The sequence below is a fragment of the Chiloscyllium plagiosum genome, unplaced genomic scaffold (assembly GCF_037043375.1).
Source record: "Chiloscyllium plagiosum isolate Xiang-an unplaced genomic scaffold, Cpla_swu_hap1 HiC_scaffold_15, whole genome shotgun sequence".
In the NCBI taxonomy this organism is placed as follows: Eukaryota; Metazoa; Chordata; class Chondrichthyes; order Orectolobiformes; family Hemiscylliidae; genus Chiloscyllium; species Chiloscyllium plagiosum.
This window is the reverse complement of record NW_028270153.1, coordinates 55,982,968-56,055,056: the sequence shown is the minus strand read 5'-3', so window position 1 is coordinate 56,055,056 and position 72,089 is coordinate 55,982,968. Positions and strand designations below refer to the sequence as shown.

General features: G+C 40.2%; 1 protein-coding gene and 1 long non-coding RNA gene across 4 annotated transcripts; both read right to left on the bottom strand.

The window, feature by feature from the left end:
• Positions 1 to 4,794: 4,794 nt before the first annotated feature.
• LOC148147662 (uncharacterized) lies at positions 4,795 to 14,782 on the bottom strand. Its single transcript, XR_015759607.1, has 2 exons — positions 14,469 to 14,782; positions 4,795 to 8,308 (listed from the first exon to the last, which is right to left on the bottom strand). It is a non-coding gene; the product is annotated as an uncharacterized LOC148147662 (long non-coding RNA).
• A 12,002-nt stretch (positions 14,783 to 26,784) lies between these two features.
• On the bottom strand, positions 26,785 to 66,229 carry LOC122560017 (bactericidal permeability-increasing protein-like). Of its 3 annotated transcripts, XM_087994961.1 has the most exons (17): positions 66,119 to 66,221; positions 65,350 to 65,442; positions 64,712 to 64,855; positions 59,000 to 59,108; positions 58,496 to 58,624; positions 55,941 to 56,093; positions 51,258 to 51,321; positions 48,077 to 48,137; positions 47,898 to 47,989; positions 46,194 to 46,370; positions 44,550 to 44,609; positions 42,640 to 42,807; positions 38,786 to 38,853; positions 36,978 to 37,020; positions 36,712 to 36,775; positions 34,488 to 34,564; positions 26,785 to 26,979 (listed from the first exon to the last, which is right to left on the bottom strand). In XM_087994961.1, the coding sequence occupies exons 3-17, from the start codon at positions 64,833 to 64,835 to the stop codon at positions 26,938 to 26,940; spliced, it is 1,431 nt and encodes a 476-aa protein (XP_087851087.1). In that variant the 5' UTR covers positions 64,836 to 64,855; positions 65,350 to 65,442; positions 66,119 to 66,221; the 3' UTR covers positions 26,785 to 26,937. The 3 variants fall into 3 exon arrangements, with proteins under 3 accessions (XP_087851087.1, XP_087851085.1, XP_087851086.1); XM_087994959.1 differs by lacking the exons at positions 26,785 to 26,979; positions 34,488 to 34,564; positions 36,712 to 36,775; positions 36,978 to 37,020; positions 38,786 to 38,853 and adding an exon at positions 39,984 to 41,868 and having other exon boundaries at positions 66,119 to 66,229; XM_087994960.1 differs by lacking the exons at positions 26,785 to 26,979; positions 34,488 to 34,564; positions 36,712 to 36,775; ... (1 more) ...; positions 38,786 to 38,853; positions 46,194 to 46,370 and adding an exon at positions 39,984 to 41,868 and having other exon boundaries at positions 66,119 to 66,229.
• Positions 66,230 to 72,089: the final 5,860 nt, after the last annotated feature.

Here is a 72,089-nt window from a genome sequence, read left to right as displayed (position 1 = left end):
AGTTATAGCCAAATCCAGTCAAGTTCCTGCTTTGGAGTTGAAACATAGAGAAACAACCACCAATAAAGCTTTTTAAATTAACACTAGGATTTCAGATTTAAATTTGTACATGCAACAAAATAAATCCGTCTGAAGCAATGATATCCCCTGCTGGTGTGTAGTTTAGTGTTGTAATTGAGCTTCTCCACTGCATGGCAGCACCTGAACATAAGAAGGGGAATTGTCTCTGATATCAACAATTATAAAATGTACTTTTCTAATACATTGCAGACCAAACATCTGAATAAACTGCACATCATCATTCATAACAGTGGTTAAAGTCTCCTATATAATTTTTTTGGACCAATTCATCAGATGATAACTTCAAATACCAAAGGAATGTCATTTCTTCATTACTCTGTTGAAACTTCCACATTGTACATAAATGTTAGTCCAAAGTGACTGCTGTTCTGAGAGATTTCTTCAATGAGATGTTTAACAATTGTCCTATTTGTCTTCACAGAGATAAATTAAAGATCCTAGGGTGATTTGGAACGTCCTGAGGCTGTGAAAAGTGACGTATAAATCAAAGTTTCTTTGTTTCATTGTTTGGAGATGAGTACATGCACAAAAGGTTCACATTTGTCATGTAAAGACTGCTTTAGAAAAGTAGCAGCTTCTGAGCCAATTTCCTGAAGCTAGAACATGGCTGACACTTGATTCTGTTGTGAGCAACCAAAGTGAATGCTCCCATGAATTTGAATTGCCAATCTTAACTTGTAAAAGGGGGACCATTATGAACCATGAAATCATTGCAATTGTTTGTGTGTTTTACATGGGTAAGATGAAGGTACAGCAGTCCATTATGCTTAGATTTGCTTGTTTGTTTTATGAGATGACAAAGGCCTTTAACATTGGAACATAGACAATTTTTATTACATTAATATGCAAAATTTAGTTAATGATCTAATAGTAAAAGAATATTTATCTTACAGTAATCAAAGTCAATGATACATTTGTAAAGGAGAGTCCTAAGGGCTGAATGATGTCACCAATGCCGAGTCTTTAAATAAAGACTATCTCCTTGATATATTTAAAGGAGGTTTGGTGTGGGCCATAACAGATTGCTGTTTTTGATTATGCAGATTAGATGGGCCAAAGGGCCTTTTCTTCGCAATAAATCTCTATCATTCTATGCGCAATGAATAGTTAATGGACACTATGGTCAGTCAGGGGACAATTCCTTTGACAGTCATAACAGGTGGTGGAGTATCCTGAAAGATTGGTTAGGAAGTGCAGAGGTAGACAAGCAGGAGGCAGGAAGAACATAGCAAAACAGGCAGCATCAGGAGGCGGAGAAGTCAACATTTTGGATGTAACCCTCCTTCTGGACTGAAGAAGGGTTACATCTGAAACATTGATTTCTCCACCTCTGATGCTGCCTGCCTTGCTGTGTTCTTCCAGCCTCCTGCTTGTCTACCTTGGATTCCAGCAACTGCAGTTCTTTTGTCTCCAGAAAGTGAAGAGGTCAGGAAGGATTAGTTTGGAGGGATGGGGTAAGACAGCACGAGTGAGAAAGGATATTGCATGCAACATTGAGAGTTGTAAACCCTGAATGGTGGGTCCAATGGTAGATTTACAGTGAATGTGAGGCAGCAGAGAGAAGATAGTCTTACATTCCCTTACCAAGTGCAGAAAGTCATATGGCAAAACTAGAGATAATGATATGAAATGTTCAAAAAGCAACTCAACCACCCGATGAAGAAGCAGCACTCCGAAAGCTAGTGCTTCCAAATAAAACTGTTGAACTGTAACCTGGTATTACATGATTTTTAACTTCAAAAAATAATATAGCTTAATAAACAGCCAGTGGATATTCCAAAATGGAAAGCTCAACTCAACAAATAAAACAACTTTTGGTTGGTAGAAGTGGTGAAAGACCATAAAATTAAACAAGATATCATGTAAAAGTGCCAATAGTAGTATAGACTAAAGAGACTGTGAAAGATATGAAGATCCACAAAGGAGATTGAGAAGGACATTAAGAACATCACAAAGAAATATTATAAAATTCATGAGGGTATCAAGATTAACATTTGGTTTGCAATTACTCTAGAATAACAAAAGTCGTGAAAAGGAACCATCCCTTTTAAAAACACACGTAGGTAATGGTGAAATGAAAATAGAGAAGTGGAGTACTTGATGAAAATTTAAATAATGGTAGATTTTCCAAAGGTCAGACAGTTGTTATTTCTGGCGAAGATAAGATGTGCACATGGAGACCCTGCAGAATCCTCATTGAAGCAAACTCTGAAAAGAATTATCTGGGAAATTGAACTTTCCTCTGTGCAGTTTCTGTGCCCCTACAACTGCAGTAGTTCTGATGAAATTAAGTAAAACAATTACTCAGGAAAAATTAGACAATTAAATACATATTCTGGTTCTGTAAGAAACTCTGTGAAAAATGTTTTATGAATGCCTCATTTGGGCTATTACTGCCAATCTGATTTTTCCAGTTAACTAGATATATAGATGAAAATACTTATGATTATTACCATCTCTTTACCCAAACACCCAGTATTTCTTCTTGTATTGTGCGTACTGTTAGGGGCCACTCCCATTAGTGACTACTTTCCTCTACTCTCCTCAACTCCACCCAAATCAATTCCACATTCTGACCTCCTGAATTAAAGTGATCTCTAATATTTGTACAAACATCACACTTGGCTAATCTTTAATTTGGTTCCTACTCTCCTCGAATATAATTTAGTCCTTAATATTCAGGATCCAATCCTTGACAAACTGCAACTATTTCTCTGTTCTGGCTATTAGATCATATTTATTTACCTCAATGTGTATTAATTGTGTTGTGCCTCTCTGGTAAATTGGTACATTTTAAGACTGTATATAAATTGGTGGTAAAGTTAATAAAATATACAGATCACAACATAAATAAGTGAATAATATAATTAAGTGATTGACTAAAACTCATTAATGATGGCAGGAGACGTGATGCGTCAATGTCCTAGCACGAGGGAGTTCCTGGATGTAATTAAGATAAGTATATCTGCAGTGAATGGTGAAGTTTGAGCAGCTTTGACTTAGACTTTGAGTTGGAAGCTAAGCTGCAGACCCTGTAATGATGAAGAAGGGGAAATTAATCTGGATTTTTTGTACTGGGGGCAGTCACAACATTTAAGATAAGATCTTCTAATTTGGTCAGTGGGCAAGGAAAGGAGAAGTCTGACTGTGGGTGAGGCTATTCAGATTGCAGGAATGTCAGACTCTGAAGTTGTACAATGGGTTTGAAGTTCTCTCACCTGTTTGGATGAGAGCTGGTCTGCATGGCCTGACCTGTTGAATTTTTCTAGTATTTTCTCCTTTCGCTTTGCTTTTTTATACTTGCAACAAAAGTTGTTTCCTGGAAGGTACTCTTTGGCCCATTTTACCCCATTATTTGCCAATGTTATAGAATAAAGCAAAATACTACAGCTGCTGAAAATCAGAAATAAACAAAGAAGCTACTGGAGAAACTCAGCAAGTCTGGTGTAATCTATGTAGAGAGAACCAGATTTAACATTTCAAGATCAATGCGACTTCTTCAGAACTCAGAGTTCTGTTAAGGTCTTGTCACTCTCAGAAATGTGAATGAGTCAATCTTCAGCCTGCTGAGATTTTCCCCTCCCTGGAAGTTGTGAGAGAGATGGTGAGAAGGAGAAATAATTGGGCAAGTTTGTTCAAGACAGGAACACACACCACCTCTACAATTGAATGTTGGACGAGAAGGTCTGTGCGTTACTTTATTTATAACCAGACGCATTCTTACACACAACTGAGATTTTTTTTCCATCTTCAAATCATCTGTGGTATTTTTTGATCTATTGACTATCAATAAATTTTCCATGCTTCCAATTGATGAGTGACTTTCTTGACTCAGCAACAATGAAAACCCTTAAATGGCCAATTAATGACCACCTATGACACTCCAGTTGCCACCTAACCATTTACTGGCAGGAACAGTGGATAGTTTCCCAACTGACAAAACATGTCTAGCTGCCTGGTGAGTTGGTGGTGCCTCTGATTGGGAGCAATCTGAGACATATATGTGGGCAAATGGGTTCCCTCTGAAAACCATTCCTTGCTGACTCCAACCCTATTGACTCCACTAACAAAAAAATAATAAATCTATATTTGCTGATAATACAAAGCTGGATGGGAATGTTACAAAGAGGCTGCTAATAGGTACAGACATGTTAACTAACTTTCTAATAAGACAGCAGATAAAGTATAATGTGAAGAAATGTGAGATTATTCACTTAGTTCATAAGAACATAAAAGATTTTTTTCACAAAGGCATGAACAGTATGCATGTTGACGTTCACAGAAACCATGCACAAGAGCAGAAAAATCTAATCCCGGAATCAATTAGGAAAACAATTGGCATGTTGGCCTTTATTTCAAAGGGGTTGGAGTACAGGAATACAGACGTTGTGTTATAATTGTAAAGGGTTTTGGTGAGACCAAACTACTAAACTGCAGGCTGCAAGAAGACCTGGTTGTATTAGCCAGCTCAACAAAGTCAGGATCGCTGAAGTCAACTCTTAGCCTAATGCATTTCATCACTAATTTACAGAGTTTGTGATTTCTATTTGTTGAGATGAGCTCCCTCTAATGACCAACAAGAGCACCCAACACTGAAATCAGTTCTTTTAGTTACTGAGCTAAACGTTCTTCCAGAAACAAGTTTGCTGAGTCTATCTCACACCAGCACCCAGGTGATTTTTATAAAAAGAAAGCACATTAGAAAAGGTTAAATACAGTACTCAATAATGATTTATTCTGATTCCAGAAAAGATAACAGCAAAAAATACACAAGCCAAAAATCTTTTCATATAATATATGAGTAAAGTCAAAGAAAGATAACAAAAAGTTGGTTTGATTCTCATTCTATTAATGTAATAACACATGATAATCCAGGGTTGGGTGGGTTGCAGAATAAAAGAATATCACATACATAGATGGAGTGTAAGGATTTCAAACCAATTGCACAATTTAACCTGACTTCCCCTGGAAAGATTTTGAGGATAGGTTGCAACATTGGTTTTGTACCCGCTGAATTTTATTTTCCACTGCTGTCACTGGATAGTAACAAGCTGAATGTAAAGCTGGTGTTCCAGCTAAACTTACAGCTTTCTAATCCAGTTAACAATGTCTTATAAAAATGAAACACTGGCCCTTTATATAACATTCCTCTGATTTTTTTTTAACAGGTACTATCTTGTTTGAAATAAATAGATTAGTGATTCTACTAAAAGAGGAGACACAAAAATATCATACAACCTGAGCAGTTGCATGTTATAGTATTTCTCAGTTTTAATTAATGGGAAATGATTCCATAAACACAATAGGATTGAAACTAAGAAATTTTAATAGGCAGATTATACAGTGTATAATGCATGCAAAGCAATTTGATTTTGATTAATGCAGTCATTTTTAGACTAAAGAGACAATTGAATGTATTTTCAATCTAGTAATAAGGGTTCTTTTTAGGCTGATAGTCAATTTTATTGATTTTCACAGATGGTTTTATTCCATGAAGCGTGGCATGTTTCCTCACCATATCATCTTAAACTAACCTCATTAAATGCCTCCCCTGGCTTTTGGTGACCCCCTTGTCCAATGCTAGCCCAATTCTACAACTCACCATATCTGAATGAATTCACAACTGGCAGGATATCCTGGAATGGACCCATGTCCATGACATGGCACCATCTTTAAAAGGCCCTAAGGAACCAGGACCAGATATCAGTCTTGGGTTGTCCTACACTATTCATGACATTTGCCCTGTAAATGATATAGAAAGGGAAATGGTGCAATGCTTGTGGATGGGGTGGTCCAGTGAGGGACATCCTCTTCCAAGGGACTGGCGCAGCAGACCAAGACTCTAGATCGGGCCAGCATGGTCTGAAATTACCAGCCGGGTCTATGTGCTCTCAGTTATCTGCAGAAATGCCCTGCAGCGTAGGAAGAAGATCAATAACTTTCTCTGCTCCACCAGAGTAATGCTGCTATCTTCTCTATGTTACTGCACCCACATCAAATCATGGGCTGTCACTCACTATTGCATGCAACACCTTCTCTCATTTTTTCTCATTTTTCTCAACCAGCCCAACGCCCCACACTGCTAACCCTGCACTGCCACTGTGAAGCCTACGCTATTGCTTGGGATAATTCATCACTCCCCTCCCCCCACTCACCTGCACCAAGACTAATAGCTGTACCAGCCACATTCATCTCCCTTAATACCTCCCTTTCTCTTCTTCCATGTGAAAGTGGCCTACAATATGGTAAAAAAAACGAGACAAGGTGGTGGTTCTTATGAGGAGGTTCTTATGCAAGGCAAAGCAGAGAGGCAGTGAACATCCAAGTAGGGTCAAAGAGCAATGAGAGCATACAAAGGGAGCATGTAAACAGCTGTGCTACAGCCTGGTCCAATCTGTGTGTTGGGTGTCTGTCTCTGTATGTAAGATGTCCTTGCAATGGCACTGCAGTAATAGTTCCTAGTGTGCTCCAAAGTGCATTTTTAAACTGTTGGTGGATCGGAGATGTATTATGATGATCTAGAGGTGCTCTTCCAGCACCACTAATCCAGAATCTGGTTTCCAGCATCTGCAGTCATTGTTTTTACCTCGTTGATGATCTAGAGAGTCTGGCAAATGTTCTAAGCTAACGTTAATGGATGCGGTGCGTATGACCAGTGTTCATGGAGCCCCAATATTGCTGGGTGTCTGAGATGGAGGTCTGGAAGGGCAAGTGATGAGCTAAAGTTGCCCATCTGACCAACTCTTACTTTTGTATCAAGTATTCTCAGCATCTTGGCAGATGGTAAAATGGAAAGTTAATAGTAATGAGGTGAGAATCTCGCCTCAATGTGGGAACTGAGTTGGAAAATATAGCTGGTTGAAATGGAGAAAGGCTTGACAGGAGTTTTCATATGATTCCTCTGAGATTTTACAGCATGATCTATGTCATTCAGGTCCCCATAAGCTTCCATCTTGTGAATTAAAGGGACTGGACTGTAGAGTTCTGATCACTGCCTCAGCTTTCACCTATCACTGTCACTCATGGTCTTAGTGTCACATTAACTTCACTGGTGTTGAACTATTTTGTCTCATTGAGAGACAAGAGAGAGGGAGATGTTTCAGCAGCAAACATGGGATGTTTGTATATTTTCATTCAGTAATTAGATATATTTTCTAGCTGGAGTCAATATTCAAAAGGAAACATGGCTTTGTCATGGTAATATTAGCTGGATGAATATTTAATATAATGTTTGTTAATTCATTGGGTACTAAAGTGCATTTAAAATCATTAGATTGAAGGATAGCTGAAGCTGAATTTTACTAAAGTTCATATTTAGATTTGTAGTTTGAAAGATACCCAAATTAAAGATGAAATCCTATTCTTGAAGCATATGTTGAGCTATGAATGCAACCATTGACAGAGAGGGCAATGGGATAATTGATGTTAATCCACAGTTAATTCAGAGACACATTTACACCAGTCATTAATTTTGCTCTTTTTTTGGTGTACTACATTTTTTTCTGACTCAGGACATGTTTACCTAAAATCAATGTCACTTCATAAACGTTTCATTCCGTGTTTTGGATGTACTGAGATTGTAATCTTTAAGAAAACGTTTGTCAGATGTCACTGAAACAGGAAGCTTCTAATACTTAAAACTCAAGCACTAATTTCCTTTCAATATGTGTCTATCCCAAGCATTTACTAGAATTTTCTGTATGACTCAAATAGGTGAGATCAGTTTGTGGTATCAGTAGTGAGTTAGTCTCTAAATGTTCATGGGTGTAAAGTGCCTTCTGGTAACATGTTACAGAACAGTTAGAATCCCCCAAGGTCTATTGGCCTCAGTATCCAAAAGTGACAAGTTAAGTATCTCCTAAATCAGAAGTCAAGGCTTGCTTATATGCAGTCTCCCAAATCACAGCCTCCTGTATCGCAGTCTCCTGTATCGCAGTCTCCTGTATCGCAGTCTCCCAAATCACAGTTTCCTGAATCCCAAAGACCTCCAAAACAATTGTATTCCTCTGAGTCATCAATTCCTAAACAAAAACAGTCTACTAAACAACATCTGTGTTCGCTGCAATCAACTGAGGCACAGCACCTACACTGGTTAGTCTTATCATTAGGTTTACTCCTCCGCCTCTTGTTGTTCTTCTTGTTGTCATTACCTGCTGCATCCTCATTGTTATCTTGCTTTGGTCTTTCTCTTTGCCTTCTGAAGCAGGCTCCCATCTTCTTGATTTTGCTGGATGAATTCAGAAAAGGAGAGGTAAGAATTATTGATTATAGTGAGCTGCATTAAGGTTTCCTTGTTCCTCTCTCACCTCTTGGTCATTTTATCAAGAGATGGAAGTCAGTGTGGATGAGATGGAAAGGTAAAATCCAACTTGATGTCTGAGTCAAAAACACAGTTTTACTTTTCCTAAGTGCTCACTTACTCCTTGCCTAAAGATGGATGTCTGGAGAAGAGAGTAGGAATGGGTAGGGCAGTGAAGGATAGTAGACTTATAGCATTTTTAGAAGAGTCAACATGGATTTGTTAAGGAAAAATCATGTTTCACTAATTTGGCTGGAGTTAGTTTTCAGAAGGTAATGGAGAGGGTTTATGAGGGGACTGCTGTTGATGTGGTTTATATGGACTTCCAAAAGGTGTTCAATATTATACAACAGTTTGTGAAGTTACAGCTCATGAAATCAAAAGTTGCCGAGGGAAAGGGACTGGAGCAATATATTATTTTTCAAGGATGGAAGAAATTTTATAGGTGTTCCCTAGAACTCAATATTGGACATTTGCTTTTCGTCATACATATATGATCTTGATCTTGGCCAGCATGGAAAATTTACATAGTTTGGGAAGACAGAAAACCTGGTTCAATTGTAAGGAGGCTAATGTAGAACTTCCAAAGTGCATTGATAAGTTGATGGAGTGGGAGAATGGGTGACCGATAAAGTTCAATGCAGGGAATGTGACCTGTTCTGGTCACCCAGTTATAGGATGGATATTATTAAGCTGGAGAGGGTTCAGAAGAGAATAACTAGGATATTGCTGGGTATGGAAAGTTTGAGTTATAAAGAAAGGCTGAATAGACTGGGAGGTTTTTTTGGCTGGAGTGTAGGAGGTTGAGGGGCGACCTGATAGACGTTTTTAAAATAATGAGAGGTAGAGATAGAGTTAGTAGTAATTGTCCATTCCCCAGGATGTGGGATTTCAAAACTCGGGCACATTTTCAAGATGAGAGGAGATAAATTTAAAAAAGACATTAAAAAGAGGCAGAGGGTAGTTTGCATATAGAATGAACTTGCAGAGAAAGTGGTGGATGTTGGTGGATTACAATGTTTGGATAGGCAAATGAATAGGGAAGGATTGGTGCTATATGGACCAGGAATAGGCAGGTGGAACAAGTTTAGTTTGGAATTATATTCAGCGTGGACTGGTTGGACTGAAGTGTCCGTTTTCATGCTGTATGACTTTATGACCCTAAGTGTGACGTGATGTACTTTGGTACAAAAAACATTGAAAGACCAGGGTGCATAAGTCATGAATGGTGGCAATACAAGTGTCAAGAGATGTTAATGATGCCTGCAGTATTCTAGGCTTCATTTATTGGAGTATACAGTACAAGATCAAGGAGTTTATAATGAATGGACAGAAGACAGTGGATAGACCTCAGTTGGAGTAATGCGTGCGTCTGGGCTCAATATTACAGGAAGGGTGTGAATGCATTACAGAGAGTGAAGAGGATATTTACACATATTGTTCCAGGGATTAGGTACTTCAGTTTTGAGAATAAATTGAAGAGGTTAGTACTGGAGAGAAGAAAGTTCATGAGGGGTCTAGATAGAGTAAATAAGGAGAAACTGTTCACTGATAAAGCCAGATAGTGCACTTTTGAAGTGTTTTGCAAAAGAAACAAATATGAGGTGAAATAAAAACTTTTTACACAGTGAATAAAATATAGAATGAACTGTGTGGTTGAAGTAGGTTCAACTGAGGCATTCAAGAGGTTTTAAATGATTATTTAAATTTAAACAAAGTGTAGCCTTTGAAAAGGCAGAAGATTGACACATTTAAAATACCAGCGCAGACACGTTAGACTGAATGCCCCAACAATTCTGTGACTTATTGATTTTCTTTCTCTCCTGGAGAAAGAGTTGGGAACAGGCCCCAACCCTGAACTACCTTGGGAATGGATGAAGCTTGGGAAGCACTGGGACTGAAATCCCTTCATGGATCCACTATAAATGGTGCTTTGTAACATACTATTGTGTCTTGTTGTAATTTCAATAAGTGATTTATCCTCAAGTCTATTAGATCATAACACATAGGAATAGAAGTCGACTATTCAGCCCACCAAGTCTGTATCCCATTCAATGAGATCATGGTTGATCAGAGAATCTTCAACTTCACTCGCCTGATTTATCTCTATAACTCTAATCCCTCACTGATTAGAAATCTCTCTGTCTCAGCCTTGAACAAACTTAACTGTCAGCTGTCTTGGTAAAGAATTCCACAGGTTCACCACTCTCCAAGAGAGAAAAATCGTTCTCATTTCTGTCTTAAAAGAACAATATTTTATTCTGAGATTACACTCTCTGGTCCTAGACTTCCCCACAAAAGGAAACAATCCCTTCACCCTATCAAGTTCTCTAAAAATCCTGTATGTTTCAATTGGTCCTCCTCTCATTTTCCTAAGCTCAAATGAATCCAACCTATTCAATCTTTCCTCATAAGAACATCGCTCCATACCTAGGATCAATTGAATCAACCTTCTCTGGACGTCAATTCTCCTGCTCCTCGAATGCTGCCTGACCTGCTGTGCTTTCCTAGCACCACACTCTCGACTCTGATCTCCAGCATCTGCAGTCCTCACTTTCACCTTCGTCCAATGCCAGTATATCTTTCCTCAAATAACTGCACCAAACCTATTTAAAGCTATTCCAGTTATGGCCTGACCATTGCTTTTTATAGTTTTAATAAGATGGCGCTATTTTTACAGCCCAATCCATTTGAAAGAAAAACCAATATTCCATTTGTCTTCTCTATTCGCCACTTCAGCTTGTTGAGATTCATGCACTGGGACCTCCAAACCCCCCAAACTGCAGCTTTCTGCAGTCTTTCCAGGAGCAATATTTAACTCCTCTGTTCTTCCTGTCAAAGCAAATACCCTCACATTTTTCCAAATTTTCTTCCATCCACCAAGGTTGTGCTTACTCACTTAACCTGTCTCTATCCTTCTGTTGCCTCACTACTTGCCTTCCCATCTATTTTTGTTATCCATTAACTTTATGATAATACATTCATTTCTCTCACTCAGGTCATCAATATGTATCATATTAATTGTGGCCCCAGCTGATCCTTGTGCCACTCTACTAGTTGCAGGTTGCCATCCTGAAAATGCCTCCTTTATCCCAACTCGGTCTTCCATTAGTTCGCTCATCCTCTTTCCATGCTCATATAGAACCTGAACACCATGGAATCTTATCTTATTAAGTAGTCTCATACGTAGGAATAAGTAACTAAAATAACCATCATAACTACATGTGCAGCACCTTCTCTGCTGGTCTTCTAGAAATCCACGTGTACAATAAAGCATTCAATTCCAGTCTCCCTGCTGTCGGAAAGATGTTATTAAACTTGTAAAGGTTCAGAAAGATTTACAAGGATGTTGCCCTGGTTGGAGAGTTTGAGCTACAGGGAGAGGCAGAATAGGTTGGTGCTATTTTCCCTGGAGGGGGTGACCTTGTAGAGGTTTATAAAAGCATGAGGGGCATGGACAGGGCGATTAGTCAAGATCTTTTCCGCAGGGTAGGGGAGTTCAAAACTGGAGGATATAGAGTAAAGGTGAGAGGGGAAAGATTTAAAAGAGACTTAAAGGGCAACTTTTTCACATGGGGGTGGTGCGTGTATGGAATGATCTGACAGAGGTGATGGGAGAGGCTGGCACAACTACACATTTAAAGGCATCTGGAATGGTAAATGAACAGGAAGGGGCTATGGGCCAAATGCTGGTAAATGGGACTAGACTAAGTTTTCTGGTCAGCATGGACAAGTTGGACTGAAGGGATTGTTCCCATGCTGTACATCTCTATGAGTATGACTACCTACTTGTTCCCTCTTGTCTACACTGCTTGGTCTCTCCTTGAAGAACAGTAATACATTTGTTAGGCATGATTTCCTGTCCATGATGACATGCTGACTCTGCTTGATTATAGTATGTCTTTCTAAATGTTGTGCTATTACATTCTTTATATTAGACTGAAACATTTTCCCAATAATCAATATTAGCTGACTGGCCTTCTGTTTTCTTTTTTAATGGTTTCCCTCCAATGCTGTCGTATCCTTTTGATTTTCATGCCCATATTTTTCTCCTTTCCAAAACCTCTACCCTCCTCCAATTAATTTAAAACCCATTCTAAAATCCTAGTTATTTGATTCACCAGGACACTGCTCTCAGCACGATTCGAGTGATGCTCATTAACTGGATCAGCTCCTTTCTAGCCCCGTATCAGTGCCAATGCCCCATGAAGTGAAGTTTATTACACTCACACTATTATTCAAGCCATGCAATTTGCTCATTTACTCCTTGACATTAATTTGCCTGTGGTTCAGGTAGTAATCCCAAGGTTTTCACTATGGAAGTTCTGCATTTTAGTTTAGCTCCTGACTGTTCAAAACCTTTCAGCAGATCCTCCTTTACAGTCTTATCAATGTCATTGCTATCAATGTAGATGGCAGCAACAACTAGATTCCTCCCCTCCTGCTCCAACTTCTACTTCTACTGTGGAGATGTCCTTAACTCTGAAACCAGGTGGGTGACGTAACTTTTGAGACTCATGTTGCAGAGAACAGTGTCTATACTCCTAATTATACTGCCTTCTATGACTACTCTATTCCCAGTTCCTCCCCCAACTTGAATGATTCCCTGTACAGTGGTGTCATTGTCTATTCATTCCTAGCAGTCCCCATTCTCGTTCTCACAGGTTGAAAGTACCTCACTGTTGTGCAGTTGAAGGGATTGAGCCTCCTTAAAAGCTGCCCCTTGTGTCTCCATAGCTGCTTCATCTATATTCACACCCTTCCATCCTTGATCACAGACTGACTTTGAATTACCTGATTTCAGGAATGGCTGCATCCTTGACCAAAATGTCCGGGTAGCCTTTCCCCTCCCTGATGCAGTGCAATATCTGCAGCTTAGGCTCCAGATCCTCAGCTCAGATCCAAAATAGCTCAAGCTGCAAACACTCACCGAAGACATGTTCAATCTGGATCACGTTGGTGACCAGCAGCTCCCACATGCTGCAACTGCAACACATCATCCGAATGGCCATCTCTATCACATTTAAGCTGTTAATTAAAACCAGTCTAGTATTCCTACTCTTTACACCATATTGCATTAATTCCCTTTAACACACAAATATCCATCTGAGATCTAACAAGATATCTTTAAACCGGGGGAAAAAAAATGACTGCAGACTTGAACACAAACTGAAATTTACTTTCACTTTAAAGACTAGAAATACTTACGATTCATACAATCCCTAAAGTGTGGAAACAGGCCATTTGGCCCAGAAGGTCTACACCGAACAGCATCCCACCCAGACCCATCCCCCTATGTTTCCCATGGCTAACCCACCTATCACTGAACACTATGGGGCAACTTAGCATGGCTAATCTGCCTAACTTGCACACCTTTAGACTGTGTGAGGAAACCAGAGCACCTGGAGGAAACCTACACAGACACAGAGAGAAAGTGCAAACTCCACACAGACAGTCACCAAGGGTGGAATCAAACCCATGTCCCTGGCACTGTGAGGCAGTAGTGCTAACCACTCAGCCACCATGCCATCCTAAAACTTAAAGGTGACCACAATCAATTGATGTAAACACCCAATTGGTTTATTAATATCGTTTCAGGAAGGAAATCATAGACTAAAGCCATAGAATCCCTACAGCTTGGAAGCAGGCCATTTGGCCCAAAAAGACCACTCTGATCTTCCCACACGATCCCTGTGACTCTGCATTTCCCATGGTCATCTGCCTAGCCTGCACATCTTTAGAATGTGGCAGAAAATCCATCATTGAGGCAGAAATCAAGCAAATACCTCTCTCCTTTCTCCACTGAACTGTTTGACACTTATCTCCTGCACTATATTGTAAGTCACACCTAATCACAATCGATTGTATATTTAACGTTCCTCAACCAAGTGGCCCAGCCCACCAAGAAATGTGGTTCCAGTTTCACTCGGCTCTTAACAGCCTGCTTTCTCAATGCATCCCTCGAAAATAAATCCATTCAAAGCTCAGAGCTACAGAATTTTAAAGCCTGTTGATTTCTCTTCAAGCAAATAAGAAATTACAATCTAAATTGAGTTTGTTCAAATTGATGATTTAGACACTTCCTTACCAGCAAGTGTATGCACTCACTCCAAGCTGAGAATAAAAGTGAAAGATTTGATATAACCAAGTGATTATCAGCAGTTGACCATCCAAAGCGAGTGTTGCAAAGTGTCCTCTCGCAATCCAGTCCGGAACTAACTATTTGAGATATCAGTTTACTGGAAGCTCTCGCTACAATGCAGCTGCGCTGGAATTTACTAACTTTGCTAACTTCCCAAACTTTTCCTGGAGTTTAAGTCATTCTGAGATACTCTGATCGGTGACCTGACGCTTTGAAACTCTCCTGTGTCAGAATGCTCGGTTCTTAGATTTTCCTGCCAATTCCTGTGCGCAACGTTTGTTTGACGTGCCAAATCATTTCCTGTTGTTGAGTAAGGGTTATGCAGGAAGCCCTGTCATCCAGAGTGGTGGTTTTAAGCTTATAACCTGGTGGCGTATGACTTTGATCATTTTTCCAGACCGAGATGGGAGCTGGAATGACTGAAGTTTTGGAGCTAAATTTACAGATGTCAGAAAGACAGTGGAAAAGGTAGATAGTGTTGAGGAGGCAGGGAGGCTGCAGAAGGAATTGGACTGTCTCGGAGAGTGGGCAAAGAAATGGTAGATGGAATACAATGTGGGTAAGTGTGAGATTGTGCATTTTAAGAGAAAGAATAGAGGTCTGATCTATTTTCACAAGGTGGAAAGCCATCAGGATTCTGAAGGGACTGGGGAGCCCTTGTTCAAGATTATCTTAAAGGTTAACATGTAGATTCACTGGGTAGTTAGAATGGCAAGTGCAACATTAGTGTTCATTTCAAGAGGGCTAAGAGTACAAGAGCAAAGATGTACTGCTGAGGCTGTATAAAGCTCTGGTCAGACTCCATGTGGGCTACAATATTGTTTGCAGTTTTGGGCCCCGTATCTGAGTAAGGGTGTGCTGGTGTTGGAGAGGGTTCAGAGGAGGTTTACAAGGATGATCCCAGGGATGAAGGCCTTGTCACATAAGGTGCAGTTGGGAACTCTGCGCTGAATGGAGTTTAGAAGGACGAGGGGTTATTTGATTGAAACTTAACACAATACTGAAAGACCTGCATCGAGTGGATATTGTGAAGATGTTTCCACTCATGGGGGAGAGTGGGACCCAAGGGCACAGCTTCATAGTTCTTTAGAACTGAGACGAGGAGATTTTTCTTCAGCCAGCGGCTGGTTAATCTGTGGAACACATTGCCGCAGAGGGCAGTGGAGGCCAAGTTATTGAAATTATTTAAGATACAGATCGGTAGGTTCTTGATTAGTAAGGAGACAAAAGCGAGAAGGCAAGAGAATGTGGTTGAATCATGCTTGCTTTCTCTGTTTCCACATTGATTGATGGAGAGTTAAGGATAGTGTTCAGTCTACTCTTACTCTGACAAAATGAAGATTCAGCTCTGTTTGAGGAGAGCATGTGATTGAACTTTGAGATGAGATATACAGCAAAATGTCTATTGGCAGAAATTGAAACTGAGGAAGCCAGAAGCGGTTTTGAAATCTAAGGTTTGCAATGAGCCCAGCGGATTATATATTTTGTCTACATCCTCAGTCACAAATTGAGGTGGAGACATTTGTAGCAGCACATGGGAACCTTTGGGTTGTTGATTCATTTCCAAGTTGTTAAGTGAATTTCCTTATTTTTTCACAGGATGTAAGCATTCCGGACTAGACCAGCAGTTAGTGCCCATCCACATGGCCCTTGAGAAGTGGATGGTGAGCTGCTATCTTGAACCACTTTTGTCCAAGTGGCTTAGGTACACCAACAATGTTTCAGGGAGATCATTCAAAGATTTTGACCCAGTGAAGGAACAGTGGCATAGTTCTTAATCAGGATGACTTGGTGCTCTCACTCAAGTGCTGAACTTGTCCTCCAGGTTTTAGCAGTCAAGGGGCCTTCACAGGCTCATCTATGTGTTAGAGAAAGCACCATCTAAATTCCGAACAGAAGAATGAACGGAAAATATATTCCCGACAGAAGAATCAATGGAGAAGGCACAGAACATTCTGGAAGACATGTGACCTGGCTGTAATTTCAAGAGACTAAATTCTATTTTTTGTTATAAGTTTGGGACTTATATTTATTGGAACAGTATACCAGTAGAATCTTGTTTTATCAGGAATAGTTAATAGTTAGAAGGGGTTTATTAATAGTTTAGTTAATTTGTTCACTGATAGAGTTAGATAAATTGCTGGTTGATTTTAAAAGTGAGTGGCAGGGATTTATTTTATTTAACATCTAGAGGTTGCTGAAATGCAGATCACACTACTTTTCATTCTTTTTCCAGATTATAGGGGGAGGTGCTCCTCTTTGGGGGCTTCAGTTTTAGTTCTCAGAGGTGGGGTGGGGCGGGGCAGGGGGGGTGTTCAACCTCCACTTTATAACAACAGGCAACATCCTGTTGGAGGTAATCTCACATCAGCAGTTGTTCTTCATTACTGATAACTACTTAAGTCTGAGATATGGGAAGATGGGATAAGTTCTGCAGGCTAATAGTAAGAATGCACTTCCTGAAATTACTTGTCCATGAAACATGTAGGACAAATGGATAGATTCTTGTTCTAGAAGATTTTATCAGCAGTAATTGTGCACTAAGTGTTTGGGTGTGAATATATTCAATGAGATTTGAAACATTTTCTGTCTGTATGGAATGGCCACCCATTGGATCCCACAGGATTGCAACCAGAAAATTCAAGTGTGCTGTAACAGTTGAAAGAATTGCACCAATAGCAATATTTAGTCTTTGCTGGTGGACTATTGGTGTTTATTCTTTGACAGGTGTAGCTCAGTGGTTAGCAATCCGCAATCCAGAAAATTGACACAATTTCTCGGAGATAGCTCATGATAGTGCTGAGGAAATGCTGAGTTGTCAGAGATGCCATTGTTTGGAAGAAGTATTAAATTAAGGCCCCTCACTGCCATCGCAATTGGACATAGTTGAAGAGATGAGGAGATTTCCCTACTCTACTGGATAGAACTTATCCCTCAACCAATACCATTAAAACAGATGAAGTGCGTGTTATCTCTTTGCAATTTGTGGGACCTAATTGGACACTAATTGCTGCCATGCTGCCATGCTTTCCATGAGTGATTTAGAGGGCAACTTGCAGGTGGTGCTCCTTTTGTATCTGTTTCCCTTATCCTTCTGGTCTTAGCAGTTATGGGTTTGGGAGGTGTCGTCTAAGGAGCCTTGGTGAAATTCTGCAATTCATACTGCTGACAGTGCACACCATTGTAACTGAGTGTCAGTCATGGAGAAAGTGAATGTTTGTGAATATGGTGCCAAACAAGCAGGTTGCTTTGTCCTGGACACTGGATAGTGTCAAGCTTCATGAGTTTTGTTGGAACTGTACCCATCTCAGCGAGTGTTGACTATTCTATTACACTCTTGACTTGTGCCTTGTAGATGGTGGACAGACTTGGGTAGTCAGGAAGCAAGTTACTCACTGCAGGATTCCTAGCCTTCGACCTGCTATAACAGCCATAGTACTTATACTGCTAGTCAATTTCTATTTTTGTTCAAAGGTAAACCAGCAGGATGTTAATACTAGGGGATTCAGTGACGGGGATACCATTGATTGTCAAGGGACAATGGTTAGATTGTTTCTTTGTGGAGATTGTCATTACCTTGCATTTGTGTGGATATTGTCCAGATCCTGTAGCATTTAGGCATGGACTGCTTTAAATTGTTTCATTACACATCCATTCACGCCCTCCTCCAGAGGATTGTCTTTTAATTCTTTTTATGGTTAAACTAAACTTGAAGATACAATGATCACTTTTCCCTAAACATTCTCCCAACTGACACTTGACCTATTTGGCCACCTCATTCCCCAAACCAGTTCTGGAAATGCCTACTTCGAATGAGGTCAGATGCATATTAATAAATAAAATTCTCTCAAACACACTCTTCCCCTCCATGTCCTTTTATAATATCTCTGTTCTAATTCATTAAGATAATGAAAAGTCCCTCTATGAGAACTGCTGAATGGATTGTGTATCTCTGTTTATAACTCGCTGTAAACCTGCACCTTGACAACTTTCCCGCCAGCTGTTCCCAGTGTATTTTCCGGTTGCTTGTTAAAGTGGCACTTGTTCAAATGTGAGTCTAAACAGTCTAGCATACCATTTGTCTTCAGTGAATGCATCACATCTGAGCTTGATTCTGATTCCACATGAGGAACATGATTATTGACTTTCAATATTATTGGGTTACGATCAGAAACAGGAGCTAATTTTCACTTCCCTACCTTAAAGGTAATGATGCCAACTGTAAAGTTTTAATTACCACAGAATCCGCAATTTGAATCTAGTCCCTTTGTGGTTTGCATACCACATCTAGTCATTGCGTAATCTGTTGAATCATTGGGGAAGTTTAGATTAATAGCCCTAACCCATGGTGCAAAGATCCATGATTGACCAACACGAGGAATTCGGATTAAGGAATGGGCATCATGGCAGATCACCGATAAGCTGTTGTGATGAAACCCATTGTTGAATGTCAGGCTTTCATCACAGTGAGAGTAGTCTTTGCTCAACAGGTTCTACACAGGTTGCAGTGCAGCCTACCTCCACTGGTGTGGCCTTAGCACAAAATGCTTTATGCACTTTGAGGAGAAATACCAATTATGAGATGATGTGGAATTTCTTCTCTCAGACGGTTGAGGATCTTTGGAACTCTTGCCACTGCAGAGTCAGAGTCCTTCTCTGTAAGCCTTCTCTATAAGGCTGAGATAGATAAATTCTTAATAAGTCTGGGAATCAGGGGTTATGGGAAAATGCAAGAAAGGTGGATATGAGCAATGTCAGATCATCCACGATCCTATTCAATGGTAGAATAAGCTTAAGGGGCCGAATAGCCTATTCCTGTTCCTTATGGGCTTAATGCTACATATTAGCAAGTGGTGACTTCAGGAATTTGCAATTGCTAAATAATAATAAAAGGTATTAATTGAAAGAAGCACATTACTCATTCTAGATATGCAATGATGCAAAGCTTTTGTAATCTGTGTTGACATTTAGGGGAATCATGTGAGAGTACAAGAAGGTATAGGTGGGTCTTGACTGTTAACCATAGATGAATTTAACAGTGTTTCTGCACTTTGCATTTTGAAGTATTTTGCTTTCAGTTTCTGTACTTAATATCAGTGGTGACCACGATTAAACTCTGAAAAACAGACAGATAATAATTACATTACAGTTAAGTACACATTGGCACAATCTATAGAATTACATGCTGAATGCATATTGTAGACATGAAGGGTTCATTCATAGTTTCAGAGTAATAGAAGCAGGAGTAGGCCATTTGGCCCATTGAGTCTGCTCTGCCATTCATTAAAATCATGGCTGATCTACCCATTGTCTCAGCTCCTCCTACCTGCATTATCCCCTTTACCCTTAATTCCCCTAACACGCAATAACCCATCTAACTGTGTCTTGAATATATTTAATGAAGCTGTCTCTACTGCTTCCCTGGGCAGAGAATTTCATAGATTCAGTACTCTCTGAGGAAAGCAGTTCCTTCTCATCTTTGTCCTAAATCTACTCCCCCTAATCATGAGGCCATGCCCCCTAGTCCTAGTCTCGCCCACCAGCGGAAATATCTTGCCTGCTTCTATCTTATCCATCCCTTTCATCATTTTTTATGCTTCTGTAAGATCCCCTCTCATTGTTCTAAATTCTGGCGAGTACAGTCCCAGGCGGATCAACCTCTCTCCATACAGTAACTCCCTCATCTCTGGAATCAACCTGGCGAAGCTCCTCTGCATCACCTCCAAAGCCAGATTATTGTTCCTCAAGTAAGGAGACCAGAACTGTGCACAATAGTCCAGGTGTGGCCTCACCAACACCTTGTACAATTGCAGCAGAACCTCCCTGCTCTTAAGTTCAATCCCTTTAGCAATGAAAGCCAATATTCTGTTTGCCTTCCTGATTACCTGCAAATCAACTTATAGCGATTCATGTACAAGCACTCCTAAGTCTCTGTTGTGATGGATGATATATTTTACCCCTCTTTCTCCCCCACCAACTTTTAAAACCAGGCAGAGCAGGGAAAACACAATGTTGCTGGATCTCTACTATAATTATTTTATAGCAACACATCACATCAAGTACAGTGCCGCCTCCGAAGCTGCCCACTGCCGGTCTACCTGAAGAAGAGGGCAGATGTAGGTGATGGTGTCCTTGGACAGGTGAAGATGTCTTTGACACTACTTTTCAATTATTCCCCTATAGCTGCTCCACCTTCAGTACACCCTCTCTCAGTGCATTGCTTCAGGCAAAGTTACTACCCTCTGAACCTCATCTCTCTGGAACTGGTGGTGCTGGGCATCCCTTCCTCTCTTTCTCCTCCTCCTTCCTAATGACAGCAATACTATTACCACTGTGGATTAAGTTGATTGCAGAATGTACTGAGCAGTGAAGCATTGGTCGGTTAGCTCAGCTGGTTAGAGTGTGGTGCTAATAATGCCAAGGTTGTGGGTTCAATCCCCCCACTGGACCAGCCAGTGAAGGTTGCTGGGGGCAGCACGATGGCTCAGTGGTTAGCACTGCTGCGTGACAGCACCAGGGTCCCAGGTTCGATTCCAGCCTCGGGTGACTACCTGTGTGGAGTTTGCATATTCTCCCTGTGCCTGCGTGTGTTTCCTCCGGGTGCTGTGGTTTCCTCCCACAGTGTAAAGATGAACAGATTGAGAAAAGTGTGCAGTGGGTCAGTATCACTGTGAAGCAGACTGGTAGGACGGTGCAGTGGGTTAATATCATTGAAGCTGACTGTGAGGAGTGCGCAATGTGTCAGTATCACAGTGAAGCAGACCGGGAGGAGTGTGCAGTGAGTCAGTATCACTGTGTAACAGACTGGGAGGAGGGTGCACTTGGTCAGTATCACTGTGAAACAGACTGAGAGGCTAGGTGAATTGGACATGTTAAATTGCCCATCGTGTTGGCTGAGTCAGAGGGAAATGGGTTTGGGTGGGTTACTCTTCAGAGGGTTGGTGTGGACTGTTGGGGGCAGAGGGCCTGTTTCCACACTGTAGGAAATCTAATCTAAAAAAAAGACATTTCAGAACTGCGATGTTGTTTTCTATTTGAGATCTGACCCAGCCTAGCCACCCTTTTGGCCATTGTCAAGCTGGCTGTGTTAGGGGAAAGCCTGCCCTCCAACCACCTCTGAATGGTGAGATGCACCTTCTGTGAGATGATTTCCTCTCCCCTATTCTGCCAGATCTCTGTAGTCTTAATCTTTGCATTACTTTCCAAGCATTTACAAATTGATCAATCTGACTGAAGGTGCCCTTATTGTCCTCTGCCCTGTGACCTTCCAAGCCACAGACTGCATAATGATTCCAACCCTCATGGCCTTAGCGTTTAGATCTATGGGTCTTTGAAAGCTCCTGTATGGCTGCAAGAGGAATAAACCTTGGGTAACCATCAGCACTATTATCTTGCTCAGTTCTCAGAAAGGCAACATATCTTTAATAAAGCTAGATGATGTCACAATATGTGACACTCTTGTTTAAAGGATTCTCTGTCCATTCAGTCAGTGAACCAATGTGCACACAGTTAGACTGAGTCAGTCAACTCTACATATAATATAATACCAACATAACTGGACAAAGTGCCACACCATAGACTTCAATAAGAACGAAAGTCCCTGTGTAGTAGTTTGCTGATGCTAATGTAGAAGAAACCACATCACTTCAAGCACTGCTGGTGATTGTTAGGTCCTATTCTTCTCAGAGTTTAATGAATCATGAAACAGAGTTGGAATGTCAGTTTTAGGACCTAACAGAACTTATTCAACTGTGAGTATTTCCCTTCCGTGCTAAGCATTCGACTGAGGTCTTGCACAATATCAGTTTCTGTTTTAATTCCCGAAGTTAGGTGTGTTTGTGCTGTATAAACATAGCTCACACCTGCTGCTGATTTTTAAAGTTCATTCACAGGATGAGTGCGTCACTGGCGAGGCCAACATTTCGTGCCTGTTCCTAATTGCACAGAGGGTATTTAAGTGTCAGCCAGATTGCTGTGGGTCTTGGGTCACGTGTAGGCCCGACCAGGTAAGGATGCCAGTTTACTTCAATTAACAATAGTAGTGAACCAGACGGGCTTTTCCCGAAAATCAACAATGAATTCATGATCATTATTAGACTCTTAAATCCAGATACTTTTAAAAATTGTAATGAAATACCACCATCTGCCATGGCAGGATCAAAGCCCAGGTCCCCATAACATTATTTGGGTCCCTGGATGGACAGTCCAATGATAATACCATGAGGCCATTGCTTCCCACTCGTGCAAATTTGTAGTGCACATTATGAGGCAGCACAGTGTCTCAGTGATTAGCAGTGCTGCCTCACAGCACCAGGAACCTGAGTTCAATTCCAGCCTTCGGTGACTGTGTGGAGTTTGCACATTCAAAAACTTCAGAAATCTGGAGAATTAAACAAGACAAACTTCCAAAAAATGAAACCAGACAGATCCAAAACACCAGGCGTCTATGGATTATGCAAAATTCACAAACCAGGAGGCCCTCTCAGACCCATAGTCTCACTACCTGGAACACCAACATACAGATTAGCGAAGGAACTACACCAAAGACTGAAACACTTAGTAGAAGACTCACGCCACTCCATTCACTCCAACCAAGAATTCTTGAACACCAAAGACACCAAGATAGAAGAGAGTGAAATAATGGTTTCCTTTGACATAACAGCCATGTTTATATCCATCAACATCAACCTGGCCAAGGAAACACTGACTACACTATTAGAAGAAACAAAGACACATACACCAAAAACCACCAACTTCATCAGCAAGGACAACATCATCAAGCTAGTGGATCTTTGCCTTACCTTCAATAACAAACTTACAGACACACCCACGGAACACCCATGGAATCTCCAATATCAGGGAATTTAGCAGATGCAGAAATGTGAACAAACAGCCCTGCCAACCAATCTTCTCCAAACTTTGGGTCCGTTATGTGGATGACACCTTTGTCATCACTAAGCAAAACAAATTAAAGGAAACCTTCAAGCCCATCAATAATACCCTGAATGGCATAAAATTCACAAAAGAGGAGGAAAACAATACCATACTGCCATTCCTAGATGTCACAGAAGAGCAAACAGTCAATGGTGTCCATAGGAAAACAATACATACAGACCAAATACTGAACTACAGAAGCAATCATCCACATCCAACAGCCACAAACGAAGCTGCATTAGAACATTATTTCAACAAGCCTCCAGACACTGCAGCACAGAGGAACTACGAAGAGCAGAGGAAAATCACCTATACAGCATATTCAAAAAGAACAGGTAAACAATGAACACATCCTGCCGATTTCTCAGTAACAAACCCAAACAAGCAGACAAAACATGTCCAGAAACCCAGTCATTCTCCCCTCTAATAAGCACTACATTGGACAAACAAGCAGAAAACTAGCCACCAGAATACATGAACATTAACTCGCCACAAAAAGGCATGACCCATTATCACTAGTATCCTTACATACAGATAAGGAAGGACACCACTTTGGGACAACACATCCATCCTAGGACAAGCCAAATGGAGACACACATGAGAATTCCTAGAAGCATGGCATTTCAACGCGAACATTTCAACATAAACAAACACATCAATTTGGACCCCATCTACCATGCTCTGAGAAAAAGAACAGGAAATTGCATCACCAACACAGGTCATTACATCACCAACCCAAGGTAACCTAAACACATAAATAGAAAGTGGGACATAACACCAGCGCTTCACCAGAGGCTCACTGATGATGTTACCTAGCATGGTGATGAAATGTCTGAAGACAAACCTTCCAGCTCAGCGAGCAGACTTAAATCCAGACTTTAACCAGAGCTACAAATCTTGTCCAAACACATTAGCACATTTCCCCCAGGCCTGTGTGAGGTTTCCTCCGGGTGCTTCAGTTTCCTGCCATTTCCAAAGTAATGCAGGTTAGGTGGATTGGTCATGTTAAATAGGCCATTGTGGCCAGGGATGTCCTCGGTAACTATAAATATAGTGAGGGTCTGTGTGGGATGTTCTTTGGAGGGTGGGTGTGGACTTGAAGGGCCAAATGGCCTGTTTCCACACTGTAGGGATTTTCTGTGAGGCTTTCTTTTGCGAGATAATTCAGGAGTTGGTGGTTGTAAATTTTCCATCTGATTTTGTTACCCCCTCCCCTCCCCTCTACAGTACACTTCTCCATTGCCCCCAATGTAATGGCCTTCTTCTTTCTACTGGCATCCACGCTGTCTTTCTTCAATCTCCTCCTTGCTTCATTCAGTCATCTCTCTTGATATTTCTCCTTTTCTACCTGATCCCATTCTCATCCAGATCCCATGCCCAACCTGATTCAATTCTCTGTCGCACCCCAGCACACCTATACGCCATTGTGTTCCCCAACCTGAATATGTAGCCTCCCTTGTCCCTTGTGTTGTGATACTCCTATTTCTTCCTCTGTTCCCCGGGATCCTTCCAGTGTCCTGACAACCATGGCCTTTTAATTTCTACTCCCTACTGTTCTTTTCTGCCTAGTTCAACATTATCTCCGCTTTTTTTTGAGTTAAGTCCAGCTTGCCTGCCTCAGTCTAGTTTGATGGCATTATCCAGTGTGGCTTCCTCATTTGGACGGATTTGTTCACTCAGTCAAACTACACCCCTAACAATGAAATTTGGATGAAGAAACAATTTGGTTATGAAGGAGCTATGTTCCTGAAGAAATTTGTATTCACTGGAACTTGGAGGAAGAATGTCTACCTCACCAAGGACATACCTCATGTATACTGCTAGTCAATTTCTATTTATGGTCAAAGGTAAACCAGCAGGGTGTTAATACTAGGGGAGTCAGTGATGTTAACATCATTGATTGTCAAGCGACAATGATTAGATTATTACTTTGTTGAGATGGTCATGACCTTGCAGTTTGTGTGGTTTGAATATTATTTTCAATTTCTCTGGATATTGTCCACATCCGGTAGCATTTAGGCATGGACTGCTTTAAATTGTTTCATTGCACATCCATTCACTCCCTCCTCCAGAGGATTGTCTTTTAGTTCTTTTTATGGTTAAACTAAACTTGAAGATACAATGATCACTTTTCCCTAAACATTCTCCCAACTGACACTTGACCTATTTGGCCACCTCATTCCCCAAACCAGTTCTGGAAATGCCCACTTTGAATGAGGTCAGATGCATATTAATAAATAAAATTCTCACAAACACACTCTTACCTCTATGTCCTTTATAATATCTCTATTCTAATTCATTAGGATAATGAAAAGTCCCTCTATTCTAACTGCTGAATGGATTGTGTATCTCTGTTTATAACTCGCTGTAAACCTGCTCCCTGATTACTTTCCCGCCAGCTGTTCCCAGTGTATTTTCTGGTTGCATGTTAAAGTGGCACTTGTTCAAATGTGAGTCTAAACAGTCTAGCATACCATTTGTCTTCAGTGAATGCATCACATCTGAGCTTGATTCTGATTCCACATGAGGAACATGATTATTGACTTTCAATATTATTAGGTTACGACCAGAAACAGGAGCTAATTTTCACTTCCCTACCTTAAAGGTAATGATGCCAACTGTGAAGTTTTAATTACCACCCAAACCGCAGATTGAATCTAGTCCCTTTGTGGTTTGCATACCACATCTAGTCATTGCGTAATCTGTTGAATCATTGGGGAAGTTTAGATTAATAGCCCTAACCCATGGTGCAAAGATCCATGATTGACCAACACGAGGAATTCGGATTAAGGAAAGAGCATCATGGCAGATCACCGACAAGCTGTTGTGATGAAACCCATTGTTGAATGGCAGGCTTTCATCACAGTGAGAATAGTCTTTGCTCAACATGTTCTACACAGGTTGCAATGCAGCCTACCTCCACTGGTGTGGCCTTAGCACAACATACTTTATGCACTTTGAGGAGAAATACCAATTATGAGATGATGTGGAATTTCTTCTCTCAGACGGTTGAGGATCTTTGGAACTCCTTGCCACAGAGACCTGTGGAGTCAGAGTCCTTCTCTGTAAGCCTTCTCTATAAGGCTGAGATAGATAAATTCTTAATAAGTCTGGGAATCAGGGGTTATGGGAAAATGCAAGAAAAGTGGATATGAGCAATGTCAGATCATCCACGATCCTATTCAATGGTAGAATAAGCTTAAGAGGCCGAATAGCCTATTCCTGTTCCTTATAGGTTTAATGCTATGTATTAGCAAGTGGTGACTTCAGGAATTTGCAATTGCTAAATAATAATAAAAGGTATTAATTGAAAGAAACACATTACTCATTCTAGATTTGCAATGATGCAATGCTTTTTTAATTTGTGTTAACATTCAGGGGAATCATGTGAGAGTACAAAAAGATATAGGTGGGTCTTGACTGTTAACCATAGATTAATTTAACAGCTTCTCTGCATGTTGCATTTTGAAGTATTCTGCTTTCAGTTTCTGTACTTAATATCAGTGGTGATCACGATTAAACCCTGAAAAACAGACAGATAATAATTACATTACAGTTAAGTACACATTGGCACAATCTATAGAATTACATGCTGAATGCATATTGTAGACATGAAGGGTTCATTCATAGTTTCAGAGTAATAGAAGCAGGAGTAGGCTATTTGGCCCATTGAGTCTGCTCTGCCATTCATTAAAATCATGGCTGATCTACCCAATGTCTCAGCTCCTCCAACCTGCATTATCCACATTACCCTTAATTCCCCTAACACGCAATAACCCATCCAACTGTGTCTTGAATATATTTAATGAAGCTGTCTCTACTGCTTCCCTGGGCAGAGAGTTCCATAGAATCACTATTCTCTGAGGAAAGCAGTTCCTTCTCATCTTTGTCCTAAATCTACTGCCCCTAATCATGAGGCCATGTCCCCTAGTCCTAGTCTCGTCCACCAGCGGAAATAACTTATCTGCCTCTATCTTATCTAACCCTTGCATCATTTTTTTGTTTCTAAACGTTCCCCTCTCATTGTTCTAACTTCTGGCGAGTACAGTCCCAGGCGGATCAACCTCTCTCCATACAGTAACTCCCTCATCTCCGGAATCAACCTGGCGAAGCTCCTCTGCATCACCTCCAAAGCCAGATTATTGTTCCTCAAGTAAGGAGACCAGAACTGTGCACAATAGTCCAGGTGTGGCCTCACCAACACCTTGTACAATTGCAGCAGAACCTCCCTGCTCTTAAGTTCAATCCCTTTAGCAATGAAAGCCAATATTCTGTTTGCCTTCCTGATTACCTGCAAATCAACTTATAGCGATTCATGTACAAGCACTCCTAAGTCTCTGTTGTGATGGATGATATATTTTATCCCTCTTTCTCCCCCACCAACTTTTAAAACCAGGTAGAGAATGCAAAACACAATGTTGCCAGATCTCTACTATAATTACTTTATAGCAACACATCACATCAAGTACAGTGCTGCCTCCCAAGCTGCCCAGCTGCAGGTCAACCTGAAGAAGGGGGCAGATGTAGGTGATAGTTTCCTTGGACAGGTGAAGATGTCTTTGACACTACTTTTCAATCATTGCCCCGTAGTACACCTTCTCCACCTTCAGTACACCCTCTCTCAGTGCACTGCTTGTGGGAATGAAGACCCTAGATCCCCTCTTCAGGCAAAGTTACTACCCTTTGAACCTCATCTCTCTGGAACTGGTGGTGCTGGGCATCCCTTCCTCTCTTTCTCCTCCTCCTTCCTAATGACAGCAATACTATTACCACTGTGGATTAAGTTGATTGCAGAATGTACTGAGCAGTGAAATGTTGGTCAGTTAGCTCAGCTGGTTAGAGCGTGGTGCTAATAATGCCAAGGTTGTGAGTTCAATCCCCACACTGGGCCAGCAGTGAAATTTGCTGGGGGCAGCGCGGTGGCTCAGTGGTTAGCACTGCTGCGTGACAGCACCAGGGTCCCAGGTTCGATTCCAGCCTCGGGAAACTACCTGTGTGGAGTTTGCACATTCTCCCTGTGTCTGCGTGGGTTTCCTCCGGGTGCTCCAGTTTCCTCCCACAGTGTAAAGATGAGCAGGCCAGGTGAATTGGACATGTTAAATTGCCCATCGTGTTAGGTGAGTCAGAGGGAAATGTGTCTGGGTGGGTTACTCTTCAGAGGGTTGGTGTGGACTGTTGGGGGCAGAGGGCCTGTTTCCACACTGTAGGAAATCTACTCTAAAAAAAAAGAAGTTTCAGGAATGTGATGTTGTTTTCTATTTGAGATCTGACCCAGCCTTAGCCACCCTTTAGGCCATTGTCAAGCTGGCTGTGTTAGGGGAAAGCCTGCCCTCTAGCCACCTCTGAATGGTGAGATGCACCTTCTGTGAGATGATTTCCTCTCCCCTATTCTGCCAGATCCCTGTAGTCTTAATCTTTGCATTACTTTCCAAGCATTTACAAATTGACCAATCTGACACAAGGTGCCCTTCATTATCCTCTGCCCTATGACCTTTCAAGCCACAGACTATGTAATGATTCCAACCCTCATGGCCTTAATGTTTAGATCTACGGTTCTTTGAAAGCTCCTGTATGACTGCAAGAGGAATAAACCTTGGGTAACCATCAGCACTATTATCTTGCTCAGTTCTCAGAAAGGCAACATATTTTTAATATAGCTAGATGATGTCACAATTTGTGACACTCTTGTTTAAAGGATTCTCTGTCCATTCAGTCAGTGAACCAATGTGCACACAGTTAGACTGAGTCAGTCAACTCTGCATATAATGTAATACCAACATAACTGGACAAAGTGCCCACACTATAGACTTCAATAAGAACGAAAGTCCCTGTGTAGTAGCTTGTTGATGCTAAAGTCGAAGAAACCATATCACTTCAAGCACTGCTGGTAATTGTTAGGTCCTATTCTTCTCAGAGTTTAATGAATCACGAAACAGAGTTGGGATGTCAGTTTTAGGAGCTAACAGAGCTTATTCTGCTGTGAGTATTTCCCTTCCGTGCTAAGGCTTCGACTGAGGTCTTGCACAATATCAGTTTCTGTTTTAATTCCCGAAGTTAGGTGTCTTTGTGTTGTGCAAAAACAAGTATAAACATATCTCAGCTCACACCTGCTGCTGATTTTTAAAATTCATTTACAGGATTTGGAGATGCCGGTGTTGGACAGGGCTATACAAAGCTAAAAATCATACCACACCAGGTTATAGTCCAACAGGTTCAATTGGAAGCACTAGCTTTCGGAGCGACGCTCCTTCATCAGATGATTGTGATGAGAGCATCACTGACTAGGCCAGCATTTATTGCCTGTCCCTAATTGCACAGAGGGCATTTAAGTGTTAGCCAGATTGCTGTGGCTCTAGAGTCATGTGTAGGCCAGACCAGGTAAGGATGGCAGTTTCCTTCAATTAACGATATTAGTGAACCAGACAGGCGACAGGCTTTTCCCGATAATCAGCAATGAATTCATGGTCATTATTAGACTCTTAAATCCAGATACTTTAAAAAATTGTATTGAAATACCACCATCTGTCCAAGGTAGGATTCAAGCCCAGGTCCCCAAAACATTATTTGGGTCCCTGGATGGACAGTCCAATGATAATACCATGAGGCCATTGGTTCCCACTCGTGCAAATTTGTAGTGCACATTATGGGGCAGCACAGTGGCTCAGTGATTAGCAGTGCTGCCTCACAGCACCAGGAACCTGAGTTCAATTCCAGCCTTCAGTGACTGTGTGGAGTTTGCACATTCAAAAAATGTCAGGAATCTGGAGAATTAAACAAGACAAATGTCCAAAAAATCAGACTGATCGAAAACACCACGCGTCTACTGATTACGCAAAATTCACAAACCAGGAGCCCCCCTCAGACCCATAGTCTCACTACCTGGAACACCAACATACAGATTAGCGAAGGAACTACACCAAAGACTGAAACACTTAGTAGAAGACTTATGCCACTCCATTCCCTCAACCAAGAATTCTTGAACACCAAGATAGAGGAGGATGAAAGAATGGATGGATGAATTAAAAAGAGACACATACACCAAACACCACCAACTTCATCAGCAAGGGCAACATCATCAAGCTCATGGATCTATGCCTTACTTTCAATAACAAAACCTATAGACAAACCAACGGAACACCCATGGGATCTCCGATATCAGGGATCTTAACAGATGCAGAAACCCGAACAAACAGCTCTTCCAAACATTCAACCCAAACTTTGGGTCCGCTATATGGAAACCCTAGTCACTCTCCGTGACATCAAAGACATCTTGGAAATGACTGCCAGGCTATTCAAACCTCTTGGAATCATGGTAGCCCACAAACAGGCAGAAAACTAGCCACCGGGATACATGAACATTAACTCGCCACAAAAAGACATGACCCATTATCATTCATATCCTTACGTACAGATAAGGAAGGACTCCACTTTGGGACAACACATCCATTCTAGGACAATGCGAACTCTTAACAAACACATCAATTTGAACACCATCTACCATGCTCTGAGAAAAAGAACAGGAAATTGCATCACCAACACAAGTCATTACATCACCAACCCAAGGAAACCTAAACACATAAATAGAAAGTGGGACATAACACCAGCATTTCACCGGAGGCTCACTGATGATGTTACCTAGCACGGTGATGAAATGTCTAAAAACAAACCTTCCAGCTCAGCGAACAAACTTAAATCCAGACTTCAACATGAGCTACAAATCTTCTCCAAACTCATTAGCACATTTCCCCCAGGCCTGTGTGGGGTTTCCTCCGGGTGCTTCAGTTTCCTGCAATTTCCAAAGTAATGCAGGTTAGGTGGACTGGCCATGCTAAATTGCCGATAGTGTCCAGGGATGTCCATGGTAACTATAGAGATAGGATGGGTCTGTGTGGGATGTTCTTTGGAGGGTGGGTGTGGACTTGAAGGGCCAAAAGGCCTGTTTCCACACTGTAGGGATTCTCTGTGAGGCCTTCTTTTGCGAGATGATTCAGGAGTTGGTGGTTGTAAATTTTCCATCTGATTTTGTTACCCCCTCCCCTCCCCTCCCCTCTACAGTACACTTCTCCAGTGCACCAATGTAATGGTCATCTTCTTTCTACTGGCATCCACTCTTTCTTTCTTCAATCCCCCCCTTGGTTCATTCAGCCATCTCTCTTGATATTTCTTCTTTTCTCCCTGATCCCATTCTCATCCAGATCCCATGCCCAACCTGATTCAATTCTCTGTCGCACCCCAGCACACCTATACCCCATTGTGTTCCCCAACCTGAATATGTAGCCCCCCTTGTCCTCCTTGTCCCTTGTTTTGTGATACTTCTATTTCTTCCTCTGTTCCCCGGGATCCTTCCAGTGTCCTGACAACCATGCCTTTTACATTCTACTCCCTACTGTTCTTTTCTATCTAGTTCAACATTATCTCAACCTTTTGAACCAAGGCCTTTTTTGAGTTAAGTCCTGCTTGCTTGCCTCAGTCTAGTTTGATGGCATTATCCATTGTGGCTTCCTCATTTGGATGGATTTGTTTACCCAGTTAAACCTCACCCTAACAATATAATTTGCATGAAGAAGCAATTTGATTAGGAAGGAACTATGTTCCTGAAAAAATTTGTATTCACTGGAGCTTGGAGGATAAGTGTCTACCCCACCAAGGACACACCTCATATATACTGCTAAATTTGTGAACATCTATTTCCTATTTTTGCCATTTTAACAAGATTGTACCCATGAACCAAATTCCAGTATGCTGAGGTGTTAATGACTGTACATGACTAACAAATGCAATAGAGATTCCCACCAAGGGTGGGAAAGCCAACCTTCCTAAATGTTCTGGGAACTTTAATTCTAAAACTTTGACTTGTCATCAAGAAACTAAATTTTTGATTTCCACCAAATTACATGCTCCACCACCCATCCAACTTCTAAAGATTCTTTTAAGTCCTGAAGGATTTTGGTCTATGATTCTAAAACCACAATGGAAATGTTTACAAGTATGAGGAACTATCACATTTCATTAATTTTTCTTATCCCATCTGTGGCTGTTGATGTAGCAGACAGCACCATCCTCCTCCAGTATGTCTTCAATTAGATCGGTGGAACTGCACTGAGTTAGAACATAGAACATAGAAGAATACAGCGCAGTACAGGCCCTTCGGCCCTCGATGTTGCGCCGATCCAAGCCCACCTAACCTACACTAGCCCACTATCCTCCATATGCCTATTCAATGCCCGCTTAAATGCCCATAATGAGGGAGAGTCCACCACTGCTACTGGCAGGGCATTCCATGAACTCACGACTCGCTGAGTAAAGAACCTACCCCTAACATCTGTCCTATACCTACCCCCCCTTAATTTAAAGCTATGCCCCCTTGTAATAGCTGACTCCATACGTGGAAAAAGATTCTCACTGTCGACCCTATCTAAACCCCTAATCATCTTATACACCTCTATCAAGTCACCCCTAAACCTTCTTTTCTCCAATGAAAACAACCCCAAGTGCCTCAGCCTTTCCTCATACGATCTTTCTACCATACCAGGCAACATCCTGGTAAACCTCCTCTGCACCCGTTCCAGTGCCTCCACATCCTTCCTATAGTATGGCGACCAAAACTGCACACAATACTCCAGATGTGGCCGCAGCAGAGTCTTATACAACTGCAACATGACCTCAGTACTCCGGAACTCAATTCCTCTACCAATAAAAGCCAGTACGCCATATGCCTTCTTCACTGCACTATTTACCTGGGTGGCAACTTTCAAAGATTTGTGTACATGGACACCAAGATCCCTCTGCTCATCCACACTACCAAGTATCCGACCGTTAGCCCAATTCAGTTGGTCCAATTCAATCTAGAGAGTTGCTTGCACTTTCACACTTCCAGTTTTCAGGGAACTATCATTAACTCACTTCTATTTCTCACCTATTTCCTGCCTCTTTGCTGCATTATCTAAAAACACATCAGCTTCAACATCTATGCCAATGATGCTCAGTTCTACCTTATCACCAGTTTGGACTTTTCAATATTTCTGATATGTCAAACTCTTCTCTAACATCCAAGATTGGAACTGCAAGAATTGTCTTTCCTCTTTAAAAATGTTGCCTTGATATCTTTGATCAAACCTTTGGTCATCTTTCCCAATATCTACTTCTCTGGGTTAGTGTAAAACCTCTGCTTTTCTTTGCTAGTATCACTTTTGTTAAGTGACTTGGAATGTTGTATACCATTAAATACACTGTTTTGGTTGTTATAAAATCTCAAGTGATGACAAAATGATATCACTCGCTGTTGATTTTGAAAAAAGCACCCACAAGAATTTCTTGACCTCTGGATTTTATCTATCCCAGCAAAAATTGATTCTGGGGGCAACTAGGCTATGTTCAGCATCAGGTCAGGCAGCATCTAGGGAACAGGAGAATCGACGTTTCGGGCATTAGCCTTTCTTCAGGAATGGCCGAAACATTGATTCTCCTGTTCCCTAGATGCTGCCTGACCTGCTGCGCTTTTCCAGCAACACATTTCCATCTCTGACCTCCAGCATCTGCAGACCTCACTTTCTCCTATGTTCAGCATCAAGCAACAGTGATGTCAGCAATTCAGCTAATCAACCAATGATACTGAAAAATTCTCACAGACAGCAAGTCAGGAAGTAAAAGGTAATGACAGTTTTTTACTTCTTATTTGTAGTAGACGCCGAGTAATGACAATCAGAAAGTGCAACTGAATTTAAGATAAATGTCAAGCAACATCTTATAAATATTTTTATATTAAAATCCATGACATTTTTATCACAGCGGAAATATTCAAACTTCCATAAATCCAAAATTAATTTCTCAGGGACAAAGTAATTTTGTTTTAATACAGTTAAAAATGAGGTTACACCTTATTTAACAAGATGTAATGTAGGAGGACTTTACAATTGGACTAGTAGTATAAAAATGGAAGTTAATTTCACTTGTGTCAACTTGAATAAATGAGAACTAAGAACAATCAGCAGCTTCTCTTCCTTCAGAGTACCATAAATAGAAATCTATTACCTGCGCAGTTTTAAGAACTGGATTCTTCAGTGATACTTTGCCCATGGTTGGTATGGTGAATCCCTTTTTCAGCAGTGCTTGAAAACATTTATAATAAGAAACAAGTGGAAGAAATATATTTGATATGATTAGAAACATTTTAATGATAAAATTAGTTATGCTTTTCAAACTGATCATATTTTTTATTCAAGTAGTTCATTGTCTCTGCAGTTATTTGGGCACAGGATTCCATAGTCATCATTAATTACGTAGTTTAGGAAAATTTCAAGATGGTGATGGTACAATGTATTTTAAACTACTGTTGAATTTCCTCCTGTGTTGCTCACTGGAACCTGAGATTAGACCATAGTTAAATTTGTGGTAATTGGTGATGAAACCAACTTGAGAAGATACTCCCCTTTAAGTGGAAGTGTGGGGGAGGCAAATAGTCTCCCATCGAGAGTGAAGGACAGAACCTATGAATGAAGGAAGATGGGTTTTGAATGGGTGAACAGTTTGATTCTGGGTAGGGACTCCTGCTTTCCCACGCCTTGGTTAGCCCAGAAATTATTTGCTTTGATTTATTATTGTCACATGTCCTGAGATACAGCAAAAGATAGAGTCATAGAGGTATACAGCACAGAACCAGACCCTTCAGTCTAACTTGTCCATGCTGACCAGATATCCCAAATTATTTTCAGCACGCGGCACATATTCCCTCCAAACCCTTCCTATTCATACACCCATCCAGATGCCTTGTAAATGTTGTAATTCTACCAGCCTGCATCACTTCCTCTTGCAGCCTCCAATCAATATAACCAGTTCCTTTCATAAAAGCAAAGGACTGCGGATGCTGGAGGTCAGAAATAAAAACAGAACATGCTGGAGAAACTCAGCAGGCCTAGCAGCATCTGTGGAGAGAGAAACGGAGTCAACATTTTGAGTCCAAATGATTCTTGCCTTGTTCCAAAAACTCATTTTCGATTTGAAATGCTAAATTTATTTCCGTCTCTCCAGATACTGCCAGACCTGCTGAAATTCTCCAGCACCCTGAGAATCTATTTCAACCATTTTCTCTCCTTGGATTAAAACGAACCAGATAAGAGTTAACAGATAGTGTGCCAGTAGATTCCAAAATTATTATTTTATCGTGTTATAGCTACAGTGAAGTGCAGAGGAAGATCAACTCTAATATATGAGACTTCCATTCATAAATCTGGTGGGGAAAAAGCTATTCTTAAATCTATTGATACATGCTTTCAAACTTTTGTATCTTCTGCTTGATGGAAGAGGATGGAAAAGAGTCTAAGATCATTCTGGGACTTCAATGCCTTGGCGTTTGTGTTACTGTGGGTTTGAGTGCCTCTTCTATGTTGTGATGTTGCAGTAATTAAACTAGACTTTTGGAGAAAAAGAAACATATACCATGTAGAGTATAACTTAGGGAGGGAGGGGGTCCTTGAATATGTTGGCTGCTTTCTCAAGGCAGCAGGAAGTGAGGAGGTAGGGGATGGGTTTGAGGCTCTTTAAAACAATTTACATTTCAGCCACCATAACCCATTCCATTTGATCACAATGTGAGGACAAACAATATTACTACAGCAAAGAACTGACACTTTTTACCCAATAGTTTGAATATATGCATTATATACAATTTTAAAAGTATTCGATCAACATTATAATCAAAATAGAATTCGTAGTCACTTATTAACTGATTATACTGTGAAAGTCACAATAAAATATACATCATAGGATCTTGGGGAATGAAACAATCCTAAGTCAATACTTTAGATGCAATCCAAAACAGCTAAAGCAGCTTGCAAATTGTTGAAGGATGCCTGAAGGTTTGAATGAGGACACTAACTTAATCTACCCAATTCCTTAAGATGCTGTACAACATATGATGGTGCTTTAGTGTCTCTGTATTTATCAAGTCTCTAATATCAGCCAGGTTCCATTTTCTGAAAATGGGGTGTATTGAGGCGAGAAAGGAGGAGATGCTAACCCTGACTTTTCCAGTTGGATTAACTGCTCTTGGAGGCATTAGTTTTGAAAACTAATCACTCCATGTATCCACCCTTGCTTCACACATTGGATGTATACAGGGGGTGGGGGGGGTAGAAGCACCCAAATAACAGCAGAGACGCTGAACTACTTGAGTAACTAATATGATCAGTAATGTGACATTGTGACTGGGCCAACGCAGTTTAAACGCGATAGTGTAATTATCTTTACCTCGACCTACCATTTATCTTCGGAATCACCATCTTCTGTAATCCCAAATTCAGCATCATTTCCAATGCCGTTGTCTTTGATATGATAAAAGTGCTTATTAGTGAAAATCAATTTAACTTAACATTTTGTCTAAATTTCTTATGCTCAAGAGCATATTAACACAGGTCTAAAGTGTATAATAAAAACTTTGCACCAATTACATTTTAATATGAAAAGGTAACAAGTGATAATTAATACTGCAATTTAAAATATCTAAGGATATGACAAAGGACTTACTGGGATGGGTCCCACTTTAGATTCTTCCTCAGCTAGGTCCACCCTGATTAAACAGTAGAAAGCTGTATTCATTTATTCAGTTTTACACGGAGAAATTACACAAGTCATAAACATGGATGAATTGCAATGACATTATTAAATTCATAATAGATCATTCTGGGACTTCAATGCCTTGGCGTTTGTGTTATTGTGGATTTGAGTTCCTGTTCTATCTTGTGATGTTCCAGTAATTAAACTGGACTTTTGGAGAAAAAGAAACATATACCATGTAGAACTCATTCCTTCAAGGAGGCCTTTTCTATAACTACTGTGACAGCATCCCAGAGCTGGGTTACCTGCTTACAATTTCCTTCAGGGATTGCTAAGCAAATTAAGGAAAGGTTGGAGAGTAAATGTGGTATCTGACAATCATGACATTGAAGCCTCAGTGTTAGAATCTGCGTGGTCATAATTCTATCTCCATAATATGTACAAGCTGTATCACACATTCCCAGCTAACATGAGTATAGTAGCATCGAGGCTTAGCTACTGGACAAGCACTCAAGAAGAACTGGATTTATGGTAGGTGGTCACAACAACACTCCAGAGAATACCCAGTTTGATATCTTCCATTGCTACAAGTGATTAATTAGCAGCAGTTGTGGAAAAGAAGCCCATTTTTGGAAACAAGCTGCCTTCCATTGTGTTGTGTGCTACCATCTTTATGAAAAGTGAGTTACATTAGAAACACTTCTAACATCTCAAACTGGGGTAATCTTGAGGCAGCATAGGGCCATCAACAACAAAAGAAATGTAAACCACTCCTACCTGTAACACCAAGATTTGGTAAGTCCCTTATTCTTGCATCTTGCAAAGTGACCAACCATCCTACCTTCGTAGAATGCCTACAGTGTGGAAACAGGCCACTTGGCTCATTGAGTCCACACTGACTCCTCCTCCCCCAAAGAGCAGTCCACCCAAACCCACCTATCCTATAAACCTCCATTTCCCATGTCTACTTCACCTAGCCTGCAGACAATGGGCAATTTAGCATGGCCAATCCACTTAACCTGCACAGCGTTGGACTGTAGGAAGAAACTGGAGCACCCAGAGGAAACCTGTGCAGACTCAGGAAGAATGTTCAAACTCCTCTCAGATTGTCGCCTAAGGTTGGAATCGAACCTGGGAGCCTGCTGCTGTGAGGCAGCAGTGCTAACCACCGTGTCACCACAACTTGGCCCTATAAGATTCTTCTTCATATTCTTGGTAAAAATCTTGGAACACTCTACCTTTAATGCTGTGGCAATACCTTCACTTTATGGAAGGTGGCGTTTCAATGTAATAGTTCCCCACCATCTTTTCAAGAACAACCAGGAATATGGAATAATTGCTAGCATTGCCCAATACCAAGAATGCATTAAAAGGTAATAAATGTTCCAGTTTATTTCTTTAAGCAATTTATAGTCAACAAATAAGTTTTGTGGAGAATTCCTCTTATGATTCAAAGTAACAACATAATAGTTTAATTAACATCAGCTCTGATTCACCATTCTCTCAGTAAAAACCACACATATATAGGATGTGAGAATTTTGTTCATATTCGTAAGTAGGAATGCAGCTTATTTTGAAAACACACTTGTCTATAAAGTTTTATACACAGTAAATATGTTGTACCACTCAGAGATAGTGAAGCCATGTATTACTTGTAGCATTGCTGCTTGTCAATTGTCATTAGTATTTTTTGCATGGTATTAATGTTTGTGGCTCCGATTGTAAAGGTTGAGTCTACTTATGGAGAAAGAAAATATTTCGTCTGGTTTAATTCTTACCTGTTCAAAAACACTGTCCCACTCACTTTCATGTCTGAAATGAATATCTGCCCAAGCACACTGGCTGTCTGTGATTAATACATAATTTATTGTAACATGCAGCTTCTGTTCACAGGAAAAACAATTAGAATTCCCCTAGTTATACTTTCAAAGGCATTTTTTTTACTGCACTAGATTTTGGATGACCTCTATGAAAAAAAAACTTTTAATATTTAAAGATTTATAACATCTAACATTATTCCTGGAGAAATTAAAATGAGATCTGGTTTGATAGACCATAATTTGTTTTTTTTTGTTTTAATGAGATTGCCTTTCACTGAAACACAAACACACAATGTTGCTGAATGTTGTATCAATAAAACAGAAGTTTATCACACAGAATAAATTATGATAAACTAGAATAAACCAAACTATTTACATAGAACACAAATTTAAAAATTTGAAACATGCAGTACATTAATCTCACTAATCCCAAAAACTTTTCTTATCATACTCACACCAGAGAATTCCTTTCTCTTTCACATTGTTGATCTTATCTTAACTGTGGCTTCAATCTTGAGAACTCGATAGCCTCTTCCTTGATTCATCAATTAACCAAGCTTGCTTTCACACTGTAACATAACTCTTCAGAGTTTTAACCACACTTCTGTTGTGGAACTTTGAAGCTAAACTCCTCACTGAGGTAACCTCTTTCTTAACAGTTCTTCGGTATTCCTCTTTGTCAAAGCAATTGCTTTTCACATCCAACTTCAGCCAAAACTTCTGCATCCGACCCCAAACTGAAACTAAAAATCTTTTTCTTCCAAGCTATGGGTGCTTCCCATAAACAATTAAAACTTTAATGTATTATGCTGTTTACCTTGTTCACTCATTAACTCTCAATATTAACAAATTCCTATTAACCTCCCTGAACTCCCTCCCTCCCAGACTTTATTTTTAAATAAAGAAATCACCATGGTTTACAATCTCCATCATGACAGACCTACCTACCAGTCATCAAACCTCTTCAGACACTCAGAAAATCAAGATATCAGTAGTAATTTATTCCATGTATTAGTAGTAATAGTAGTATTTTAAAATTTGTAAGAAAAACAAAAAAATAAATTATACTAAATTATAGCAAATCACATCTTAGATCACAAAAGTATAGGCCGAACTTTATTGAATATTGTTGAGTTTGCATATATTTCTTTTGTAGAGTAAATATCATTGATAAAATTCTAATTATTAATATTGAAGGCTCAATCTCTCGTATCACGACTTGATTTAAAATAGGAGCCCACAACTCAGAGTATCACACTCTGTCCAGTAATGGAGCAGACGGAAGCAAAGTTGAAGTTGAATTAAAATGTGTAGAATGGTTGTTTGCAGTTGCAGTGCTGGACTTAAGTTCAGACAAGTTTACACTTGTACCGCTAAATGATATCAAAGTGTATTGTTAATGAGTTGGGACATTTTTCAATAATTCTGCTATCAAATCTGTATCAGCTTTGTTACTAACTTGACAATTCTATTTTATGAGGTTACAAGCATGATGTCCAGTCTGATGTCCAGTTTGCATGGCTTCCAGTGGCAGAAAAAGTAATTGCAAACACCATCTTTGGCATTGGTGGGTATTGGGAGGTGTAAGAGGGTAATGAGGGGAGCAATGTGAACATTTTGTAATTTACTGTTTCTTCTATAAATCCATGCTGCATATCAGAGAGAGGAAACATTAGTTAATCTACATTGTAGAAAGAAGTTTGAATGGAGTTAGCTAATTTGTTTGTAATGGTGCAATGGATTTCTTCTGGTATTTCACCAGACTTTAGCAATACCATAAAAACATTTCAACTCAGTTATTGTAAATTAAAGAGTGATAGAATGGTTACAACACAAAAGAAATCTGTTTGGCCTGTCATATCTACACTGACTCTGTGCTCCTTAGAGATCCAGCAAAGACTCCGTGGGCCAAATGGCCTTCAATACTGTAATTTCTTTATTATTTATTCATGGGACTGGACATCTCTGGCTGCCTAGCATTTAATGTCCATCTCTAGTTGCCCTTGAACCATTCCATGAATCATCCCTCATAACTTTTAAATGAATCATTTTGAAACATCTGGTAATATTATGCAAGTCATTAAACATAGAAAATGAAGTCAGAGTTGTAAAGTGAAAAATGTTAAAGAGCGCTCAAGGAAGTTCCTTGGGAATTATTCAGTTTTTCCAAGTTACGGTGTCCATTAATGTTTCTGCTATGCGTGCACCACAAATATGTCCCCTCAAGTAAGTTTCAACAGATCTCAGTAACAAAACATGGATCAACAGAGTATCTTCAAAGCAGAATGTCAACCGAAGGTTCCTCACAAACCAAAAGAAAAAATAGGGGAGACCAGGAGACATGTAAAACTTGATCAAAGAAATGAATTTTAAGAAAAATATGCAAGGGAGGAAGTAGAGGGGTGAGGTTAGAGAGCTTTAACAAGGGAATTCTGAAGAGTAGCCCTTAGGTGAAAGATTGATACTTTGATGAGGTTTTAAGCACAGAGATTTTTAAAGTCCCATTTGCCTATGTGTCAGTTTCAGGACCATTTCAAAAACTTGTGCGACTTGCCAATGACTTATTGGTTCTGTACATAATGGATTCAAGGAGAACATGGAAATGGAGTAAGGATGGAGGGGGGATGTGGGTATAAAGAAAATGTCAGAGGGCACTGAGGAGGTATTGAGAATATGAGGAGGCATGTAGGTAATATGAAGAAATCAGAGAGTGGAATGGGCATGACGTGTATTGAAGGATCACAGGGTGGTTGAGGGATAGTGAGAGTGAGCGAGGTAGGTTGCCTAACCACCCTGAAATTAATTGGACCGATGTGCCAATAAACAGAGATGGCCTTTCCAACCAGCTTGCTCTATTGCATGCATATACATCCATTAATGCCCTGGGCCTGCCCTGTTTGTACCTCGCCTACCCACATATTTTGGGAGTGGGCAGAGGTGATGGGGTTGGAACTATGACGTTGGGAAAATGGCACGACACTGAGTTCCTGATGCTGAGGTGAAGATCCAACTCCATGAATTTGGGAACTCCTCCACTTCTTCTGAGATGACATAAGAGAAAAGGGTAAAGAGACAATTACTGGTAGAAAAAAGCAGCCTGAGGTTAGCTTTGTTATTGTGTGTGTGTTTGGAGAAATGTAAGGCTATTCGCATGAAACAATAGAGCAGTCAGTTCTAGACTAAAATTAGTTTGGCAGTTCAAATATAAGAAGATCTTATGGGCGGCACGGCACGGCAAGAAGATCTTGTGGGCGGCACGGTAGCACAGTGGTTAGCACTGCTGCTTCACAGCGCCAGAGACCCGGGTTCAATTCCCGCCTCAGGCGACTCTCTGTGTGGAGTTTGCACATTCTCCCCGTGTCTGCGTGGGTTTCCTCCGGGTGCTCCGGTTTCCTCCCACAATCCAAAAATGTGCAGGGGTTAGGTGAATTGGCCATGCTAAATTGCCCGTAGTGTTAGGTGAAGTGGTAAATGTAGGAGAATGGGTCTAGTTGGGTTACGCTTCGGCGGGTCGGTGTGGACTTGTTGGGCCGAAGGGCCTGTTTCCACACTGTAAGTAATCTAATCTAATCTAATCTAATCTAATCTAATCTAATCTAATCTTTAATTTTAAACATTAAACCCCAAAACTACAAGAAAACTAAAATACATTGGCCATGTATTTCAAAAGGGGTCCAAATCAGAAATGTAAGACACACATGGACCTCCATGAAAAGTATGCTATCACTCTACTTGTAACTTCAGCCTTAGCCTCTTCTCTGTCATTTACTGTTCTTTTAATGGAGAATTTGACTGCAAACAAGAATACTTACAACATCCAGCACAAATAGTTCTGCTAAGGACTTGTTTGGAAGGATTGCGAATACTTCTAGTGTAGTAAATGTATGAGCGGTGAGCTTTCCTGGAACAAGCCTTACAACTGGTTGCTTTGAAGCACTCATTGCAATTTTCATCAACATATTAGGGTACTGTGCTGCAACCTGGAAGAAGGCAAATCATTTCATGATGGGTTAACAAGAAAAATTGATAGAAGCTGTTGAAATATCCATTTATCCAGCATCTCAAAAGAAAACACGAAAGAACAAACAAGGCATTTTCCTCCTTTTTATATGTCTTTCAGACAATTTGAACCGTCTGCATATCAAGGCTACAGTATTGTACTTTTGTGTAAAATATACAGATCTGTTTGTCTAAAACAATGCATTATTAGTATTAGTCTCTTTTACTATCAGTGATTGATCTATTAGAATAATATAGCCATAAAATATATATAGTTAATGGTATTATTGTCTTTGGAATGATTTCTGTTATGCATATCTTTGGAAAAGCAAATCATATCTAAGCTACAACAATTTATTAAAACAGTCAATAAGTCAACCTCAAGGATTTAACCTTGCTCATTCCAAAGCAGGAAAGAAAGAAGGTAAGATTTACCTAGGATCTTATAGTTCTCAACATTATTCCAAAGTGTGTCACAAATTAAATACAATCATTGCTGCTAAGTGGGTGGACATTGAAGCATCCAGCAGTATCAGATTTTACGTGATGAAATAACATTGCATAATGACTGATCACATGTGCCCACAGTGAAAGAATGGCCATGAATTGGATGAACCTACTTTGTTTATCTGAGGCCAATGAGCTGCAGATTATTAAATGAGTGTCCAATGCAGATCGCTGGCTTAATGAGGCAGGGAAAGTTGAGGGGTTCCCAATCATGAAGGGTGGAAGTCCAACCAGTGTCAGGAGTCCAGATAATTTTTGCAAGGCTTGGTGGAGCAATCCATCCATCCTTTAACATTTATTTCCAAATTTATCTTGACTCAGCTTCGGCTCCCATAGAACTGGGCACGTTCAAATCTAAAATATCCATCAACGTCCTCTTGATGCCATATTAGCTCAAGTGACAGATTTGAAAATTGGACACAGCAAGTTCCCACTATTAACCATGAAATGAATGGCCAGTTAATTTATTTTGGGTGGTATTAGTTGAGGTTATAATGCTGGCCAGAACACCTTGAGGAGAATTCCTTAATGACCACTTAAGCCATCGTCAAGAGCCGCAGTCCCAGCCAAATGATTGCACCTCAACTGATACCATATTCCCCCACCAAATTATATTCTTTAATTTTAAGTTGGATCAAGTCACTTAATATCTGACTCATCTGCAAGACTGACATAAAGTGAGCCAAGCTGCCACCATCGTTTTGAAAGGTTATTGATATTTAATGCTCATTTATAACAATTTTTACAATGTTATTTTTCTGAAATCCTGACGGGTTGTTTTCTAGCAAAGCTAAGTGTAATTCAATGGATTTCAGATCAACTGTGAATGACAGATGTTCCAAATTTCACAAAAATATAATTTAATATAAAATAGTTTAGGGTCTGTACACCAATGAAAATACTATGCTGCAAACCTGAACATGGAGAAAGGCATTTAAAAGCAACCATGCATATGTTTATTTTGGTAGGTTGCCAAACTTTGTCCATTTTTTAGGTTTGAAAGAGGTATATGGGACAAAATTGAAAGAATTAACTTTAAAAAAAATGGGAAAATGTTTGGAGTGTGTAAGTAATTGGACAACGCAATATTGAATATATTTAGTTGATAAAAAGATTCCTACATGGAAAAACTGTTAATATATGGTGAAAGCACCTGAATCGGGTGATACCAATCCAAATATTTCACATTACTGGAAATCTAAATGATAATTAATACCTTCGGCATCAAAGGTTTCAGGCTGGATGTGTTGAGTCGAATTGGTATGTCCTTTGGAATCTGAAATAAGATGAAAAAATATAAGACCAGATGAAGTATGGCTAGTGCCTGAGAATTGATGAGGAAATCTTGCTGCTTTGCAACTGAGTTGAGATTCTGACCCCAACATTTTCCGAACAGCTAATATGATGGATGAAATGCCACGTTAACAATGAGTGAATGGCAAATGAAACGACACAGCAGTAAGGTATTCTTGTATGTTATTCACATGTACTAGATTAATGTGTCACTTCATCAAATCTTACACTAGATGCCTTTTTTTATTCATTTGTGGGGATTGTTGGCAAGTCAGCACTTATTGCCTGTGCATAGTTGCCTTTGAGAAGGTGGTAGTGAGCTGCCTTCTTGAACCACTGCAGTCTACATGCAGTAAGCTGACCCACAATGCCCTTAGGGAGGGAATTCTAGGAGTTTAACCCAGCAACACTGGGGGAACGACAATATATTTCCAAATCAGGATGGTGAGTGGCTTGGCAGGGAACTTGCAGGTTGTGTGTTCCCATGTATCTGCTGCCCTTGTCCTTCTAGATTTACAGTGGTTGTGGGTTTGGAAGGTGCTATCTAAAGATCCTTGGTGAAATTCTGCAGAGTATCGTACAGATAGTATACACTGCTGCTACTGAGTGTCAAAGGAGGAGAGAATGGATGCTTATCGGTGTGGTGTCAATCTAGTGGACTGCTTTGTCCTTGATAGTGTTAAACATCTTGAGTGTTGTTTGAGCTGCACTCATCCAGACAAATGGGGAGTATTCCATCACACTCATGACTTACGTCTAGTAGATGGTGAACAGGATTGGAGTGTCAGGAGGTAAGTTATTCACCGCAGTATTCTGAGCCTCTGACCTGATGTTGTCAGTCCAATGTTTATGTGGCAAGTCCAGATGAGTTTCTGCTGAATGGTAACCCCATGTATGTTGATAGTAGGGGAATCAGTGTTGATAATATGGTTGAGTGTCAAGGACAGTGTTTATCGTATCTCTTATTGAGATGGTCATTGCCTGGCATTTGTGCGGCACGAATGTTACTTGCCACTTGTCAGCCCAAGGCCCCAAACACACTTTCCAGGTGAAGCAGCAATTTACCTGTACTTCACTCAAACTAGTTTATTGCATTTGCTGCTCACAATGTGGTTTCCTGTACATGATGGAAACGAAGCGCAGACTGGGTGACCGCTTCATAGACCTGTCTATATATTCTGCCTACAAAAAAGACAATATATCAAAAAGTCTATATATTCTGCCTACAAAAAAAAGAGCTTCCAGTTTCTGGCCACTTCAACATACAACCATGTTCCCTGGCCAACATCTGTCTCCAGCGAAGCTCAGCACAAGCTGGAAAAATAGCACCTCATTTCCTGCTTGAGGACCCTGCAGCCAGTGCACTGAAAAAAACAGCAGATAATTCCAACTAACAGCTTCATCAAGAATTGGCAAATTGCATCAAAAAGTGGTCAGCACAGTTCAATTATCAGGGCAAGGTGAGGGACAGTATCTTCTACTTCCTCATGCGTGGGGGGCAGGATTGATATTAGTCACTGTCAGTTTCATTTGTAATCACTGTGCTTTAAAAGAAGAACTCACTTACCATATCATCTGTGATGTTGAAATGCAAAGCTCCAGCTGAAAAATATGCAAATCCTCCCGTGTTAACAAAGTACTCTGACAGACCAAGGGCCAGCATGTGATTGGTGGTATTTGGAAGCTTAAATGATTGTGCAGTAAATGGGGACTCCACATGGTCTTGAACATCATATAATTCACCCTAAAGGACATCACAGAAGATCCCCAGTAATATCAGAACTGATTGATCGTGAACTCAATAACAGAAGTCAGCAGGATAGCAGGGACCAAATAACTGAATCCACAAAGATAGTGGTGGTTGTAACTTTACACGCCAAAATATTTTACAAGCTAACGTAGAGTGATTTCATATTATTCAATGTAATTTATAGCAATACATATTGATATTTTGCTGGACAGGTGGCTGTACTAACTTAATAAAAAATATCAGCTGGGTACACAAAGAGGCTGTTGCATACATATCCTGTGGCAAGGGAGAAATTGAGAACATTCGTGTGTGTTTTGGAAAACCACATATAGAGGAAGTTCACCACACTTTTTCTAAGCTTTAGGTGCAGTTGAAGTTACTGCAGCATGTACAGGAACCTGACAGTTTTGTGAATAACTAGTTTCAGCAGAAGTCAACCACAGAAATCATACTCATGAAGAGATTTTATGAGTTTAGTTTTCATGTTAAGTTAGCTTAGAGATGAGGGCGAAGGGTAAGTGGGTGAAAGAAATGGATTGGGACTTGGAGAGAAGGATGAAAACAATAAAGTTAAGTGGGCCTGTAACAGATCAAAGAGAAGTTGGGTTGAAAGGGAAGTGGAAGAAGATGGAGAGAGGGCAAGGATGGAAGACAAAGTGGGGGGGGGGGGGGGGGAAGATGATTAAGATGAGGGGTGGAAGAGATAGAATGGAAGAAAGGAGATAGGGGGTCACTAATACAACAGCTTAATATTCCTCATTCATGGAGAACAGCCATCTTGCACTATTTAGAACCAATAGTCACAAGATGGGTGGAGAGACATTCTGCAGAACAGAGATTTTCTGCTATTTTTGGAATGAGAGGATATTTTCCTAAATGACTGATGTGTTAAACTTTAAGGAGGGCTGCTTGTTTCCATTTTATTTGCATGCTGACAATTGCTCAAAGAAGAAGATTAAACAGTATGTAAAGGAGAATTTGATTTTGGACAGGTTGAGCCTCTGGAGTTAACTTAATTAAAGCAATTTAGATGATTTAAAAGTTTGACAGAAAGGCACATTGTAAAATAAATACCATATTGTTTGGAAATGTAAGTTCTGGAGAACTGAAGCAGAGACAGGAAAATGACTTTGAATTAGATTTTGAATTAGATTTCCTACAGTGTGGAAACAGGCCCTTCGGCCCAACAAGTCCACACCGACCCGCCGAAGCGTAACCCACCCAGACCCATTCGCCTACATTTACCCCTTACCTAACACTACGGGCAATTTAGCGTGGCCAATTCACCTGACCTGCACTTTTTTGGATTGTGGGAGGAAACCGGAGCACCCGGAGGAAACCCACGCAATCACGGGGAGAATGTGCAAACTCCACACAGTCAGTCGCCTGAGGCGGGAATTGAACCCGGGTCTCTGGCGCTGTGAGGCTGCAGTGCTAACCACTGTGCCACCGTGCCGCCCACTTCTTGCTCAATGAATGACGGTTTTACTGTTTAGACTTCTATCACATGTGACAGCTTACCTTAATGGGAAGAACAATGGAGTTACTTGTAATTTCTGGTTCTCCAACTAAAGAATAGTCAAATTCCACATACTTATCCAACTGCCGTGAAACTGAGAAACAAAATAATACAAATGTAAAACCTATGGAGGTACAGTAATCTGCACACAATCTGCTGATCATCCTTTGAATGTACTCACTATTCAGCCTCTGGATGAAGGTTTCGAGCTTTCCAATTGTATTTCCAAACTCAGAGCACAGCTGCAAATAAATTCAACAAATAGTCAGGATCATAAGGAGAAAAATGCATGGATAAATTAATTGACATTCCTTCTGGCATTACTTTTCAAAATAACTTTAGATTATCATTTGCAGCTTTCAAATTTTATGTCATCTCACTCTGCAATGGTTTTCTTGTTTAAAAGAAAGAGTGGAAGAAGAAAACTACCAATGTCCTTTAGCCCAAATATAAGTTTGAGTTCCTCTTCTCTTAGCATTTCTTCACAACTCAATAATCTGAGCAAATGCCCACTTCCAACACAGAAAACCATGTTTGTGTTCATTGTGTTTTGTCCCATCCCCACATTCTGTTCACCTTCCATCTCTGAGCTTATTGATCTACATTGACTCCTGATCTACTAAAGTGACAATCTTAAAATTGTTATGTGTTCAAATCCCTGTGCTCTCATTTCTCCCCTATTCCTGTAACCTCCTAAAGCTCCACAACATTCCAAAATCTTACATTCCTTCAAATCTGTCCTCCATCCCCTATTTTATTTTGGACGCCATGTCTTTATCCCTTCATTGTGCAATTACTTTTAAAACTTCTTCTCCTCTCCATTTCTCTAATTTTTAAAAAGCAAGGTTAACAGTTACCTATCTGACTGAATATTTACTCATCCATATAATCTTGGCTTCCTTGGTAATTGGCAACGTGTGTCTAATTATATTCCTTGGGATATTCTAATACACTAGATACACAATATAAAAATAAGTTTCTATTGCCAACATGATTTTCGACATATAGTTCTATAACGCGATGGTTGTGTTTCTGTGCAATTGTGCATTATAGAAAAAAATGTGCTCTAGGTACAGTGCTTAAAGTGTTGGTGACGTAATTGTGTTACAGCCAGCATACATTTTAGAAGTTTGCACTTTAGAACCAGTGTCCTGAATTTGTCAATCATGTTACAGAGAATCTGTGTTAATCAAATGCGTGTTATAGCAGAACAACCTATATTTAAGTTCAGAAAACTATGGGGAGCAATCCAACATTTGTTGCTCATTCTTAATTGTCCTTGAGAAGCTGTAGGTGAGTTGCTTTCTTGAATTCGCTCATGTGCTGGAGATGAACCCACAATGCTGTTAGGGAGAGAATTCCAGGATTTTGATCCAGTGACAGTGAAAGAACAGTGATTTATATGAAGGTCTGAATGGTACAAGGCTGGGAGGGAAACTTTCCTCTGTATTAAATTAGCTTGTGGCAATTATGTCTTTTCCGTGCTTCTGAGACTTGCAATGACATGCACAGTGGTCTTTATTATTCTCAAAGTATCTCTCTGCTACACAAGAAATATTTCGTTAAATTTTGAAAACTACTAAAATCCTCTGTCTTACTTCCCTCAACACTGTAATTTTGACCTTCCTTTACTGTCACTTGTTCTGAATTGAAGCTGCTAAAGTTTTTATCAGGTTTGCTCATGCAGCCTGGTTATTTCTATGCCTTTACTAGATTTTTCTAAGCTTCCTAGAAAGTTTCTCACCTCAACTTCTACCTGGCTCACCAGCTCGGATTTGGAATCAAGAGTGTTTGTACAGACAACAGCCTTGCAATGTTGCTTGCATTCTTCTGTTGTCGGTTGTCTTACTCTGTGTAACTCCACCTTTCCTGCTGCTGTGCCATGGAGTTGTTAAGCTTTCTGGCACCATTCCCTTCAGCCTAGTTTTGACCTTTATGAAAGCAGTTTTTGTGTTTTTTTTCTGGATCTTACTGTTACCAGTTACCTCCTATCTATCCCTTATACTATGACACTGCTGTCTGCCTGCAGTGATGTATGGTAGATGGGGGATATCCATTCCTTTCATCTAACTTGGAGAGGCCTTAGGACTCTAATAAATTTAACAATAAAATGTTTATTGAGTTACTGCATTTTATACAAGAATTGGCACATCTCTTCACTGTCTCTCTTTCTATCTACTTTCTTTCCAATTGACTGTGACATCATCACAGAGGTCTTGCTTATTCTGCTGTCTCAACTCTCAATTCCATCAGACCCATATACAACAAAATGTATATAGAAAATGTATATACACTTGCATTTTCTTCTGAATGTCATTTCCAGTTTCTACAATTATTATTCATATTGCATAGCTTGAATTGCACTACTTTTTATCTTTACATCCTACATCCTTCCTTCTGATCATCATTTGCTAAAGCAGAGGAGCTGAACTGAATCATTCAAGTTGGCTTGAGGAGACAGGAAATTCCAGTGAGACAAGAAATTGCAGTGAGACAAGAAATTCCAGTGAGGCAAGAACAGGGAAGTGAATTGGTCTTCATTGGAACATTCTATGCAGTTCTTACAGATAATAAAACAATCTGTTCTATGCTGCACCCAAATTCCTTTTCCATTGACTTTTTTGCAAAAGACCATCAAGTATGCTCTAAAATGGGCTGCTAATTCCCAAGGTAGTTTCTCTTATTTCTGCTGAGGACTGTGTATGTATGTATGTATCTATCTACCTACCTACCAATCATTTATTCATTCATTCATGTGAATAGATCTCAATCCCCTTCTTATAGGTTGTCTGTACGAATTATCAGTGATTAGTTTTCTTCCTGTGATACCATAGGTTTCATTTCTACTATTCAGATCTCATCAACCAGAGTGAAACCTAATGATCTGTGGGCTACCACTAGATAATGGTCATTTGAAAAGCAGTTGGCTTGTTGTAAAAATTCCTGATACACTAAAGTCCTATGAAATCTGGTTAAATGCGACTCTAGAAGGGTGGCAACTGCTAAGGACTTTAGGTCAACAAATACTGCCGTGCCAATGCCATGATGTAGGAACAAATTAAAAAGGTCTGCATTATCAACATTTGCCTCACTAATATTTGCCTTGTGCTCCTTATTCGAGCCCACTCATATCTGTATTGCTAACAGATTTGTAACATCAATCATTTCTAAGTATTTAAACTCAGATAATATGAAAACCTCTGGCCTTAATGAACCCCTACACTAGTGCAATTATACCCATCTCTTTGTTGCACACACAACTTTCTGAATAATTATTGCTTTCTCTTGAATTTTACAAGAATATTTGGCTTTACAGTTGATTATGGCATTGAACCTAGAGAGAAAATAAAATGTCAGCTTACCTTATGAGGAGCAATTTCTTTGATTTTATTTTTCACTTGAGAAAGGAACATGTTGTAAAACCAGCTTTTAAAAAGATAAAACACTGTCAGAAATATTTTTTTTCACTCCTAATCCATTACTTGCTTCTAAGAGTAATTGACATTGGAACCATATTTTTGATTCCTTTACTATGGAGTAGAATCCCTACAAAGTGGAAACAGGCCATTTGACACAACAAGCCCACACTGACTCTCTGAAGAGCACACCGCCCAGACTCACCTTCCTTCCATATCCCTGTAACCCTGCACTTCCTATGGCCAATCCACCTAACCTACACATCCCTGAACATTATGGGCAATTTAGCAGTGGCAATCCACCTAATCTGCACATCTTTGAACTGTGAGAGGAAACCAGAACAAACCCGGGGAGAATGTGCAAATTCCACACAGACAGTCACCCAAGGCTAGAATTACACCCAGTTCCCTGGTGCTGTGAGGCAGCAATGCTAACCACTGAGCCACCATGCTCAGTAGTCATTAAACTGGTTTTAAAATTACTAATTTTTCCGTCATCACCCTTTAAACATTTGCCCATGGTATCTGAACATCACTGGCAAGATTAGCATTTGTCACCCATTCTATGATTTGGAGATGCCGCTGTTGGACTGGGACGTACAAAGTTAGAAATCACACAACACCAGGTTATAGTCCAACAAGTTTAACTGGAAACACTAGCTTTCGGAGCGTTGATCCTTCATCAGGTGGTTGTGGAATACACAATTGTAAGGCACAGAATGTTGGTGTTGTGTGATTTTTAACTTTGTTCACCCATTCTATGTTGCATTGAGAAGGCGGGGAGCTGCCTTCTTGAACCACTGTAGTCTATGAGGTGTAGATTCATACACAGTGCTGTAGGAAGGGAGTTCTAAGATTTTAACCAAATGACAGTAAAAGAATGGTGATATATTTTCATGTCAGATTGGTATGTGGTTTGGAGGCGATCTTGTAGGTGGTGGTACTCCAATGCATCTTCTGCTCTTGTCCTAGTGGGACATTTGAAATGTGCTGTCAGATGGACCATCTTGAGTTGCTGCAGAATATCTTGTAGCTGGTACACACTGCTGCCACTGTGCATCACTGGAGGGAGTGAATGTGGAAGGTGGTGGATGGTGTGCCAATCAAGCCAGTTGTTTTGACCTGGATGGTGAAAAGCTTCTTGATTTTGTTGGGGCATCCAAGCAAGTGAAGCATATTCCATCATGCCCCTGACATGTGTCTTGTTGATGGTAGACAGCCACTGGGGATGCTAGGCGTGGAGTTATTGGCCTCAGAATTCACAGCACTCAGATCATCACCCAGCATTGCTGTTTAGGCAAACAAGAAGGTGTGACCGGAAATAACTTAGCTGACTTCAGCCAAGGTAAGTAGCAGTGGCTTTATAACTGTCAACTTGTTACTGGACTAGGAGCAATGGAGGGGAAAGAAAGTGCATATTGTTGATGTTGAATAAAAACTGATCTCAGTTATTTGGGAGAGGACCTATTGGAGGGCTGCCTGTGACTGTAGGACCAAGTAACAATGTGAGTCAACACATTCAGGACAGAAAAGCAGCTTAACTATTTTTCCACATTTATGAATTGCAGATGCCAGTGTTGGACTGGGGTGCACAAAGTTAAAAATCAAATGACACCAGGTTATAGTCCAACAGGTTTATTTGGAAGTACTAGCTTTCAGAGCATTGCTCCTTTATCAGATGGTTATCTGATGAAGGAGCCTGATGAAGGAGCAGTGCTGTGAAGGCTAGTGCTTTCAAATAAACCTGTTGGACTATAACATAGTGTTGTGTGATTTTTAACTTTCCACATTTAGCTCTCTTGCTTCCCAAATGCTCTGAATTACATTCTCTAAACAACAGAATATTCATGTGCCCATTAAATAAGCTATCTGATTTTTCTTCCATTGCTTAGAAGAGGTTAATAATGGAGAATCAATCGACAAACACATTTGCTGTTCCCATAGAAAGTGCAAAGTACTCTCCCTACTGTGAAGAAACCTGAAGCACTTGTCAATGTGAAACCAGTTTTGTATGAAAATTTATGTGATGTCAGTTCTGACGATGAGTGATACAAGACTTGAAGCACTGACTTTATTTCTCTCCACTGATGCTATCAGACCTGTGACCCACTAACGAAGAGCAAAACTCCACCTCATCTTAGGAAATAAGGCAGGGCAAGTGACTGAGGTGTTAGTGGGAGAGCACTTTGGGTAACCGTAATTCTATTCATTTTAAAAAGATAGGCCTGGTCTACAAGTTAAAGTTCTAAAGTGAAGCAACGCCAGTTTTGATGGTATCAGACAGGAACTTTCATTGGGAGAGGCTATTTGCTGGTAAAGGGACAGCTGCCAAGTGGGAGGCTTTCAAAAGCAAGATAACGAGAGTTCAGGGCCAGCATATTCCTTTTAGTGTGAAGGGTAAGACTGGCATGAGTAGGGAACACCGAATAACTAATGAAGAGCTTTTGCTCGAAGCATCAACTCTCCTGCTCCTTGGATGCTGCCTGACTGGCTGTGCTTTTGCAGAGCTACAATTTTTAACTCTGATCTTCAGCATCTGCAATCCTCACTTTCTCCTACAGGTATTGAGGCACTGGTCAAGAAAAAGGAGGATGCATTGACAGCAGGAATCAATTGAATCCCTTGAGAACCACAGGGAGTAAAAGAGTACACATAACAGGGAAATCAGAAGTGCAAAAAGGGGATATGAGATAGCTTTGGTCGATAGGGTAAAGGAACATCCAAAGAGATCCTACAAGTATGTCAAGGACAAAGAGTAACGAGGGGGAGAAAAGGGCTCCCAAAATATTAAAGAGGCCGTCTATGTGTGGAACCACAGGAGATGGGTGAGATCCTAAACAAATATTTTGCATCAGTACTTACTGTGGAGAAAGACATGGAAGCTCGGGAAAGTAGTCAAGTCTTGAAAAAAGTCCACATTACAGAGAAGGAGGTGCTGGAGGTCATAAAATGCATAAAGTTAGGTAAACCCCCAGGACCTGATCAAGTGTAACCCAGGACATTGTGGGATGCTAGGGAAGAAAGCGTGGGGCCCCTAGCAGAGATATTTGTATCATGAGAGCTATGGGGGTGAGCTGTCAGAAGATAGGAGGGTGGCTAATTTTGTGCCTTTATTTAAGAATGGCTGCAAGGAAAAGCCATGGAACTACAGTCCAGTGAGCCTAATGTCAGTGTTGGGTAAGCTGTTGGAGGGGATTCCTACAGACAGGATCTACATGAACTTGGAAAGGCAAGGACTGATTAGAGATAGTCAGCATGTCTTTGTGAGTGGGAAATCATGTCTCAATAACTTGATTGAGGTTTATGAAGAGGTGACCAAGAAGGTAGATGACAGAGCGGTAGATTTCGTCTACAAGGACTTTAGCTAGGCCTTTGTCAAAATTCCGCATGGTAGACCGGTTAGTATGGTTAGATCACATGGGATCCAGGGAGAGCTAGCCAATTGGCTTGACAGTAAGGAACAGAGAGTGGTAGTGGAGGGTTGTTGTTCAGACTGGAGGCCTGTGACCAATGGTGTGCCTGAAGGATCGCTACTTGGTCCACTGTTGTTCATCATTTATCTAAGTTGTCTAGATGAGAAGATAGGAGGCATGATTAGTAAGTTTGTGAATGACACCAAATATGGCAGTATAGGGGACAGTGAAAAAGGTTATGTAAGAGTACAATGTGATCTTGATCAACAAGGCTAGTGGACCGAGAAGTGACAATGGAGTTTAATTCAGATCAGTGCAAGGTATTGCATTTTGGTATGACAAATCAGGACAGAACTCACACAGTTAATGGTAGGGCCCTGGGAGTGTTGTTGAACAGAGACACCTAGGGGTGCAGAGATATAGTTCCTTGACAGTGGCATCACAGGTAGATAAGGTGGTGAAGAAAGTGTTTGGCATGCTTGCCTTCATCAATCAGACAACATTGAATACAGGCATTGGGATGTTATATTGTGGCTATACAAGATGTTGGTAAGGCCACATTTGGAGTACTGCATACAATTCTGGTTGCCCAGCTAAAGGATATTATTAAACAGGAAGGAGTGCAAAAAAGTTTTAGAAAGATTTTACCAAGACCAAAAAATCTGAGTTATAAGGAAAGGCTAGATACAGAGGAGTGATTATATAGAGGTTTATAAAATGATGAGGTACATTGGTAAGGTGAATAGCCAAGGTCTTTTTTTCAGGGTGGGGGAGTCCAAAATTAGAGGATATAGGTTTAAGGTGAGAGGAGAAAGATTTAAAAGGGACCTGGAGGGCAACATTTTCACACAAAGCGTGGTGTGTATATGAATGAGCTGCCAGAGGAAGTGATGAGGGAAGGAACATTTACAACATTTAAAAGACAATTAGACAGTACATGGAGGGAAAGGTTTAGAGGGAAATGAGCTAAACACAGGAAAATGGATATAGTTCAATTTAGAAAACCTGGTCAGCATAGACAAGTTGGGCTGAAGGGCCTATTTCTGTGCTGTATGACTCTTTGTTTCTCCAGCAATTTCTATGTTTGATGTGTTATATATCTCACAATTCTTATTCTTGGCGTGTCCTACAAAATATATACCTTGTATGTTTCACAGTATGCATTTCCTGGATGTTTTGCATTGCATGTACTTTCCATCTTTTCCAATAGACCTACCTGCCCCCTCCGTGAAGCTGAAGGTCGAAATTGTTTAAACTTGCGTCACAGTCATTGTAACTCAATGCTGGTCGAGGCCCGTCCTGTGAAATCTTGACAATGAATGCAGCTGAGAGATCTTTGATGTTCAGTTCGAAGGTTCCACCATCGTTTCTATTGAAGGGTAATGCACATGTAACAATTGCTTATACATTTGCCCCAGATGAATTATTTGACCCCATTTGTGCAGTAGTTCTTCATCTAAACTGTTCCTTGTGGCCCAAACAAAGCATCCACACAGAGTAAATCTGGCAAACAGACAGATGAATATCTCACAAAATGGTCAATATTGTGTGGCTGGTGACAGTGTCTATCCCATGCATAAAACTAAATAATTCTTCGATTGCTCAAGTGAACTTTGATCCCCTCAAGCTCTTTCTAAGGCTTACCAGTTTGCCAGTTTACCCAGTCAAAAGCTTTCTCATAATTTATAATGCAGTACATTTCCGGCTGGTATTCTATCCTTTCTCTGTTTAGCATTTTCATCACTGGTCCAGTCTCCTTACTCCACAGCCCATTTAATGGGATCCTTATGGTTTCTAATTTAGCAAGTCAGCAAAGAATGCATCCACCAAAACATAAAGAATTGCTCAGCATAGGAAGGAACAAGAAATGAATGATCAAGATGAGCATCTTATTGTCTGGATCTGAAATGTGAACTCTTCAAAAAAAGTAAGGATTGAAGGTTGTGGACTGTGGTTCTGGAGAAGGATGGAGCAGGTCAGTTGGAGAGACCACGAGAGAAATCAAGAAGTTCTCAGAGTCCAGAGAGGGGAAGATCATCAGAAGGTGGCAAGGTTGGATTGACCATATTCTAAGGCATGAGAACTTGCTGAAAATTATGATTGAAGCATGATTGGAGGTAAATACACCAAGAGGGAGAAAGACAATGCTGATATTAAACATTTGCAATATGTGCTTGAGAGAGGATAGATGGGGCTTTGTCTTAAAGACTTATTCGAAAGGTGGCTGGCTCCCTGAAGTACAATAACCTCTCGCAACTGTGACTGAATGTCAATCTAGATTTTGTGCTCTTGAAGCGACATCCTGTTAATTCCGAGGTAGGCGTGGTACCACTGTGCCACAGCTGACACGTCACACAATTCTATCATTCTTTCGTAGATGGAATTGTCAAGTTTGATAATATTCCCCAAAATGGTAACCCCTAAAATGTTGTTGTATTATAGTTATGGAATTGTTTAAATATTATTTGATAAAATGGATGCACAGAAGTACACAGCAGGAAATGCTTTTGATTGGGAATTATGGAAGCAAATCTACAGAACAAATAAGAATTTGTTCATGTGCAGGGCAGCTCCAAGGTTATCATGCTGCTGTTATTGAACAACAGTATGCAGACTTTGCTTGCATCCGCACAGCATTGAAGAACAAGCTTCAAGCTAACATCAACATCTTCATTAAGACAGTATGAGAGCAGAGGGGCGTATGCTAAACTTCTTTGTCAACTGGGCCCTGCCTCACCACACTGCACCACCCCCAGATATGAAAATCCATGATAAGGTTTAGACAACGAGGACCACTTTCCAAACCTTGGGAACTTACTGACAACAACGGGAGATATTGGCAACAAGGTTCAACATTACTTTCAAAGTGACAGTGCAGCCTTTGGTCACCTGAGGAAGGGAGTGTTTGAAGACTTCATGCCCAGCACCAAGCTCAAAGTCTACAGAGTCTACAGTGATACTCACCTTTTATTGATCAGAGATGTGTAATATGTACAGCAGGCCCCTTGAACACTGGAGCTGCCTCTGCAGACCCTGCAAATCCATTGTCAGGATGGACGTGCTGAAGCCAGTATTTCCACAAAGGCCAATGTTCCCAGCATCGATGCAAGGTCAGGCTCAATCAGTTCTGCTGGGCAGGCTGCATTGCCTAACCATGAGACTCCTGAAATAAGCTTTATACTTGGAGCTTCATCACAGCAATGGAGGGGGCAGAGGGTTCTCAAGTCCTTTATTAAGGATGAGATTGCAGCGTACTTGGAAGTGCATCATAAAATAGGGCTGAGTCAGCATGGTTTCGACAAGGGGAGATCATGCTCCAAGACCACTCAAAGTGGACAGGAATCCCCAGTCGGGATCTGTACACCATGAGCCTCATTATCAACTGTAATATGAAGTCAAGCATTGACAGAGAAAGGGGTGCATGGCCATCCCACCCTCACATTCCTCAACCACTATCTGCCTTACTTGGGACAGAGAGTACATGTTATGCGTGTATTCCTCAGGTACATGAGAACTGAGTCTCAGTGAGGAAACAGGTCAACCTAAGGCCATGATCAACTGCGTGAGAAGAAGGTGGAGTTAGTGTATGTAGCAATCCCAACATGCTAATTTTTCATACATTTCTCAGTCAGAGAGGTTGCTATCATTTTGTATTTTGATTGAATATCTTCTACCATGCTTAGCATTTGAAGCTGGGCTTTTGATATTTAACAGAACATTACACACTAACATCTTCATCAGGCTATACAGGAACACAGAATAAAAACCTACATCAACCCAAATGTCACATGCCATTGTCCACCGATGTCAATGTAGACATTATCCATTGAAAATTTCAGTCCAGAATTGGGGATGAATCCTACGTTGGAACTCGGCAATCCAAAACTTTTAATGTACATCCTGCAAATGCAAACAAGCATTAGCTTTCCACCTTGTTGTAGTGATTGGAATGAGATTGGCCAAGTGGCCCCCATAGAATACAAAACAAAAACAGAAAATGCTGGAAAAGCTCAGCAGGTCTGGTAGCATTTGTGGAGCAAAATCAGAGTTAACATTTCAGGTCGCGTGACCCTTCATCAGAACTGAATCTGAGGGCAAGGCTATGGACCAAATGTGGAAAGATGGAATTACTCTAGAATGTTGTAACTCATCCAACACAGACAGAATGGGTTGTAAATTTTCTGATACTATAGTCACTTTCAAAAGGAATTGAAGCTCAGCAGTAAGAGCCATTGATACAAAATAAAAACTACGTTTACCTCTGGTCATACTTACCCTGTGATACGATAGTCTATCCACCCGAGTAGGTCGATCGTCCCACTTAAATCTGGTGGTTGAAATCCTTTAATCTTCTTCTCAGCAACAGTGACAGCAATTTGCTTGGCTAGTCATTTTGAAGCAGGAGCACAATAAATAAAACACAGCAAACATTTTAAATTAAATTTCTTGGTATCTGCCAGATAATCAAATAAACCCTTTGACCAGCATCATAAAGTTGTTCGGTAAAATGAGAATGAGCACAGACATCACATCTATAAGATCAGCCGGAAGAAATTCAATGATATTTGTAGTGATCAGAAGCTTGACCAGAGATTGTAAGTCTGCACATTTTTAATTTAATTCATGGCTGTTGGCATCACTAGGTAAGTCAGTGTTTATTATCGATCTCTACTTACCCTTGAGAAGTTGGTGAGTTGCTTCATGGAACTACTGCAGTCCATGTGGTGTAGATATATCCACAGAAAGCTCTTGGGAAGGGTATTTAGTATTTTGATACAATGACAGTGACAGAACAATGGTTAAGCTTCATGATAGGAATATTATAGATATTAAGAATAATATAAACTTTCTCAATATACTCAGGGGTAACATCAGATTGTATTTTTAAATGCATCGAATTTCATTCTTAATATTTGCCAAACATATGAATCATTTTAATCTGTGAAAAGCTTCAGTCATTTTCTTCAGAATCACCATATATCGATAAAACTATGACTTTAAGAGGTGTATTTTGTCCTTTTTTTAATGAAAAGAGGTTGAAACAAGGTGAGAATGGTCTGTTCCAAGCCAATAAGATAAACAGCTTGTGAGGCCTTTAAAGTTGGAACAATAGAAGCAACATGAAGGGTCAAGCTCCCACAGAACAAGGAGTTTAGTTTAGCTTTCAATGGCTTTTGGAGTTCTGAAGGTGCTACATATCTCTCTGCTGCAGAAAAATGCTTGAGATCTCTCACTCTGTCTCTCTCTGAATTTTCTCTGAATGTTCTTTCCTCCTGGACTGGAGAATTGCATGTGAGACAATCTATTTTTCTGAATTTGCCTTTGCCAAGGATGTGTTTTTAGGATGGTACTATCTTGGAGCAGCTAATCAGTAGTAATTAATATATATATTAGCTTGTTAAAGATTTTGAGAGTTACAGTAAGATTTTTTTTTAAAAAATTCTTGTTTTGTCTGTATTTTAACTGGAGTGGAAGAACAAAATGTGTTTTGTTTCAAGCCTGGTAATTTGACCAATCGAATTGCATTCACAACACAATGCCTCACTCTTACCTTTTAAAATATGAAATGTTGGGGTCTAGGCTATCTTCATAATATATTTTGAGAGGGTTTGGTAACCTGTTTTTCTTACAGAAAACAAAAAATATTTTAGCTAACAGGATATTTCCAAGTTTTAATGAACAACTTTCCTTTCATACAAAAATCTTAACAAGAATGGGAACAATTTTGTTCTTGTGGAATTAAGGCAAAATTAGTTTGTGTAAAGGATAATATTTCATACTTTGCTATTACATGAGCAGAACTTCCAAATGGGCCAGATTTTGTGATACAAATAACGAGGTTATCAACGCATTATTATTAGAGTATAAATAAGACAGCAACTTCAGCAACTTCTTACAACTGCACTTGCGCAGTTAGATGTGAAAATCAGCAAGTGTCCAAGGTTTCCTGTTTTTTCCAGAAGCTGGCTAACCATAGGGTTCAAGCAAACTCAATTTCTTGAACTTATATGAATGACTTGGATGAAGGAATCAAAGGTATAGTAGCTAAGTTTGCTGTTGACACAAAAATAGATAGCTAAGTAAGTTGTGAGGAGGGCAGAGGGTTACATTTTGGTTAAATGAATCAGCAAAGAACTGGCAAATGGAATATAATGTAGCAAAATATAGAATTGTGCATTTTGGCATGAACAATAAAAAAGATGCATGTAATCTGAATGGTGAGAAATTGCATGAGACAATTTGGGATGACTTTATTTTGGACAATGTTGAAGATACAACTAGTTGGCAAGCAGACAAATTCCCAGTTGAGAAACCTGATTAATTCACTTGAGAAAGATAAGTGTACAGGATGCAAATAAATGTCAAAAGCATTTGTTAGAATGTCCATAAAATTCACGAGTTTATAATGGGACACAACAGCCCTCCCAACAGAATTAAAAATATTTATAAAGAATGTTCAGAGCTAGATTTGGCTGTGTCCAAAGCACTGGCTTGACTTTGACTGGGGTATTGCATTCAGTTCTGGAAACCACAATTCAAGAATGAAAATGGTTGTGGTTGTTGGAGGACATCTTTGCAGGATAGTGACCTACACCCAACCATTTTGAACTACTTCATCTACAATCTTCCCCCAGTCTTAAGGTCAGAGGTAGGGATGTTCACTGATGATTAAACAATGTTCAACAGCATTTTTAACTCCTCAGATACTGAAGCAGTTTATGTTCAGCAAGACCTGGAAATCATTCAGACTTGGGTTGATAAGAGGCAATGACATTTGAAACACTTATGTCAGTTTATTATTATCTTCAACTAACAGAGAATCCAACCATCATCTCATGACATTCAATTACATTATCATCACTGAACTCCATTTAACATGCTCAAAATTCACTCCCTCTCCCACCAATACACAGTGGCAGCAGTATTTGTCATCTACAAAATGCACTGGAATGCTCATCAAGCATTCTTAGACAGCCAAACCCACAATTCGACCGAGGACAGAAGTTACATGGATAAACCACCAACTTCACATTCCTCATTGAGCCACACACCAGATACATGGGAACACCACAATCTCCAAGTTCCTCACCATCAACACACACACACACACCTCATCATGTAAATACAGTGGCTACAAGAGCAGGTCAGAGGCTAGGAATACTGCGGCAAGTAACTCACTTTCTGACTCCTGAAAGCATGTCCACTATCAACAAGGCCGAGAGGAAGAACACCTCATCTTCCGCCTTGGGACCCTCCAACCACATTGTATCAATGTGGATTTCACCAGTTTCCCCATTTCACCTCTCCCCATCTTATCCCAGTCCCAACCTCCCAACTCGGCACCGCCTTCTTTAATGGTCCTACCTGCCCATCTTCCTTCCCACTTATCTGCTCCACCTTCCTCTCTGATCTATTACTTTCAACCCCACCTTCATCATCCTATCTCATTCCCAGCTAACTTCCCCCAGCACCCCACCGCCCTTCCAATTATCTCTCTACCCCCTTGGCCCACGAGCCTCATTCCTGATGAAGGACTTATGGCCAAAACATTGATTCTCCTGCTCCTTGGATGTTTTCTGACCGGCTGTGCTTTTCCAGCACTACACTCTTTGACACTATTACAAGTCAGAGTATGATGGAATACTCCCCACATGCCTGGATGTGTGCAACCCCAAAAACACTCAAGGAGCTTGACACCATCCAAGACAAAGCAGCCCACTTGATTGTGTTATGACACAGAGGTAAACCCCTCTAATTAAACCAAACACCTAGAAAAGCTCACTACACTTCATAGTCTGTTAAAATATGAAAACGAGAACTCCCAAATTCCACTATTTAAAGAAAATAACATCAATTTATTTTCACTCTAAAAGTGAATATTAAACAACTGTTTACAACTATAAGCCCTCCTTTCTCTCAACTGCTTATTATCTGTCTCCAACTCTGAAACAATATGCTGTACCAGTAAGACACTTAATAAAATTACTTCAGCTTAATTTCAAAACCACACAACCGCTGTTGTCTTCTGTGACTTCACTCTTCTGGCTGCTGAATTCCCTGGTCATTTTCTTTCTTTTTACTGTGAATATGTTTCATATGAAAAGGTACCTTTAATAGAGACTGTTTCCTAATTTTTTGGAGAGCAAGATGTCAGATGGGCAATTAGCTCTCCAGTTTCTCTCTCTATGGCAGTTACTCTCTGATCAATTTTCAAAATGTCTGCATTTTAACCCCCCCCCCTCCCCCCCCCCACCATTGATTGATTTCATTGGTTCGATGTTGGCAAAACAATAAATTCAAACTCGATTGGGTTTTAGTATCCTGGGGCATAATTTCAACTGATTAGTTAGATTTAAATTATTGTCAAAACAGCAACCAAAACTCAGGTATCCACTTCAGAGCACAATCTGGGACTGCCATCTAGTTATATACATAGGTGCTTGATATCAGTTCAGAGCAGCATTTTCTCTCTCTCTTACATGCCCTCAACTTCATAACAATTAGCACCATATCCCCGAGCATTCACTCCCTTAACCACTGATGTTCAGTAGCAGCAGCTGTGTACTATCTACAAGATGCACTGCAGAAATTCACTAAAGGTCCTCAGACAGCACCATCCAAACACATAATCATTTCCATCCAGACAGACAAGGACAACAGATATATGGGAATACCACCACCTTCAAGTTCCCCTCCAAGCCACTCACCATCCAGAATTGGCAATAAATCAGCATTCCTTCACTGTCGCTGGGTCAAACTCCTGGAATTCCCCCCCTAATAGCATTGTGGGTCAACCTACAACAGGTGGACTGCAGCAGTTCAAGAAGGCAGCTCACCATCACCTTCAAAAGGGCAACTAGGGACGGGCAATAAATGCTGGCCCTGTCAGTGGCAACTACATCCCACAAAATGAATAAATTTTAAAAACTATATTGCATTTCCTTCTTTGTCACTGGATCAAAATCGTGGAGCTATCTTCCTAATAGTGTTGTAAGCATGCTTACATGATTGCACCAATCATGAAGGTGGCTCACTTCTCCAGGATAATTTGGGTTCGGCAATAAATGACAGCGAAATCAGCAATGCCCATGTCCCATGAATAAATAATTCTAAAATGTATGTGAAGGCATTAGAGAGTGTGCGTAAACGATTATAAGATTGTTTCCAAGATGAGAAGCTTCAGTTAACTGGACAGATTGGAGAAACTAGGTCTGTCATCCATGGAAATGAAAAGGTTAAGAGGAAAATTGATAGATGTGTTCAAAATCACAAACAGGTTGGATGTGGGAAATGGAGAAAAGCTTTGTGGAAGGGTCCAGAACCAAAGGATATTTAAGGTGATTTCAAACAAATTATAAGAACATGAGGAAACACTTTTAACACAGTGACTGTTAATGTCAAGAAAGCACTGCATGAGAGTGTGGTGGAAGCAGATTCAAATGAAGCCTTCAAAAGAGAATTGGGTCATATGTCTGAAGGAAAATATTGTTCAGGACCACAGGGTGCATGTGTGGGAGTAGGGCTACATGAGCTGCTCTTGCAGAGACCTGACCTAAACACAAGAGGCTGAATAGTCTCTTTCTGTGCTACAACCATTCTATGATTCTATTGCCAGAGCTCACATTAGCAATCCACAGCAGCCATAACTTAACAGACTCGTTGTAAAAGTACCTATCCAATTTACTGAGCCAGATCCACTACACAGGAGCATAAAAAACTGCCCACTCCCTTGATTGGAGTTTGAAAATGATGCAACAAACTTATTGTAAATACTAACTCAGTTTAGCACCCTCAGTTTATCCTCCCTTTGTGACTTATTCATTTTCTTACCTGATCTTACTGAAACATTGCATCAATTGCATTATTCAAGACTTGTAATAGGTGAGTCACAACACTTTGCCAGTTTATAATGTCAGAATTCTGTTTTGACTCAATGTGAAATTATACATTGAGAATTTTCAATGAAAGCATTCAAAGCATACGCACCATATTCTAAAGCCTCCTGCGTGATTTTACTTTGAATTCCTGGATTAAGTCCAGACTTCCCAATGGCAGTTCCGATCAGGACAAGAGTAATGCAGGCTGGCAAGTTCATTTTGCAGATGAGCATTTAATTTAATCAGGATATTGCTGCAAAATAAGACATTAAGTAACAAAATTTCCTGTTACTTTGTAAGATGTTATTTGAGGTTTGCCACCATTTACACATAGATCAGTAATGACAACAAATGTTAAGGATGACATGGTCAAAATAAATTCTGCTTCTTAATGTCCAATTCTGGTAGTCTCAAAAACCATCTATAGTGACTGTTAAATGGCAATGTTTCTTGCCTAATTAGATACTATGGTTTGCAGGATTTGTTATTGATTCAAATTGTTGCACTAAGAATAATATGACTTCCAAAATAAGCTAATAAAAAGTCAACTTTAGGGCAAATATGCTTTCCAAAATGAAATCCTGCAACACATAGCATAAATTTCAAAGATAATAAACTTGTCAGGATTTCTATTATGTACAAAAATCACACACAAACAGCTCTCTTGCTAACTTGTATAAATTGTCGTTCAAAATAAATATATTACAGTCATGAAACTAAGAACTTTTTAAAACACAATCAGCTTACCTTCTCTACAGTGAGATTATCTGCATGGTTCAAGTGCAACTGATTGCGGATGTGAGAAAAATGTGTATCTTTGATGTATCTTTAATTTCATTTCTACAGAAACAGGAAGAAGTGTTCAGCCAATGACAATGATAACATTGGGTTAGGGGTTAACTTTGCTATACTTAACTCAAATGTCCAAAACAGGAATTTTGATTACTTTCAGATCTTGATCTTTCAGGATAAACCTTGCTGGGTTATCTGGTTTTCTTGGGCAATAACAGGGCCTGGATTTTAGGCAGGACCCCTGTGGGCAGTGGTGAACAATGAATACAGGCAAACTAGGGTCATAGAGTCATAGAGATGTACAGCATGGAAACAGACAAAGGTCAGTGGCTCCATGGGTAGCATTGGTGCCTCACAGCATCAGAGACTCAGGTTTGTTGTCAGCTTCAGGCGACTGTCAATGTAGAATTTGCAGATTCTCTCAGTGTCTGTGTTTCCTCTGGGTGCTCCGGTTTCCTCCCACATTCCAAAGATGTGCGGTTTAGGTGAATTGGCCATGATAAAATCGTCCATAATGTCCAGGGATGTGCAGGGTGAGTGGATTAGCTATTGGAAAATGAAGGGTTACAGATATGGGGTAAGTCTGAGTGGGATGCTCTTCAGAGGGGCAGATTAGACTCAATGGGCTGAATGGCCTGCTTCCACACTGTAGGGATTCTATGATACAAGAGAAACAACCTCTAGTGTATTCTTAATGCAATTAATCTGAATATAAATATGATACCTTCATTCATCTGTTCTTCAAAATGTAGCGCTGAAGAAAGCACAGCAGGCAGGCAGCATCTGAGGAGCAGGACAGTCTACATTTCAGGCAGGACTCTTCATCTTTTCTTTCCTAAGGAATGAAAATATTAGAAATGTCACTAAAAACAGCACACTTGCAATGTTTATTTACGTTTATATTTCAGTTTTTAAGAGTTCCTGTTCCTTCCATGTTCAGAAGCAAATAGAAAAACTGAACCCTTTTTTGACACGTTTCTAAGAATGTTATGTTGCAGTGCACGAAATCATACAAGCAATTTACCAAATTTGCTGGACAAATGATGTAGAATTATAGAAAGGTGGAGTAGACAGCACCATTCAGCTCATTGTATCTATGCCAGTGAAAAAAAAACGCCCTCTCTAGCTCCTGTTCTATAGGTTGTATATTACTTCCAAAGCAAATCCAAGCTCTTTAAGTGCAATGAGTATTTCTACCTTTACCATTCTTTTAAACAGTGAACTCCAGATCGCTAACACTTTCTGGGTGAAAACATTCCATCTCAATTCCCACTGTTAGTCTTATTATCACTTCATTGATTATTGATTAGATTTGTAGAGTTATGCAGCAAGGAAATAGACACTTTGGTCCAACTTGTCCATATTGATCAAGTTTCCCAAACTAACTAGTGCCACTTGGCTCCTTTTGGCCTATAACCCTCTAAATCTTTTCTATTCACGTACCTGTTTGCCTTCAGCATAGCTTACCCATTCTCTCCTAGCCTTAGCCCTCGATATCACTTACTCAGTTTCTCTTCTATCCTAGTCTACCATCAACAAGCCTGTTATGTGTGGACCCCTTTCATATTCCCCCCTCTCTCTCGTCTCCATCTCCACGTTATCCATTCACTGGACCCCCCACCCCACTTCTGTCTTCTGCAGAAATACCACTTTTTCCCAGCTGCTATCAGTTCTGATGAAGAGTCACAGACGTGAAACATTAAGTCTGTTTTCTTCCCCACATATGCTGCTGCTAGACCCTACTGAGCTGCTCCAACAATTTCTACTTTTGTTCCAGATTCATACTGTCTGGTTATTGTTTCCATTTGGAAGTGAATCCTTCCTGTCAACTTTATCAAGGCACCTCTTAACTTTATACATATAATTACATTCCTGTTCAGCCTCCTTTGTTGTTAACACAGCCCCATACTGTCCAATATTTTGTTATAATTCTCCATTCCTGCAGCAAGTTTGTACTCTGACTGATGTGACCACATCCTTCCAGTAACACAATGGCCAGAACTGTACAAAGTATTTTAACTGTTGTCTGACTAGTGTATTATACAATTCTAGCACAATTTCCCTGGTCTTATCATCAATGATAATGCAAATCAATGAAATGGCATGTCTTCCTAACTGCCTTTTCTGCCATTTTCAAGGATGTGGCCATGCATGCTTGTGTATTCCATTACTTCCCGTAGTTTCCTACTATTTATTGTGTATTTCTATGCCACATTTGACCTCCCCAAATACATGACTTCACATTCTTCTGGACTGAATCTTATGTCTTACTTTCTTCAACCTGACTGGTCTTTGCTATCTTCTGCAGTCTAGATTAGGCCCTTTGGCCCAACCAGTCCACACCGACCATACGAAGAGTAACTCACCCAGACCCATTTCCCACTGACTTATGCACCTAACACTATGGGCAATTTAGCATGGCCAATTCACTTGACCTGCACATCCTTGGACTGTGGGAGGAAACCGGAGCACCCGGAGGAAACCCACGCAGACACGGGAAGAATGTGCAAACTCCACACAGACAGTTGCCAGGGGTTGGAATTGAACCTGGGACCATGGCGCTATGAGGCGCTGATATTTCTGTATAATCTTGTCAAGTCTCTACATTCACCAAATCCACATCATGAAAAGCAAAAGGCGTACTCCCAAACCTTGTGGAACCTCTGTGAATAGTCTTGCTGTTATGGTTCTCATGGAGGGAAAGGACTACAGATCTTTATACAATGACCAACTGAGCACACATTCTCCAAGATTTCTCTTTTAAAAAAAATCATTTCCTAGGATGTGGTATTGTTGAAAAGGCTGGCATATAGTTCCCATCCCAATTTATTTTGAATTGAGCGACTTGCCAGGTTGTCTCAGAAGGAAGTTAAGAGTCAACCACATTGCTGAAGTTCTGGAATCACATATAAAGCATGTAAAGTTGGCAGATTCTCTTCACTAAAGTCATTAGTGAACAGAAGGATTTCATGACAACCATTGATAGTTTCACGGTCACTGTCACAAATTCAAGTTTTTAATTCAATATTTGTTAAATTCTGCCAGCTGTCTTTTGAACCAGTGTCCCCAGCAAATTAACCAGAGCCTCTGATTTGCTAGGAGAAAGTGAGGTCTGCAGATGCTGGAGATCAGAGATGGAAATGTGTTGCTGGAAAAGTGCAGCAGGTCAGGCAGCATCTAGGGAACAGGAGAATCGACGTTTCGGGCATTAGCCCAAGGGCATTCTCTACTCCCTATGTCTCCCAGAGGCTGGGTAATCCTCTCCATTCATGATCTAGCGAGTATTGTCAATTGAAAGCTTCACCAATCTGAGCAGTGTGTTAAACTCTAGCCTGTGGAACAGAGGAAATTACAGACCCACATTCTGTACCCTTAAACGTTGCTAGATCCCCTAGCTGTTGACTACCACTGCAATCTTCATCCAGGCTTTCTTGCTAACAGGAGTGTCTCCCATTGCCATCCGAAGAGAAAAGGATCTCCCCGGGCAACTTGGAGAAGAATTTTCAAGAAGGCATCATAAAATTTACAGCCACCATATTTTCCCTCAGAAATGCTGCTGTTTCATGTCCCCATTCTACTCTTAGATTGACTTCTCAGCAAAGAATGGGGAGGAGGAGTAGAGGGTGTGTGGTCATGCTCTGGGAACAGGGGGATAATGGGTCTTGTTCTGGAGGCAAGGGATACTTCCCGTGACTGCTCTAATGATCTGTAAGTGTTAAGGAGGCATATTATCATCTACTAAGGTCTGAAGAGATGCCTGAAACTGAATGGCACAAGGTACATGTGATTGATAGACTAATTAGGAGTTAATTAGGTTGAATTGATTGTATAAAAATGGATAGTAATTAGTGGGGTGAGAGATTTATTGAATGGATTGAGTGGTTGCATAAAGATGGAGAGAATCAATGGGATATACATTTAATGGAATGTGGTTAGTTGAAATAAAGCTCTCACCACAAGTGTGGACTGCATTCTGATCTAACTGATATTTAAAGATGGTGCCACCGCCTGACTTTCAGTCAGCTGTCACAGAATGGCATACTGCTATCTTGCCATTTACATTATTGAATAGGGACTGTGCTACCATCATTTCAATTGGCTAGTGGTTGTGGTTTTGTATTTGGTTAAATATATCACTCCTGACTGACAATATCATCCATTTCCCAATCTGTTGCCAGGACCCCTGTTGGGGAATTAAATTCTGCATCAACACCACCTTCTACAAAAAGTACTGCAATATTTTCATACTTCCGTCCATGTTAGAATGGACACTGACAGGATTTTAAAATGGTAGGCATGACCCAATTACAGGATTTCTGGCTACATTCTCATCTTGTTGATTTCTTAATGGCAGGGGACATGGATGTGAATCATGAGCTCACGTGGACACTAATGCTACTCTTGCCTACTCTAACCCCCATATTTTCTTGAAGTCAGGCCCATTTTGGTATGGGATGTTAATTAATGGCATCCTAGAGGAGCCTTGAAGCACCTTCTAACAAATACATTTGGAAGGTATTGAGAACTTTATGTCACCAATGATATAATGCTTTCTTAGCGAATGCTTTCTTAGCTAGCTTTCTGGTCTGTTGACTGTCATTGAGGATGTGCATCTTTTGTTGTCATAATCACGTTTGTTAGTTATGTCTAATCCAGTCTCTTTGGTTGACAGATTTATTGAATATCCAGGTTGGTCTTAAGGCCTCCCTTCCCTGTCAGACATTCAGTTTGCATGTAAAAATTGAACAAGTTACACTTCTCACAATACTTGTGCACTACATCAGCTCAGTATACCTTCAAGGATTCACCACGTTCAGTGAATACTGGTTTGCGGCAAGAAAGCCCTGATTAGAGAAGTTTGAACTCAGCAAATATTTCTTCCCATTTGATGTAGGGTGATGGAACACCAAAATTGAACACGGACAAACTTCTCAGTTTTACTCAGTGCGTGATCAGATGTACGATACGCTTAATAACATGGTTAATTGCATCATCAAACCATTTCTGTTTAAAGTGATGTACACTGCAGCCATGTTTTGAACAGGAATTTTTTGTGGCACGGATATCTGTTGAAGCAATAGAATGGCAAAGGTGAATCAAATTGAAAAATTAATTGTGTACTACACAACCACTAGCCAAGCACAGAAAAGAGCATCATATGAAATAATAACCCTATTACCAATCTGTTTAGTCTTGGTTCCAGTGATATGTGGGACTTCAAACTACCCATTCACTGTCTTCCTTTTATGCCTTATGTATAAAATGTACCATTTGTGTGCTAGCATTTATCATAACTGTTTGATATTACAAAGATTGCTCTTTTGTTCACATCACTTGATTAGCTTTCCACTCAAGAGTCAAGACATTTAGCCATACATTCTAGAAAAAAAAACACATTTTTCCCAAGTAAACCGGGTGGGTGCAATCAAAGCAGGAAGTGGAGTTTTGAGATTCAGACATTTACAAAATAGTGTGGTTACAAACATGTTCAACAAGAATGTGTTTACATTTCATAATCCATTGAAGAATGTGCAATTCTTCACCTTGGTTGCAGCAAAACTATACAACAGGACATTAAAACAGAGATATCTAATATTGCTGGTAGCTGTTTGGGTAGTTTTTAATCTTAATTTCAAAACCGTCACAGCTAAAGTGCTGACACGAATCTAACCTTTACAGTACTTACGACATTAGCTGTAATTTTAACAGGCACAAGGTATTTCAGAAAAACACTAGTTAAAAAATAATCTTGAACAGCAACCACAAAAAAACAGAAGTCAGCCTAGCATAAAAACAGACTTCCAATAATTACAGTTCTACTTTTACTACAATAAGAATTGTTTGCAATTATCCTGATGATAAGCTTTTCTTTTCCCCAAATTGAGGCCCCTTCTTTAATTTTTAATTTAAAACATTACACATTTACATTCCTATTCTGTGAAAAATATGAACAAAGTGATCCATGCTCTCCAAATCAGCATCACATCTTGTGCCATTCTCCTGTCATTCTGCACATTGTTCTTTTTCAAATAAGAAAACTTTTGAATGCCTCCAGTATACTTTCTTGCAGTGAATTCCAAACCCTCACGATTTATTGCTTGAAAACAAAAGTGTTGTCACATCATCTTTTGCTTCTTTTACTAATTAGTTTAAATCTCTGCCCTCTCATTTTTGATCATTTCACAAGTGAGAACAATTTCTCATTTACCCTTTCCAAATTTCTCACAAGTTTGAATACTTCTAATCTGGTTCTCCAATCTCTCTCTGTAACTGATGTTCCTCATACTTGTAAACCACTTCTTTTTTCACATCCTTCTTAAAGTGCAACACCTTGAAGTGAATGCACTACTTCTGCTGAGGACAGGTTGGTGTCTTTTGAGTTCCACATAAACTTCTTACTCTTGCAGTCATACCCCTATTAATAAATTCCAGGATACTGCATGCTTTATAAACTGCTCTCTCAACACGCTGGTGTAATTCATGCTGCTCTGACTAAATTCTTGCCTTGCCTCTTTGTAGTCAGATGCTGCCAGACCTGAGTTTCTCCACCACTTCCTGTTTTCGTTTTCCAGCATCTGCAGTTCCTTATTTTAGTTTATTATACCAGCCTGACTTAACTGTTCCACAGATTCTTTAACCCTGTGCTCTAGTAAATCTTAAAATATACTCCAAGCTAATTTTACTTTCCAAGTCAA

What these genes read in the sequence shown, in the direction of transcription:
- LOC122560017 (XM_087994961.1), bottom strand. Translation starts at nt 64,835, where the DNA reads ATGCTCATCTGCAAAATGAACTTGCCAGCCTGCATTACTCTTGTCCTG. An exon ending in CTTCATCCAGAGGCTGAATA is followed by an intron (nt 47,990 to 48,076) that starts GTGAGTACATTC and finishes TTTGTTTCTCAG; the next exon opens with TTTCACGGCAGTTGGATAAG. An exon ending in TGAAACCTTTGATGCCGAAG is followed by an intron (nt 42,808 to 44,549) that starts GTATTAATTATC and finishes GCCTTCTTCCAG; the next exon opens with GTTGCAGCACAGTACCCTAA.